The following is a 72,089-nucleotide window of genomic DNA, read 5'->3' on the forward strand; positions in this document are numbered from 1 at the left end:
TTGTAGGTTGTCTGGTGGAAAGCAGACTGAAACAGGTTTTCTTCTAGGATATTTCCTGTGCTTTAGCTCAATTCTATGATATTATTTTATCCTGAAAAACTCCCCAGTCCTTAAAAATTACAAGCATACTGATGCACATGATGCAGCCCCCACTATGATTAAAAATGTTGAGAGAAGTACTCAGTAATGTGTTGTGTTGGATTGCCCCCCTGTGTTCTGTACAAAAAGGGAATCGGTCTTTTCTCAAAATCTTATTATGACCTACAAACTATAATGCTCTATTGAAAGATGAGACTCTCACAAACGTGATGGGTTCTCCATTTAGGACGTCCACAAGCCTCACACGACTCTGAAGGTCCACAGTACCACTAAAAAAAAAGTGAATGGAAGTATATACAGTGCCTTGCGAAAGTATTCAGCCCCCTTGAACTTTGCGACCTTTTGCCACATTTCAGGCTTCAAACATAAAGATATAAAACTGTATTTTTTTGTGAAGAAATCAACAACAAGTGGGACACAATCATGAAGTGGAACGACATTTATTGGATATTTCAAACTTTTTTAACAAATCAAAAACTGAAAAATTGGGCGTGCAAAATTATTCAGCCCCCTTAAGTTAATACTTTGTAGTGCCACCTTTTGCTGCGATTACAGCTGTAAGTCGCTTGGGGTATGTCTCTATCAGTTTTGCACATCGAGAGACTGACATTTTTTCCCATTCCTCCTTGCAAAACAGCTCGAGCTCAGTGAGGTTGGATGGAGAGCATTTGTGAACAGCAGTTTATATATATATTTAGTGGACGTATATAGGGAGATAATTTATTTTAGTTATTTATTATATAAGGGGATAAATACATGAAAAAAAATAATAATAAAATGATTCCTGATCTTTCTAATATCTCTCAGATAGAGGACAGACACTTCAGAACAAACTTCCTTCTGGTATTTTTGGGGACAATCTGTTGTTCCACGTAGTGAATCTGTTATTCAATGTGTTTCTATTGGCTAATAGCAGTAATGACTATCTGTTATTCAATGTGTTTCTATTGGCTAATAGCAGTAATGACTATCTGTTATTCAATGTGTTTCTATTGGCTAATAGCAGTAATGACTACCTGTTATTCAATGTGTTTCTATTGGCTAATAGCAGTAATGACTACCTGTTATTCAATGTGTTTCTATTGGCTAATAGCAGTAAGGACAATCTGTTATTCAATGTGTTTCTATTGGCTAATAGCAGTAATGACTATCTGTTGTTCAATGTGTTTCTATTGGCTAATAGCAGTAATGACTATCTGTTGTTCAATGTGTTTCTATTGGCTAATAGCAGTAATGACTATCTGTTATTCAGTGTGTTTCTATTGGCTGATAACAGTAATGCCAAATTCAATGCATCATGCAATCATTTTTTTTCAATAATATTTTTATACTTAAAATTATAAATCAAATAGCTAAATAATCCTTGGTATCTTAAAACAATTCCATATGTCGGCTCAGACCCTCCCCCACCACCCCCGGCTTAGACCCTCCCCCACCTCCCCCGGCTTAGACCCTCCCACCTCCCCCGGCTTAGACCCTCCCATCTCCCACGGCTCAGACCCTCCCCCACTCCCCCGGCTTAGACCCTCCCATCTCCCACGGCTCAAACCCTCCCCCACCTCCCCCGGCTCAGACCCTCCCCCACCACCCCCGGCTTAGACCCTCCCATCTCCCACGGCTCAAACCCTCCCCCACCTCCCCCGGCTTAGACCCTCCCACCTCCCCCGGCTTAGACCCTCCCATCTCCCACGGCTCAGACCCTCCCCCACTCCCCCTTAGACTCTAGAGGGTTAATCACTATAATTGCACACAAAGTGATTCATTGCAACTTATTATGTGACATGTTAAAACCAGTTGAGTCTATGGGGGCGCTATTTCATTATTGGATAAAAAAACGTGCCCGTTTTAAGCGCAATATTTTGTCACGAAAATATGCTCGATTATGCATATAATTGACAGCTTTGGAAAGAAAACAGTCTGACGTTTCCAAAACTGCAAAGATATTATCTGTGAGTGCCACAGAACTCATGCTACAGGCGAAACCAAGATGAAACTTCAAACAGGAAATGAGCAGAATTTCTGAAGCTCTGTTTTCCATTGTCTCCTTATATGGCTGTGAATGCACCACGAACGAGCCTGCCCTTTCTGTCGTTTCTTCAAGATGTCTGCAGCATTGTGACGTATTTGTAGGCATATCATTGGAAGATTGGCCATAAGAGACTACATTTTCCAGGGGTCCGCCCGGTGTCCTTTGTCTAAATTGGTGCGTAATCTTCAGGTGCGGGCATTTTCTCCTGGGATTCAGGAGAGAAAGCACACTTCCACGAACGACATATCATCGAAGAGATATGTGAAAAACACCTTGAGGATTGGTTCTAAACAACGTTTGCCATGTTTCAGTCGATATTATGGAGTTAATTTGGAAAAAAGTTTGGCGTTTTGATGACTGGATTTTCGTTTTTTTTTTGGTAGCCAAACGTGACGCACCAAACGGAGCGATTTCTCCTAAACAAATAATCTTTCAGGAAAAACTGAACATTTACTATCTATCAGAGTCTCCTCATTGAAAACATCCGAAGTTCTTCAAAGGTCAATTATTTTGTTTGAATGCTTTTCTGGTTTTTGTGAAAATGTTGCCTGCTGAATGCTAACGCTAACGCGAAATGCTACGCTAGCTAGCTACTGTTACACAAATTATTATTTTGCTATGGTTGAGAAGCATATTTTGAAAATCTGAGATGACAGTGTTGTTAACAAAAGGCTAAGCTTGAGAGCTAGCATATTTATTTCATTTCATTTGCGATTTTCATGAATAGTTAACGTTGCGTTATGGTAATGAGCTTGAGACTGTATTCACGATCCCAGATCCGGGATGGCTAAGTGCTAGAGGTTAAGCAAATGATTCATGAGCTTATTTAGGTTGAAGTGGTTGAAGACTTATTGAATAAAGACATTTCAGATTTTCATTTTATATATATTTATATAGCAGAAATGCCAAATGCTAAATATATATATATCTATATACAGTTGAAGTCAGAAGTTTACATACACCATAGCCAAATACATTTAAACTCAGTTTTTCACAATTACTGACATTTAATCCTTGTAAAAATTCCGTGTCTTAGGTCAGTTAGGATCACCACTTTATTTTAAGAATGTGAAATGTCAGAATAATAGTAGAGAGAATGATTTATCTCAGCTTTTATTTCTTTCATCACATTCCCAGTGGATCAGAAGTTTACATACACTCAATTAGTATTTGGTAGCATTGCATTTACATTGTTTAATTTGGGTCAAACGTTTCGGGTAGCCTTCCACAGGTTTCTCATAATAAGTTGGGTGAATTTTGGCCCATTCCTCCTGACAGATCTGGGGTAATTGAGTCAGGTTTGTAGGCCTCCTTGCTCGCACAAGCTTTTTCAGTTCTGCCCACAACTTTTCTATGTTATTGAGGTCAGGGCTTTGTGATGGCCACTCCAATACCTTGACTTTGTTGTCTTTAAGCCATTTTGCCACAACTTTGGAAGTATGCTTGGGGTCATTGTCCATTTGGAAGACCCATTTGTGACCAAGCTTTAACTTCCTGACTGATGTCTTGAGATGTTGCTTCAATACATCCACATAATTTTCTTTCCTCGTGATGCCAGCTTATTTTTATGAGGGTGCACCAGTCCCTCCTGCAGCAAAGCACCCCCACAACATGATGCTGTTCGCAAATGTTGTCGGTGGTGAACAGGCGGGACGTCAGGCTTGGTATTCCTAGAACCGGGGCGATAAGTAAGTGTGAAATTGAATTTACCGTTGAAGAACGCCCATCTGGCTTGCATCCACACAATGAATGGGAGGGATTACAGAGCCCTCCAGCCAGTGACACCAAACCTCAAGAGGCAGCTTAACTGCCAGGAGTTCCAGATTACCGACATCAAAATTCCTCTCTGCCGGTGAGAGCTTACGGGAAAAGAATGCACATTTTTGGAGCTTCTGATCAGAGTGGGACAGAACAGCACCTCCCCCGTTGTCGGAGGCGTCCACCTCCATGATGAACTATAGTTCTGGGTCTGGCTGAGTGAGGAGTGGAGGTGAAGCGATGAGTTCCAGGAACGCTCTCTCTGTCTCAGGGGTCCAATGGAACAGAGTGGAGGGGGAGGTGAGAGTGGTGAGAGGTGCTGCCAGACGACTGTAGTTGAGGGGTCCAGTGGAACAGAGTGGAGGGGGAGGTGAGAGTGGTGAGAGGTGCTGCCAGACGACTGTAGTTGAGGGGTCCAGTGGAACGGAGTGGAGGGGGAGGTGAGAGTGGTGACAGGTGCTGCCAGATGACTGTAGTTGAGGATGAAACGTCTGTAAAAATTGGCAAACTCCAGGAAATGCTATATCTGCTTCGGGTTAGAGGGCGTAGGCCACTCTGTGACTGCCATGTCTTGGTGGGGTCCGTACGTAACTCCCCCTGTGCAATAATACAACACAGGAAAGACACAGAGGAAGCATGGAACTCACATTTCTCAGCTTTGACAAAAAGCCGTTGGAGAACTTGGCGAAAGTGCTGCTGGTGAGACTCAGGGTCCTTAGAAAACAATCGGAACGTCATCCACAAAGACAAAAACGAAGTGTCCAATCACATCCCTCAGCACATCATTGACCAGGTTCTGGAAAACTGCAGGGGCATTAGTAAGACCTAAAGGCATGACCAAATACTCAAAGTGGCCAAGTGGTGTGTTAAACGCATTTTTCCCCTCGTCCCCCTCTCTGATGCGCACAAGGTGGTAGCCATTCCGGAGGTCCAGTCTGGTGAACACAGTGGCACTGATGAGTGTGCAAGGATACTTGTTCTTGATGTTATTCAGTCTAGGCCTCAGTGACCCATCCTTCTTCACAAAGAAAAACTCAGCACCCACCCCTGGGAGGTAGAAGGCCTGATAAGTCCTGCAACCAGGGAGTCCTGGACGTACCTCTCCATAGCCTCCAGCTCGGGGCGAGAGAGGTTATACAAATGGCTACAGGGGAGAGGAGCTCCAGGCTGGAGGACAATGGTGCAGTTGTACGGCTGTTGAGGTGGCAGCGACAGGACGCGGTGCTTGCTGAACATAGGAGCTAGATCGTGATACTCTGGAGGAACTGATGACAGGTCAGGAGGTTCTGGAATGGCGGCACAGACAAGGCAGGGGCAAGGGCAGAATGTAGACCATTCTAGTGAAAAAAAAATAATTCCGAATGGTTACCCTTCCAGCGTTCCAGTCGATCTGAGGGTTGTGCAACTTTAACCATGGATGGCCAAGAACCAGGGGAGAGTGAGGACAGTCGATTATGTGGAAAGTGATCCTTTCCTGGTGCTTTCCAGAGAGATGCAGGATGACAGGGGCGGTCCTCTCCCAGACACGGGCGAGGAGCTGTCCGTTGAGAGCGTTGGCATCGAGGGGTGAATCGAGTGGAACAGAGTCCAGGCCCAACTGGGTAACGACACCACGGTCCAGGAAACTCTCGTCGGCGCCTGAGTCGATGAGAGCAGGCAGGGGAAGAACCTCTGCCACACGAGGGCGCCGTCAAGCAGGGGTCTGGGGGAGAGATGGGCAGGCGATTTGGCTCAACGGTAGGTCCCCCACTACTGCCGAGCCACCACTTTTGCTGGACGCAGGGAATAAGTGGAGACAAAGTGACCAACCTGGCCACAGTATAGGCAGCTTCTAGTGCTGATTCACCACTGCCTCTCCCCTGGAGAGAGACGGGCCGAGCTGCACGGAGGCATCCAGTCAGGAAGGATATCTTGACCCGTTCACTAGCATAAGAGTTGGGCTGTTGCTCGAATACTAGTGAACATTGTACCTAAAAGGCTCTGTGTGTGGATTGATGAAGACAATGTTTATGGATTAGGGAAAAAACAACTGAATCCATTTTAGAATAAGGCTGTAACGTAACAAAATGTAGAGAAAGTCAAGAGGTCTGAAAACGTTCCAAATGCACTGTAGCCATATTATTTAGACTTGTTATTGTTCTTCGTTTATTCACTGTGTATTTATTTATTGTGTCACTATTTTCAATGTTGTATATTTAACTCTGCATTGTTGGAAAAGTCTGTTGTTTACGAAGCAAATGACAAATTAAGTATGATTTTGATTGAAATAGGTGCCGGCAATCATTTTGGGTGCCTGAACTCTGCACTATGTTTAAGCCAATATTCTGGAAGTAGTTCTGGAAGTCAAACAGTAGAATATGTCAGGTTCTGGAACTCAGTTCTGGTGTTCTGTCCCTTGTCAATCTTGTGTATTTCCCTCAGTGATTCAAACAGCAAATGGACACAAAATTAGACACAAATACAGCAAGTTTTTATGGTAATAATTTGTGCTTCAGTGTCTTGTCAGTGGTGGAAGAGATACTCTGGAGCTGCTGCAGGGTGTCTGGGGCTGCTGTGTGTTCTCCTACTGGCTGGGATCATGGGCCTGTTTCTCTACCGTGAGTTTGATATGTTCTCACTCAAACATTCTTCATCATCAGTGGTGTAATGACCAGGGATCAATTACATTTATATTCCAGTCAAATCAGAAAGTAAACCAAATTCCACTGTTACCTTGTTCATTGGTCATATTGTTTCACAGAGAAAAACCAATTGACCAGTTCCAACACCCTGACTGAAGAGAGAGACCAGTTACAGACCTGCGGAAACAACCTTACTGAAGAGAAAGACCAGCTACAGACTAGCAACAACACCCCGAACGAAGAGAGAGACCAGCTACAGACTAGCGACAACACGCTGACCAAAGAGAGAAACCAGTTACAGACCAGATACAACACCCTGACCAAAGAGAGAGACCAGCTACAGACCAGATACAACACCCTGACCAAAGAGAGAGACCAGCTACAGACTAGATACAACACCCTGACCAAAGAGAGAGACCAGCTACAGAAAGAGACAGAACGTCTGAAACAATCTTTAGCTGAGAAAGGTGAGTCAAATTGTCTAATGACTGTTCTGTTTGACAGTCTCTGTATCAGTTCACATGTCACTTACAAACAGGCAATTCAACTTTAAAGGAAATATTTAAATGAAAAATGTGTGAAACAAAGTCCGACTTCCAAACTGTCCATTAGTTAGTACCCGTCTTCCTTGAGTGTTTGATTTATATTTAATTAAATGTTGTAATAAAGTGACTAAAGAAGGAAATGTTCAACTTATAGTTTGTCCGCGAGGATGGAAGAAGCTTGGTAGCAGTTGTTACTACGTCTCTACTGAGAAAAAATCCTGGGAGGAGAGCAGACAGGACTGCAGATATAGAGGAGCAGACCTGGTTGTCATCAAGAACCAAGAACAACAGGTGTGTGTGTGTGGTAGAGAGAGAGAGAGAGACAGGGATGCAGCTTAATACCCTCCCTCTTCATATATATCAAATAATTGGTGAGGGCACTAGAGCAGTCTGCAGCCCCGGTCTTCACCATCCTAGAATCTGAAGTCAAATGTTTGCTGATGATCTGGTGCTTCTGTCACCAACCGAGGAGGGCCTACAGCAGCACCTAGATCTTCTGCACAGATTCTGTCAGACCTGGGCCCTGACAGTAAATCTCAGTAAGACAAAAATAATGGTGTTCCAAAAAAGGTCCAGTCGCCAGGACCACAAATACAAATTCCATCTAGACACTGTTGCCCTAGAGCACACAAAAAAACTATACTTACCTCGGTCTAGACATCAGCGCCACAGGTAACTTCCACAAAGCTGATGAAGGATCTGAGAGTCATGGCAAGAAGGGCCTTTCTATGCCATCAAAAGGAACATAAAATTGACACACCCATTAGAATCTGGCAAAAAATACTTGAATCAGTTATTCAGTTATTGCACTTTATGGCTGTGAGGTCTGGTGAGGTTGCCGCTCACCAACCAAGACTTCACAAAATGGGACAAACATCAAGTTGAGACTCTGCATGCAGAATTCTTCAAACAATATCCTCTGTGTACAACGTAAAACACCAAATAATATATGCAGAACAGAATTAGGCTGATACCCGCTAATTATCAATATCCAGAAAAGAGTCGTTAAATTCTACAACCACCTAAAAGGAAGCGATTCCCAAACCTTCCATTACAAAGCCATCACCTACAGAGAGATGAACCTGGAGAAGAGTCCCCAATGCAAGCTGGTCCCGGGGCTCTGTTCACAAACAGACCACACAGAGCCTCAGGACAGCAACACAATGAAACCTAACCAAATCATGAGAGAACTCAATTATAATTACTTGACACATTGGAAAGAAATAACAAAAAATCCAGAATGCTATTTGGCCCTAAACAGAGAGTACACAGTGGCAGAATATCTGACCACTGTAACTGACCAAACTTAAGGAAAGCTTTGACTATGTACCGACTATGTACAGACTCAGTGAGCATAGCCTTGCTATTGAGAAAGGCCGCCGTAGGCAGACATGGCTCTCAAGAGAAGACAGGCTATGTGCACACTGCCCACAAAATGAGGTGGAAACTGAGCTGCAGAACCTAACCTCCTGCCCAAATGTATGACCATATTAGAGACACATATTTCCCTCAGATTATACAGATCCACAAAGAATTTGAAAAAAACAAAACCAATTTTGATAAACTCTTGGATATATTGAGTGAAATACCAAAGTGTGCCATCACAGCAGCAAGATATGTGACCTGTTGCTACAAGAAAATGGCAACAAGTGAAGAACAAACAAAATATAAAAACAACCCATGTTTATGTTTATTCATTTTCCCTTTTGTACTTATCTACTTGCTCATAATATCTGAAGTATCTTTATTGTCTTGGAACTGTTGAAAGTGTTTACTGTGCATTTCTATTGTTTATTTCACTTTTGTTTATTATCTAGTTCACTTGCTTTGGCAATGTTAACATATGTTTCCCATGCCATTAAAGCTCTTAAATTGAATTGAAATTAATTTAGAGGGAGCGAGCGAGCGAGACAGCGAGTAGAAATGGCTAGGTATTAACAATGTTGAATCTCTTCCACATCTACAGACATTTGTCAATTGGTTATGCGGGGTAAAGAACTATGTCTGGATTGGTCTGACTGACTCTGTTTCTGAGGGGACCTGGAAATGGGTGGACTACACACCACTGACCACAAAGTAAGACATTAATGAATTCTGTGTCACTATGACATCACTGTCTGGAGAAGGAGGTTCAGCCTGATTCTATGTGTTGTTTCTCCTACAGGTATTGAAACAGTGGACAGCCTGATTCTATGTGTTGTTTCTTCTACAGGTATTGGAACAGTGGACAGCCTGATTCTATGTGTTGTTTCTCCTACAGGTATTGAAACAGTGGACAGTCTGATTCTGTGTTGTTTCTTCTACAGGTATTGGAACAGTGGACAGCCTGATTCTATGTGTTGTTTCTCCTACAGGTATTGGAACAGTGGACAGCCTGATTCTGTGTCGTTTCTTCTACAGTTATTGGAACAGTGGACAGCCTGATTCTATGTTGTTTCTCCTACAGGTATTGGAACAGTGGACAGCCTGATTATATGTGTTGTTTCTCCTACAGGTATTGGAACAGTGGACAGCCTGATTCTGTGTGGTGTTTCTCCTACAGGTATTGGAACAGTGGACAGTCTGATTCTGTGTTGTTTCTTCTACAGGTATTGGAACAGTGGACAGTCTGATTCTATGTGTTGTTTCTCCTACAGGTATTGGAACAGTGGACAGTCTGATTCTATGTGTTTTTTCTTCTACAGGTATTGGAACAGTGGACAGTCTGATTCTATGTGTTGTTTCTTCTACAGGTATTGGAACAGTAAAGAGCCTAATGGTGGAAGAGCAGAGAACTGTGTGTACTTCTACTCCTGGTCATCAGACACAGGAGCTTGGTGGGACTATGACTGTTCCTATCAATACAGATGGATCTGTGAGAAATAGGATTCATCCTCGGTACCCTCTGAACTGCTAAATAAGATTATGCTAAGTACTATATATCGTAATATATTTTCTACTTATTCAATTTACCTTGTCAACTACATACAATATATAACAAGACAAATGTATAATACATTATAATAAAACTATATGCAATAACAATACAATGACTTGATAAGAGAAGGACTGTTCGGTCTGTTGTTGAGGAAATTCACCACTAAGGAATTCACAGTCACAGAGGTTCACTGACTCAATACAATCCTAATGTTAATGTTTATTATTAATACTTTTTAGTTTTGTCTACTTGCTAAATATTTGTCTTAACTCTTCCCGAACTGCACTGTTGGTTAAGGGCATGTAAGTCAGCATTTCACGGTAAAGTCTACACTTGTTGTATTTGTGGCATGTGACAAATAAAGTTTGATTTGATTTGAAGTCATATCAGCACGGTTGGTTCCTGCATGAGACTGACTGATACCACACCAGGCTTCTTACCTTGAAACTGAGATACTCCTTTTGGTTCCCAGAGCAATGTTCTAGGTGTACTGGGAAATTGTTTATACAGTGACAGTTTAGATTCCGCCCATGTACTGTACAGTCAATCAGTTACTCGCATGAATCCAACCAAGTTGGACATTAGAAAAACAGCATTATTCTAAACATACGAGTGGATAAACACAGATAAAATGTCACACTATTATATAATAGTTGATCTGACATGGAGTCTAGAAGGACTGTTCTCTCTACTGTATAATAGTTGATCTAACATGGAGTCTAGAAGGACTGTTCTCTACTGTATAATAGTTGATCTACCATGGAGTCTAGAAGGACTGTTCTCTACTGTATAGTAGTTGATCTAACATGGAGTCTAGAAGGACTGTTCTCTACTGTATAATAGTTGATCTAATATGGAGTCTAGAAGGACTGTTCTCTCTACTGTATAGTAGTTGATCTAAGATGGAGTCTAGAAGGACTGTTCTCTCTACTGTATAATAGTTGATCTAACAGGGACTGCGGTTGAAAATTAGCCGGCTGGCTAAAACCGTCACTTTTACTGAAACGTTGATTAATGTGCACTGTCCCTGTAAAAATTAAATAAACTCAAACTCAAACATGGAGTCTAGAAGGACTGTTCTCTACTGTATAATATTTGATCTAACATGGAGTCTAGAAGGACTGTTCTCTCTGCTGTATCAAATCTCTGACCATCTAAGACTCAAAATGTGAATGTACCATGTATCAGATTTCAGTTAAGACCCATGTGCAGACTGTGTAGAGGTAACAATGTTTATTGTAACAACAGGGGCAGGCAAACGACAGGTCAAGGCAGGCAGGGGCAGGCAGGGGTCGATAATCCAGAGTAGTGGGGCCAAGGTACAGGATGGCATGCAGGCCCAGGGTCAGGTCAAGCAGAGGTCGGTAATCCAGATTGGGGGCAAATGCACAGGACGGCAGGCAGGCTCAGGGTCAGGTCAGGCAGAGGTTGGTAATCCAGAGTGGGGGGAAAGGTACAGGACGGCAGGCAGGCCCAGGGTCAGGTCAGGCAGAGGTTGGTAATCCAGAGTAGTGGGGCCAAGGTACAGGACGGCAGGCAGGGTCAGGCAGAGTGGTCAGGCAGGCGGGCTCGGAGTCAGGACAAGAAGGGGTCAAAACCAGGAGGGCGAGAAAAGAGAGGCAGGAAATAGCAGGCGCTGAGACACTAAACGCTGGTAGGCTTGATTGAACAAGACAAACTGGCACAGACAGAAAACACAGGTATAAATACCCAGGGGATAATTGGGGAAGATGGGCAACACCTGGAGGGGGGTGGAGACAAGCACAAGGACAGGTGAAACAGATCAGGGCATGACACTATATATATCTTACAAACACAAACACACCTGGAAAAGTAGCCACCCCCCCACCTGAGAATCTGTTTTTCAGCCATCTATTTCCTGTGTTTCAGGTTTGCAAAATCCATGTCACTTAAATCTCTCTGGATTAATGGTGATTTTAGCGATTACGATAGATAAATTGCTTGTTTTTCTTTCCTTACACCGTAGGTTCATGTACTTTGACGTGATGTGGTCAGATTAGCCGCTATATTACCATTTTTTGACCTTTAATACCTGAAAATGGGCCTTAACTTCTAATGGATAGGGGGCAGCATTTTCACATTTGGATGAAAAGCGTGCCCATAGTAAACTGCCTCCTACTCAGTCCCAAATGCTAATATATGCATATCATTAGTAGATCTGGATAGAGAACACTCTGACGTTTCTAAAACTGTTTGAATGATGTCTTTGAGTATAACAGAACTCATATGGCAGGCAAAAACCTGAGAAAAATCCTACCAGGAAGTGGGAAATCTGAGGTTTGTAGTTTTTCAACTCAGCCCCTATTGAATATACAGTGGAATAAGGCTTCCACTAGATGTCAACAGTCTTTAGAACCTTGTCTGATGCTTCTACTGTGAAGTGGGGCCGAATGAGCCGGGAATGAGTCAGAGGTCTGCCATCAGTCAGGAGCTGACCATGCACGTTCACATGAGAGGTAGTCCCCATTCCATTTGCTTTTCTGAAGACAAAGGAATTCTACGGTTGGGACATTAATGAACATTTATGATAAAAACATCCTAAAGATTGATTCTATACATCGTTTGATTTGTTTCTACGACCAGTAATATAACTTTTTTGAATTTTCATCTGACATTTCTGCAGTACTTGTCCGCACCTCGTGAGTTTCAATTTGTTTTCTAAACGCCCTAACAAAATGAGTTATTTGGACATAAATGATGGACTTTATGGAACAAATCAAGCATTTATTGTAGAACTGGGATTCCTGGGAGTGCATTCTGACGAAGATGATCAAAGGCAAGTGAATATTTATAATGCTATTTCTGACTTATGTTGACTCCAACATGGCGAATATCTTCTTGGGTTGTGAATGTCTCTGAGCGACAAACTCAGATTATTGCGTGGTTTGCTTTTTCCGTAAAAAAAATACAAATAATCTGACACAGCGGTTAAATTAATTGAGGATAGCGAGACGCTAGCGTCTCAACTGGCCAATTGCCAGGGGAAATGTAGAGCGCCAGATTCAATTAAAATCCTATAAAATTCAAACTTTCATTAAATCATACATGTAAGATACTCAATTAAAGCTACACTCGTTGTGAATCCAGCCAACATGTCAGATTGAAAAAATGCTTTTCGGCGAAAGCATAAGAAGCTATTATCTGATAGCCTGCAGCCATCTGCACCAGTAGTAAACAAAAGAGCTAGCGTAGCAGGCGCTACACAAAACACTGAAATAAAATATAAAACATGCATTACCTTTGACGAGCTTCTTTTGTTGGCACTCCAATATGTCCCATAAACATCACAATTGGTCCTTTTGTACGATTAATTCCGTCCATATATATCGAAAATGTCCATTTATAAAGTCTGTTTGATCCAGAAAAAAACAGCTTACAAAAAACAAAACATTTCAAAAGTTGCCTATAAACTTTGCCAAAATATTTCAAACTACTTTGTAATACAACGTGAGGTATTTTTAAATGTTAATAATCCATCAAATTGGAGACGGGGTATTCATGAACGAAAAGAAAAAAAAAACTCTGCTCTACACGTCTTGTGCAACTCACAAAAGGGTCCCCTGTTCAGTTGGCCTACTTCCTGCTAAGACAAAGAAATAACCTCAGCCATATTCCAAACGCGACATCGTGTGGAGGATGTAGGAACGGAAAGTATATTTCTATTAAATTTTCAATGACAATTTAGGGAAGAGAGATGGGGAAAAAAATATAATAATTCTGAAAAGTTAGTCCTCGGGATTTTGCCTGCTACATAAGTTCTGTTATACTCACAGACATGATTCAAACAGTTTTAGAAACTTTAGAGTGTTTTCTATCCAAATCTAATATGCATATCTTATATTCTTGGCATGAGTAGCAGGAAGTTGAAATTGGGCACGCTATTTATCCAAAAGTGAAAATTCTGCCCCCTAGCTTTAAGAGCTTTTAAGGAGAAGTATATATATTTAAATCTGTGAATAACACTTGTATCTTTTATTAATGTTTATTATGTTTATTATTTTAATGTTTATTATGAGTATTTCTGTGATTTGATGTGGCTCTTGATTCCACTCTTCAAGATTGCTTCGATCACATGGACTGGGATATGTTCTGGATAGCATCGGACAACAACATTGATGTATACATTAATACAGCTGCGCAAACCAAACCAGCTGGCTGGTGTGTTTACGAACATATTCGTTGAACAGACCTGAGCACGGGCGTTTCCTGTTTTAGTTTCTGTCTATAGGCTGGGAGCAACAAAATGGAGCTGTGGTCAGATATGCCAAAAGGAGGGCGAAGGAGGGCTTTGTATGCATCGTGGAAATTTGAGTAGCAATGATACAGGGTTTTGCCAAACCCCCAGTTACAATAAATGCAGCCCCAAGGTATGTGGTTTCCAGTTTACATAATTTGACTCTAAGTTCTTTCAGGGCCATCGAGGTGTCTGCTTGGGGGGGATATACACGACTGTGATTATGATCGAAGAGACTTCTCTTGGTAGATAATGCGGTCGGCATTTGAACGTAAGGAATTCTAGGTCAGGTGAACAAAAGGACTTGAGTTCCTGTATGTTGTTATGATCACACCACGTCTCATTAATCATAAGGCATACCCCCCCGCCCTTCTTCTTACCAGAGAGATGTTTGTTTCTGTCGGCGCGATGCGTGAAGAAACCAAGATGCTGTACCAACTCTGATAATGTATCCCGAGTGAGCCATGTTTCCGTGAAACAGAGAATGTTGCAATCTCTGATGTCTCTCCGGAAAGCAACTCTTGCTCGAATTTCGTCTACCTTGTTGTCAAGAGACTGGACATTGGCGAGTACTGTACTCGGGAGCGGTAAGCGATGTGCCCGTCCATGGAGCCTGACCAGGTGACCGCTCCGCCTGCCCCTTCTGCGGCGCCGTTGTTTTAGGTCTCCTACTGGGATCCGATCCGATGTCCTGGTGGTGTTTTAAACATAGGTGTTTTACACTAAACTAATATAAACTAAATATACAAATGAATCTACACTGTGGTAATTTAAACTAATATAAACTAAATATACAAACCTATCTACACTGTTGTAAACTAAACTAATATAAACTAAATATATAAACGAATCTACACTGTTGTAAACTGTTAAACTAAACTAAAAAACTAAAAATACACACTAATCTACACTGTGGGAAACAAACATGGTTTTCAGAAAATAAGTCTGTGGTCACATGGTGATGGTTGGTGTCGTACTATTGGTTAGAAGGTTTCCCCTTTAATGAGGTTGACTGTTAAAACTGTATCTGACATTAGACTGAGTCACACAGAGACTCCAGCTGTGCAGCGAACAGACACGAACCTACAACTGAGATAACAGCAGACTTTACAACAGTAGAAGATACAACAGTAGAAGATACAACAGTAGAAGATACAACAGCAGAAGTTACAACAGCAGAAGATACACCAGTAGAAGTTACAACAGTAGAAGTTACAACAGTAGAAGTTACAACAGTAGAAGATACAACAGTAGAAGATACAACAGTAGAAGATACAACAGTAGAAGATACAACAGTAGAAGTTACAACAGTAGATGTTTTTTTGGGGACCACAAGCGTATCAAGATGTCAAAGGGAATCTATGAATACACAAATGGATTTGAAGACGAAGAACCTAATGAAATAGAGACCATGGATATTGATGATCATATTTACAACAACAAAAGACCCATCATGCCCTGCAAGAAGGATGGAGCTGGTGATCAACATTCAGGTAACAGTTTATCCTGTTAAAGTGCTAGACACTGACAGACACTTACACCCCGACACACACACACACACACACACACACACACACACACACACACACACACACACACACACACACACACACACACACACACTGTGTTTTCTGTTAAACCTTACTGAAGCTTGTTTGCTCAAAGATCTTTCCTTATTAAGCTGAGTTGCTTAGTTATTATTGTAAAATAAACTAGGTCATATAAGATAGAAATATGTGTACAATGCAGGAACCTAACTTGGGAATTAGGCCGCCACCCTCCATTGTTCGTTCTGGGCGCACAACCAATAGCTGAACATGCTCGACCTATGGTTTCCTGTTAGTCACGCACACACCCACCCACCCACCCACGCACGCACACACACAAACACACACACGCAGGTCTCTACAAATACACACACACACGCAGGACTCTACAAACACACACACACATTCCCAGTATAAGGCGCTAGTAGATCGATCTACTAGCGCCTTATACTGGGAATGCAGGGAAAAATCAGGAAAAGAGACAGAGACAAACATTAGTGCAACAGAGGGTTCTGGATGAGAATGGTGCCTACTCACCTGGGGTGATGCCAGAGTGTCCTTCTCTACTCCCAGAGGAACCGACCAGCAGTGTGCCCTCTGCGACCATAGATGGTGCTCGAGCGGGAACCCCCTCCGGTCTCCCTGCGCACCATCCCTCCCAATTCCATAGGTTCGAGAGAGAGGGTGCAGGAGGATGGAACAACCAGACCCCGATCTAGACGTCCACGTAGCCAGCATGTTGTCCAGCCTGATGGACATGTCCGCCAGCTGGTCAAAGGTGAGGGTGGTGTCTCTACAGGCCAGCTCCCGACGGACGTCCTCACTTAGACTACGACGGTAATGGTCGATCAGGAACCTGTCACACCATCCAGCGCCGGCTGCTAAACTCCAGAGCAAACTCCTGTCCTCGTCTCCTGCCTCAGATGATAGAGGCGCTCACCCGCCGCTCTGCCTTCGGGATGGTCGAATACTGTCCTGAAATGGCGGGTGAACTCCTCAAAATGTTCCAACACCGCATTCTCCTCTCTACACACAGCGCTGGCCCATTCCAGGGCTTTCCCGGGGAGGCATGAGACGAGGACACAACTCTTCTCACGGTCAGATGGTACTGGGGAGACCGTGGCCAGATACAAGTTCAGTTTAAGGAGAAAACCCTGGCAGCCGACAGTATCTCCGTTGTATCCCGTGGGTAGGGATAAATGGATCTTGTTAGGTTCAGGAGGAGAAAAAGCATTCAAGGGAGATCCCGGTTGTGGTGGTGGAGGCGCTGGTGAAACTCTCTCCCAGTGGTCCATATTCTGGACAATGCGATCCATGGCGGCGCTCAGACTGTCCTTCGCTTGTTCCATGACGCATTCCTCCACCTCCATGAGCGAAGTGTCTTCTCCTGCTGACTTCATATTTTTGTTCGGAGATTCTGTCAGAGTTGTGTGTTTAGGTGGCAGGGAAGAGTCAACCGGAGTGTAAATGGAGTCTTTTAATAAATGCCCACTTAACATGTTCCAAACACTAATATGTACATACATAAATAAACATGGGTACGAGGACCCATCATGCACCTTTTAATTTAATTTAACCTTTATTTAACTAGGCAAGTCAGTTAAGAACAAATTCTTATTTTCAATGACGGCCTAGGAACAGGGGGTTAACTGACTGTTCAGGGGCAGAACGACAGCTCGGGCATTCGAACTTGGAACCTTTCGGTTACTAGTCCAACGCTCTAACCACTAGGCTACCCTGCCGCCTATAGAACCATAAAACAACACTTGACATAAAACAATCTCTGACAAAGACATGAGGGGAAACAGAGGTTTAAATACACAACAGGTAATGAATGGGATTCAATCCAGGTGTGTGGGAAGACAAGACAAAACCAATGGAAAATGAAAAATGGATCAATGATGGCTAGAAGACCGGTGACGTCGACCGCCGAACACCGCCCCGAACAAGGAGAGGCAACGACTTTGGTAGAAGTTGTGACACTGATTGAGAAGCAACGACTTTGGTAGAAGTCGTGACACTCTGATTGAGAACCAATCTTGGCAACCATAGACATATAAACACCTAGACTAGAACACCCCATAAACATACAAAAACCCCAAGACAATTCAAAAACTACACAAACCACCCTTGTCACACCCTGACCAAACCAAATAATAAAGAAAACAAAGATAACTAAGGTCAGGGTGTGACAGATACTTTCCAAATGCACTGTAGCCATGTTAGTTTGCCTTGTTATTCTTCTTCGTTATTCACTGTGTATTTATTCCATTTGTCACTATTTTAAATGTTGTATATTTAACGCTGCATTGTTGGAAAAGGATCTGTCAGTCAGCATTTCACTATTAGCATACACCTGTTGTTTATGAAGCAATTGACAAATGAAATTTGATTTGGATTGAAATAGGTGTTGGCAGTCATTTTGGGTGCCTGAACTCTGCAATATGTTTAAGCCAATATTCTGTTAGAGGTTCTGGAAGTCAAGCAGTATAAAATGTGAGGTGGAACTCAGTAAGTTCTGGTGTTCTGTCTAGCTTGTGTATTTCCCTCAGTGATTCAAAGAGCAACTGGACACAAATAAAAAGCTGAAAATTAGAAAGTTGTAATAATTTGTGCTTCAGTGTCGTGTCAGTGGTGGAAGAGATACTCTGGAGCTACTGCAGGGTGTCTGGGGCTGCTGTGTGTTCTCCTACTGGCTGGGATCATAGGCCTGTTACTCTACCGCGAGTTTGATATGTTCTCACTCAAACATTCTTCATCATCAGTGGTATAACGACCAGGGTTCAATTGCATTTATATTCCAGTCAATTCCATTCAGAATGTACACCAAAATCAAATTCCAAGAATTGGAAATCAATTGGAATTTCAGTGTACTTCCTGAATTGACTGGAAATTAAATGCAACTGACCCCAACCCTGGTCATGTCTGATCAACATTTCCAGTGTTACCTTGTTCATTGATCATATAATTTCGCAGAGAGAAACCAATTGACCAGCTCCAACACACTGACTAAAGAGTGGGAACAGTTACAGATTAGCGGCAACAACCTGACTGCAGAGAGAGACCAGCTACAGACTAGCAACAACACCCTGACCAAAGAGAGAGACCAGCTACAGACAAGCAACAACACCCTGATCAAAGAGAGAGACCAGCTACAGACCAGCAGCAACAACCTTACTGAAGAGAGAGACCAGCTACAGACCAGCAGCAACAACATGACTGACGAGAGAGACCAGCTACAGACTAGCAACAACACCCTGATCAAAGAGAGAGACCAGCTACAGACCAGCAACATCACCCTCACCAAAGAGAGAGACCAGCTACAGACCAGCAACATCACCCTCACCAAAGAGAGAGACCAGCTACAGACCAGTTACAACACCCTGATCAAAGAGAAAGATCAGCTACAGACCAGTTACAACACCCTGACCAAAGAGAGAGACCAGCTACAGACCAGTTACAACACCCTGATCAAAGAAAGAGACCAGCTACAGAAAGAGACAGAACATCTGAAACAATCTTTAGTTGAGAAAGGTGAGTGAAAATATCTAATGACTGTTCTGTTTGACAGTCTCTGTATCAGTACACATGCCACTTACAAACTGGCAATTCAACTTACATTAAAGGAACAATGTGATAAACAATCTCCAACTTCCGAACCGTCCATTAGTTAGTGTCTTCCTTGACTGTCTGAATGATACTTAATTCATTGTTGTATTAAAGTGACTAAAGCAAGAAATGTTCAACTTCTAGTGTGTCCACAAGGATGGAAGAAGCTTGGTAGCAGTTGTTACTACGTCTCTACTGAGTACAAATCCTGGGAGGAGAGCAGACAGGACTGCAGAAATAGAGGAGCACACCTGGTGGTCATCAACAGCCAAGAGAAACAGGTGTGTGAGAAAGAGAGAGAGAGAGAGAGAGAGAGAGAGAGAGAGAGAGAGAGAGACAGAAAGAGAGTGACAGAAAGAGAGAGAGAGAGAGAGAGAGACAGGGATGCAGCTTAAGCCCCACCATCTTCAACATATACAGTGCCTTGCGAAAGTATTCGGCCCCTTTGAACTTTGCGATCTTTTGCCACATTTCAGGCTTCAAACATAAAGATATAAAACTGTATTTTTTTGTGAAGACTCAACAACAAGTGCGACACAATCATGAAGTGGAACAACATTTATTGGATATTTCAAACTTTTTTAACAAATCAAAAACGGAAAAATTGGGTGTGCAAAATTATTCAGCCCCCTTAAGTTAATACTTTGTAGCGCCACCTTTTGCTGCGATTACAGCTGTAAGTCGCTTGGGGTATATCTCTATCAGTTTTGCACATCGAGAGACTGACATTTTTTCCCATTCCTCCTTTCAAAACAGCTCGAGCTCAGTGAGGTTGGATGGAGAGCATTTGTGAACAGCAGTTTTCAGTTCTTTCCACAGATTCTCGATTGGATTCAGGTCTGGACTTTGACTTGGCCATTCTAACACCTGGATATGTTTATTTTTGAACCATTCCATTGTAGATTTTGCTTTATGTTTTGGATCATTGTCTTGTTGGAAGACAAATCTCCGTCCCAGTCTCAGGTCTTTTGCAGACTCCATCAGGTTTTCTTCCAGAATGGTCCTGTATTTGGCTCCATCCATCTTCCCATCAATTTTAACCATCTTCCCTGTCCCTGCTGAAGAAAAGCAGGCCCAAACCATGATGCTGCCACCACCATGTTTGACAGTGGGGATGGTGTGTTCAGGGTGATGAGCTGTGTTGCTTTTACGCCAAACATAACGTTTTGCATTGTTGCCAAAAAGTTCAATTTTGGTTTCATCTGACCAGAGCACCTTCTTCCACATGTTTGGTGTGTCTCCCAGGTGGCTTGTGGCAAACTTTAAACAACACTTTTTATGGATATCTTTAAGAAATGGCTTTCTTCTTGCCACTCTTCCATAAAGGCCAGATTTGTGCAATATTCGACTGATTGTTGTCCTATGGACAGAGTCTCCCATCTCAGCTGTAGATCTCTGCAGTTCATCCAGAGTGATCATGGGCCTCTTGGCTGCATCTCTGATCAGTCTTCTCCTTGTATGAGCTGAAAGTTTAGAGGGACGGCCAGGTCTTGGTAGATTTGCAGTGATCTGATACTCCTTCCATTTCAATATTATCGCTTGCACAGTGCTCCTTGGGATGTTTAAAGCTTGGGAAATCTTTTTGTATCCAAATCCGGCTTTAAACTTCTTCACAACAGTATCTCGGACCTGCCTGGTGTGTTCCTTGTTCTTCATGATGCTCTTTGCGCTTTTAACGGACCTCTGAGACTATCACAGTGCAGGTGCATTTATACGGAGACTTGATTACACACAGGTGGATTGTATTTATCATCATTAGTCATTTAGGTCAACATTGGATCATTCAGAGATCCTCACTGAACTTCTGGAGAGAGTTTGCTGCACTGAAAGTAAATGGGCTGAATAATTTTGCACGCCCAATTTTTCAGTTTTTGATTTGTTAAAAAAGTTTGAAATATCCAATAAATGTCGTTCCACTTCATGATTGTGTCCCACTTGTTGTTGATTCTTCACAAAAAAATACAGTTTTATATCTTTATGTTTGAAGCCTGAAATGTGGCAAAAGGTCGCAAAGTTCAAGGGGGCCGAATACTTTCGCAAGGCACTGTATATCAACAAATTGGTGAGGAATTAGAGCAGTCTGCAGCCCGGGGCCTCACCCTACTAGAATCTGAAGTCAAATGTCTACTGTTTGCTGATGATCTGGTACTTCTGTCCCCAACCAAGGAGGGCTTACAGCAGCACCTAGATCTTCTGCACAGATTCTGTCAGACCTGGGCCGTAAAAATACATCTCAGGACCGTAAATATAAATTCCACCTTGACACCGTTTCCCTAGAGTACACAAACAACTATACATACCTCGGTCTAAACAACCGCGCCACAGGTAACTTACACAAAGCTGTGAACGATCTGAGATAGAAGGCAAAAGGAACAAAACATTGACATACCAAATAGGATCTGGCAAAAAATACTTGAATCAGTTATAGAACCCATTGCCGCTCACCAACCAAGACTTCACAAAATGGGACAAACATCAAATTGAGACTCTGCATTCATCATTCTTTAAAAATATCCTCTGTGTACAACGTAAAACACCAAATAATGCACACAGAGCAGAATTAGGCAGATACCCACTAATTATCAAAATCCAGAAAAGAGTTGTTAAATTCTACAACAATCTAAAAGGAAGCGATTCCCAACCTTCCATAACAAAGCCATCACCTAGCTGGTCCTGGGGCTCTGTTCACAAACACAAACAGACCCCACAGAGCCCCAGGACAGCAACACAATTACACCTAAACAAATCATGAGAAAACAAAAAGATAATTACATGACACATTGGAAAGTATTACCTAAAAAACAGAGCAAACTAGAATGCTATTTGGACCTAAACAGAGAGTACACCGTGGCAGAATACCTGACCACTGTGACTGACCCAAATTTAAGGAAAGCTTTGAATATGTAAAGACTCAGTGAGCATAGCCTTGCTATTGAGAAAGGCCGCCGTAGGCAGACCTGGCTCTCAAGAGAAGACAGGCTATGTGCTCACTGCCCACAAAATGAGGTGGAAACTGAGCTGCACTTTCTAAACTCCTTTCAAATGTATGACCATATTAGGGACACATATTTCCCTCAGATTACACATATCCACAAATAACTTGAAAACAAACTCAATTTTGATAATCTCCCAGATACCTTTGAAGTCGGAGGTTTACATACACCTTAGCCAAATACATTTAAACTCAGTTTTTCACAATTCCTGACATTTAATCCTAGTAAAAATTCCCTGTTTTAGGTCAGTCACCACTATATTTTAAGAATGTGAAATGTCAGAATAATAGTAGAGTGAAGGATTTATTTCAGCTTTTAGTTCTTTCATCACATTCCCAGTGGGTCAGAAGTTTACATACACTCAATTCGTTTTTGGTAGCATTGCCTTTAAATGGTTTAACTTGTGTCAAAAGTTTTGGGTAGCCTTCCACAAGCTTCCCACAATAAATTGATTGAATTTTGGCCCATTCCTCTTGACAGAGCTGGGGTAATTGAATCAGGCCTCCTTGCTCGCACACACTTTTTCAGTTCTGCCCACAAATTTTCTATGGGATTGAGGTCAGGGCTTTGTGCTACTCCAAAACCTTGACTTTCCTTAAGCCAATTTGCCACAACTTTGGAAGTATACCCATATTTATCTTTATTTCTTTTCCCTTTTGTACTTTAACTACTTGCAAATAATATGACATTTGAAATATCTTTATTGTTTGGAGCTTTTGTAAGGGAAATGTTTACTGTTAATTTTTATAGTTTATTTCACTTTTGTTTATTATCTAGTTCAATTGCTTCCAGAAAAAGAGAGAGAGAGAGAGACAGAGCGCAGGAATGACTATGTGTTAACAATGTTGTCTCTCTCCCACAACTACAGACATTAGTCAACTGGTTATGTGGACGAAATAACTATGTCTGGATTGGTCTGACTGACTCTGTTACTGAGGGGACCTGGAAATGGGTGGACGACACACCACTGACCACAAAGTAAGACATTAATGAATTCTGTGTCACTATGACATCACTGTCTGGAGTAGTATGTTCAGAATGGACAGCCTGATTCTGTGTTGTTTCTCCTACAGGTATTGGAACAGTGGACAGCCTGATTCTATGTGTTGTTTCTCCTACAGGAATTGGAACAGTGGACAGCCTGATTCTGTGTGGTGTTTCTTCTACAGGTATTGGAACAGTGGACAGTCTGATTCTGTGTTGTTTCTTCTACAGTTATTGGAACAGTGGACAGTCTGATTCTGTGTGGTGTTTCTCCTACAGGTATTGGAACAGTGGACAGCCTGATTCTATGTGTTGTTTCTCCTGCAGGTATTGGAACAGTGGAGAGCCTAATGGTGGAGGAGCAGAGAACTGTGTGTATTTCTACTCCTTGTCATCAGACACAGGAGAATGGTGGGACTATGAATGTTCCTATAAATACAGATGGATCTGTGAGAAATAGGATTCATCCTCGGTACTCTCTGTACTGCTAAACAGGATTATTAAGTCCTATATATCCTGAGCTTTTTTCTGCTTATTCAATTTACCTTGTCAAGTACATACAACATAGAACATTACAAATGTACAATACAATATAATAAACATATGAAAACATATGCAACAACAATACAATGACCTGATAACAGAAGGACTGTTTTCTGTGGTTGTGGAGATTCACCACTAAGGACTTGTCCTCCACTCCGGAGTACGACGTCGCGAGATTACTCCGGTCCTGGGAGTTACGCACACCTGGTACTCGTTATTAACCTGTGTTTCAAACCTGGCACTCGTTATTAAGCTGTGTTTCACACCTGGCACTCGTTATTAACCTGTGTTTCACACCTGGTACTAGTTATTAACCTGTGTTTCACACCTGGCACTCGTTATTAACCTGTGTTTCACACCTGGCACTCATTATTAACCTGTGTTTCACACCTGGCACTCGTTATTAACCTGTGTTTCACACCTGGCACTCGTTATTAACCTGTGTTTCACACCTGGTACTCGTTATTAACCTGTGTTTCACACCTGGCAATCATTATTAACCTGTGTTTCACACCTGGCACTCATTATTAACCTGTGTTTCACACCTGGTACTAGTTATTAACCTGTGTTTCACACCTGGCACTCGTTATTAACCTGTGTTCCCACCTGGCACTCGTTATTAACCTGTGTTTCACACCTGGCACTCGTTATTAACCTGTGTTCCCACCTGGCACTCGTTATTAACCTGTGTTTCACACCTGGCACTCGTTATTAACCTGTGTTTCACACCTGGTACTAGTTATTAACCTGTGTTTCACACCTGGCACTCGTTATTAACCTGTGTTTCACACCTGGACACCATTATTAACCTGTGTTCCACACCTGGCACTCGTTATTAACCTGTGTTTCACACCTGGTACTCGTTATTAACCTGTGTTTCACACCTGGTACTCGTTATTAACCTGTGTTTCACACCTGGTACTCGTTATTAACCTGTGTTTCACACCTGGCACTCGTTATTAACCTGTGTTTCACACCTGGCACTCGTTATTAACCTGTGTTTCACACCTGGTACTAGTTATTAACCTGTGTTTCACACCTGGACACCATTACCTGCATCATTTCCTCCCCTTTATATGTCTCCCAGGTTCACTCACCAGTTGGTGTTGATCTTGTGTGTTGATGTTCTGCCTTATGCTATTATTGTTGTGTTCTTGGTTTTGTTGTTTTATTAAAATATTTCACCTGCTTCTGACTCACCGCCCCGTCATTACAGGAAATTAATCTGTCTTTATTATCACAGCTAGTCGAGAAGATGGAGTCTAGAAGGACTGTTCTCTCTACTGTATAATAGTTCATCTAATATGGAGTCTAGAAGGACTGTTCTCTACTCTATAATAGTTGATCTAAAATGGAGTCTAGAAGGACTGTTCTCTACTGTATAATAGTTCATCTAATATGGAGTCTAGAAGGACTGTTCTCTACTGTATAATAGTTGATCTAACATGGAGTCTAGAAGGACTGTTGTCTTCTGTACCACAGGACGCACTGAGCAAGTCTGAAGGACTGTTGTCTTCTGTACCACAGGAAGCAATGAGCAAGTCTGAAGGACTGTTGTCTTCTGTACGACAGGAAGCACTGAGCAAGTCTGAAGGACTGTTGTCTTCTGTACCACAGAAAGCACTGAGCTAGTCTAGAAGGACTGTTCTCTACTGTATAATAGTTGATCTAACATGGAGTCTAGAAGGACTGTTGTCTTCTGTACCACAGGACGCACTGAGCAAGTCTGAATGACTGTTGTCTTCTGTACCACAGGAAGCAATGAGCAAGTCTGAAGGACTGTTGTCTTCTGTACGACAGGAAGCACTGAGCAAGTCTGAAGGACTGTTGTCTTCTGTATCACAGGAAGCACTGAGCTAGTCTGAAACACCTAAATTGTGGAGCTGCTGTTCTCCACAAAGAGACCATGTTTGCATGTGGATTTATGAACTAAATATATATATATATAGCAGTGAATGGGCTATCAACCAGATTACTCTTTCTCCGTATTCCCCAAGGTGTCTACAGCATTGTGACGTAGTTTTACGCATTTATGTTGAAGAATACCCGTAAGCGGCTACATTGTGTAAGTGGTCACCTGATGCTGCCAGAGAGATTCTCGCGTAAAATACAGAGGTAGCCATTATTCCAATCGGTCCTACTGAAAAACTAATTGTCCTGATGGATATATTATCGAATAGATATTTGAAAAACACCTTGAGGATTGATTATAAACAACGTTTGCCATGTTTCTGTCGATATTATGGAGCTAATTTGGAATATTTTTCGGCGTTTTCGTGACTGCAATTTCCGGGCGATTTCTCAGCCAAACGTGAAGAACAAACGGAGCTATTTCGCCTACAAAAATAATATTTTTGGAAAAAAGGAACATTTGCTATCTAACTGGGAGTCTCGTGAGTGAAAACATCCGAAGCTCATCAAAGGTAAACAATTTAATTTGATTGCTTTTCTGATTTCCGTGACCAAGTTACCTGCTGCTAGCTGGACAAAATGCTATGCTAGGCTATCGATAAACTTACACAAATGCTTGTCTAGCTTTGGCTTTAAAGCATATTTTGAAAATCTGAGATGACAGGGTGATTAACAAAAGGCTAAGCTGTGTCTCAATATATTTCATTTGTGATTTTCATGAATAGGATTTTTTTTAGGGATATTTATGTCCGTTGCGTTATGCTAATTTGTGTCAGGCGATGATTACGCTTCCGCATGCGGGATGGGGAGTCACTAGAGTATTCATATATGTAAGGGAACACCTCCCTAAAATGGACAAAAATGAATGGGAAGTCATTGGCACCGGCCAAAACATGAACACGGTGTCCAATACCACTCAATTCGGTGTTGTTTCGTGTAAAGTTGATTGCAAATGCCATATGGCAAATGCCAGTTGTAACACTTTAAAAATCCAACAGGTTTTGGCGCGCTCCACCGTGATTTTTCATATTGCAAATGCAACACAAGTCAACATCTAAAAGCAAAATTTTGAAAAAGTGATTTTTTTTCCAAAAACTTATCACCCCCCCAAAAGTGCTTTCTGGACCATTTTTTGAAATTGTTTCGTTTTTTTTTGTCAATTACACGTGTAAGAACTGTATGAATATACTTTAGTCCAATTTTATTATCATAATTTTTTTATATTTTTAAATGTACTTGCGCATAAGGCATCAAAGGTAATTTGCAATGTGATTTCATTGGAGGTCAAAAGTCAAAAGTCAAAAATAGCAAAATTTTATAAAAAACTTCACACACCCTTAAAAAAGTGCTTTCTGGACCGTTTTTCGAAATTCTTTCGAATTTTGTGTCAATTACACACGTATAAAAACTGTATCAACATAATTTAGTCGTATTTTATTATCGTAATTTTTTAAATTATTTTTTTTAACTTGTGCATAAGGCATATGCTTTGTCCATTTGCAATATGATTTCATAGGAAGTCAAAAGTCACTTTTTTTGGGGCCAAATGCCATAAGCAATTTGACCTGCTAAAAAAATCCTGCAGAAATGCAAAATTGACTGGCCTGATGAACATAGGATGGCCGGGCAGTGATAGTTGCTCCTTTCCATCTCTCGTTGTGTTGACTTCATCATGTCCATTTGGTGATGTTATTTCACTGTTGAATCATATTGCGAATGCACGTGAATTTGCAATATGTTTCAATGGGCATTTACCATCACAAATTTGGCATGCTCGAAAGTCAAACTATACTTTGCTCAAACTATACTTTTGTCAACTTTTATTATATATATATTTTTTTACTTGTGCATACGGCATATGTTTTGTCCATTTGCAATATGATTTCATAGGAAGTCAAAGTCAAAAGTAACTTTTTTGGGGGGCCAAATGCCATAAGAAATTTGACCTGCTAAAAAAATCCTGCAGAAATGCAAAATTGACAGGCCTCATGAACACAGGATGGCCTGGCAGTGATAGTTGTTCCTTTCCATCTCTCGTTGTGTTGACTTCATCATGTCCATTTGGTGATGTTTTCTCACTTTTGCAAATTCAATGTGCATTTGCAATATGGTTCAATGGGCATTTACCATCACGAATTTGTCATGCTCAAAAATCCTGCAGGAATGTGAAATTGACTGGCCCAATGAACTCAGGATGGCTGGGCAGTGATTCTGGTTCCTCTCCATCGCTCGTTGGGGTGGATTTTAGGAGTGTCACTTTGTTGATGGTACCTCACTATTTAAACATATTGCAAATGGACAAGAGTCACCGGCAAGTCACCGTCCATCAGTCAATTAGATATTATTCTGACACCAAACTGATACAAACTGACACCAAACCCACTTTTTCCAACTCGTTTAGTAGCCAACTATCACATACTACAGAGATGGCCCAAAATTCACAACGCCTTCTATTCAAACCATAATAAAAACGTAAAACACGTAGTTACGTTCCAGCTGCGGGTCCAGTTCTGACATTATGTGTAGGCCTAGCTGAGGCAACCCCAAATCCCAAGTTTCGGCTCGATAGGTCATTTGGTGTCCGAGCAAGACCCTAATTGGTGCTGAAAATCCACTTTTTCCATGACTTGCTAAGGGGTCCTTGAATGAGCTATCGGACAGAAACGTTGGGGTCCGTCTATATGGGCCGAGACGGTCGCAATGCACCTAGTCTTGCGACTCTGGGACATTTCTAAATGTCGTCATTTTCGTGATGCAAAAATGAAATAAGTCAATGCAAATGTACGAGGCTGTTTCTCGGTCCGAGAACATTCTAGAGCCACGTAACTCACCACGCACTATCGACCTGAGGTCTAGAACAGGTTTCTAAAGTTTCGGAACTCTAGGTCTGACGGTTCTTTAAAAGTTCCAACAAGGTTAACTAATGCAGGCAGTGTATGTCTCTACGCACCCTCTTAAGGCTAGGCAGAATACTGCCCCCTTTGGAGGAATTGCGTGCCCATAGTAAACTGAAAAGAAATCTGTCAAAAATTGCTAATATATGCATATATTAATTATTATTGGATAGTTAACACTCTAAAGCTTCTAAAACCGTTGGAAATATGTCTGTAAGTATAGCAGACCACACAGGGCAGGCATTCTTCCAAACTAGTTTTGTGGTCATGAAAGTTGGGGCAACTTTGACGAGATCGCCCCCACCCTTCCCAACCAGCTATGGATCTGGGGACACTTTCTATGTCTTCCACTAGATGTCCTCATTCAGTAGAGCGTTCAAATCCCGCGAGAATTGGCCCTATGGGAGTGAATTGAGTGAGTGCCGCGAGAAAATACCTGTGCGTTGGGGCGCGAATTGGTCCCAGCCATTCCTTTGTTCCAGCACTCCGGGGGAGAGCTAACAATGACCGGTTGAATTGAAAATTGTTTTGTATGTTTACAACATCCTAAAGCTTGATTCTGCACTTAGTTTGACCAGTTTAGTCGACATATAATATGTCATTTTGAAATTTTGATGCGCAACTTTTCCGGACCAGAGGACATTTTGGGTGCATTTCAGCTGATATTGTTAGCAGTAGCTAATACAAAGACGCAAGACTTGAAACCAAACTATGTTTTGGGTAAGTATGAACCCTTCCAGTACATTCTGAACGAAGACCATCAAAGATAAGGGAATATTTATGCTGAAATTGTGTGTTTCTGTTGACTCCAACATAGCGGAGAAATATAGCTTATATCTGAGCGCCGTCTCAGAATATTGAATAGTGAGCGATTTCTGTAACGTTAAAAAGAAATGTAACAAAGCGATTGCATTAACTTCTTGACCATACTTGAGACGCAGACGTCTCAAGTATGCACCTGGAAATGCAAATGCGCTACGCTAAATGCTAAATGTACTCGTTACAACTCAAACCTTGATCAAAATTCACAAGCAGGGTATTGAATTAAAGCTACACTCGTTGTGAACCTAGCCAGCAAGTCAGATTTTTAAAATGCTTTTCGGCGAAAGCATGAGAAGCTATTATCTGATAGCATGCACCCCCCAAAATACCAGCACGACACGTAAACAACAGATTTTGCGGTAGCCGGCGCTACCCAAAACGCAGAAATAAAATATAAAACATTCATTACCTTTGACGAGCTTCTTTCTTGGCACTCCTATATGCCCCATAAACATCACTATTGGGTCTTTTTTTCGTTTAAATCGGTCCATATATACCCAAAATAGCTTTGTATGGAAGCTGTGTCATTCAGAAAAAAACATCGTTTTTAAACGCTGCGTAATTTTTTAAAATTAAAAAAGTCGACGATAAACTTTCACAAAACACTTCGAAATCCTTTTGTAATCCAACTTTAGGTATTAGTAAACGTTTATAATCTATCAAAATGATTACAGGGCGATGTATATTCAATAGGTCTTCGCTTGCAAATCAATGGCTGCTAATGTCTTCATCAACAACATCCGGGTGAAGACTGGGAAAATGGATGCCAGATAGATGGATTTTCCAACAATTAATTCAATTGAAAATGACGACAATGGCGACATCGTGTGGAATTTGTATGAATTGCAGGCAGGTCGATATTAAATTCTGTTCTCTTTTAACAACTCGTGGAAGTGACTTATGGAAATTATTTTTAGCTTTCAGAGAGCAGTTTTTCTTGCGTTTTTCAATGAAACACACGATCTGTTATAGTCACAGCCGTGATTTAACCAGTTTTATAAACTTCAGAGTGTTTTCTATCCACACATACTAATCATATGCATATACTATATTCCTGGCATGAGTAGCAGGACGCTGAAAAGTTGCGCGATTTTTAACAGAATGTTCGAAAATGGAGGGGGTAGAAGTAAGAGGTTTTAAGAAGCAGTGTATCTTTCTAACTATATGTAGAACATGTATATTTAGTCAAAGTTTATGATGTCTATTTACGTTATCTTGCGGCGCTACCTATATTTTCTACTGACATTTTTCAGTATTTTCTGAACATGAATTCAATGTAAATGGACATTTATGGATATAAATGGCAAATGGCAAAAAAGTACTGTGTAACATGTCCTATTACTGTCATCTGATGAAGATTTTCAAAAGGTTAGTGAATGATTTATTTTTTAATCCTGCTTTTATAATTTTATATTTTCTGGGACAAAATGGCTGCCTCTTGTCTTGGTTTCGGTGGTGGTCTAATATAAATATGTGGTGTGTTTTCGCCGTAAAACATTTAAAAAATCTGACATGCTGGGTAGATGAACAAGGTGTTTATCTTTCATTTGAGCTATTGTACTTGTTAATGTGTGGAGGTTAAATATTTCTAAGAATATTTTTGCGTTCCATGCGCCACGTTCCAGCTGAACGTGGGAGGGGATGTTCCCAAAAGGGATCCCTAACCCGTCATCAGGTTAAAAGTTCCAACAAGGTTAACTAATGCAGGCAGTGTATGTCTCTACGCACCCCAATGGGTCCCTCCTTCCAAGCTGTGTGTGTGAGTGATTTAGTTTTCGTTTGACATTTTATGGAAAAAATGACTGATTTACAGTTCATGGGGGTTGCCTAATCACACATATGAAGTTTTGGAAAGATCTGACTTTTTTAACCCTTCGAAACAGCCGCTGAGACACCAATTATGGCACTTCCGGTTGGTAAACACATATCCTCATTGGGGTATGCTTTTACAGAATCCTGAGTTTTAAGTCTTTACGTTAAGAACTGACTGATTTACACAGGGTTGAATGCACTATGTCTATAAAACTGCAGGCAGGGTATGGATATACACTTTTAGGGTGATTTTAACCACTTCCGGTTGGTCCAGGAAGCTTAGAATCAACACAGGTTCATACGGCATTCATAACCCACATAGGCTTCAGGTTGAATTTAGGGGTGCAGGCAATGTATTCCTATGGGGAGAGAAGTCATTGGTATTTGTGAGATCAAAAAACCCTGATTTACTGTTAAGGGTTAATGCCACACGGTCAAGGTTAGGCTTGCACGGATCGGGAGGACCTCATGAACGTACCTGAGGTCGAATTGTGCTTCTCACCCTAACGGTTCTCTCACTGTCACCCAAAAGCAAATGACATTTAGGGCCAGGCTTCATTTTGGGCCTACTTTTTTTCACGGTCGCTGCACTCAGAGCGAGCTACGGTCAAGCGGGGAGTCTCGTTGACCTCGGCACAGTCTGGAGACTATGGTGATGCCATTTTTTGTGTTGATTTCAGAATGACATTTTGGTGATGGTCCCTCTCCGTTTAAACATATTGCAAATGTACAAAAGTCAACTAGCAAGTCAGTGTCCATCAGAGCAAGCTACGGTCAAGCGGGGCATCTCGTTGAACTCGGCACGGCCTAGAGAATATGGAAATGCCATTGTAGGCTCTGATTGTCTTTAAGCACCGCACTTTGTCACTCCATCCTTGCTGTGTGTGTGTGTGTCTGTGTGTGTGTGTGAGAGAGAGCTTTTCTTTGACATCTGTTGGGAGAAATGACTGACTTACAGTTCATGAGGGTTGCCTAATCACACATATGAAGTTTTGAAAAGATCTGACCTTTTTAACCCTTGGAAACAGCCACTATTACACCATTTAAGGCACTTCCGGTTGGCACAGGAAGCTATAAATAAACTCATATCCTGATTGGGGTATGCCTTTACATAATCCTGAGTTTTAAGTCTTTATGTTAAGAGTTATTTAGGAGGGTTTAGTGAGTGTGTGTTATTTCAGAAAATCATAGAAAATCACAGAAATCTTGCAGAGCTTCGCAGCACACTTTAAAAAGATTCGTATGAACACCCTGCAACTGGATCTGTAACAGTTTAAAAAAAATTTTTTTTTGAACATCACCAATTTGACATTGTACGATTTCTCTTAATTGACGATCGATAAATGGCTGGTTCTTTTTTTATTGACACCGGAGGCTCCTTGACTCTGACGTGAAGCGGAAAAATTATTGCTCTATTTTAATTTTTGACCTTTAATCCCAGAAAAATGGCCATAACTCACAAACCGTTGAGGCCTAGACGCCATCTTGTTCGGGGCCAACTGCCCATTATGCCAAACCTACGCTTCGAAATATTTTCCGTTTTGGAGATAAGTCCACGTCGTGATTCGTGATATTTTGTACATTTGCAATATGATTGCTTATGCCCTCTTGTGGGATTTACCGGGACAGCGGAAAAATTACCAAAATGTGATTATTTTATAAAACGGAAACCGAATGTCCGAGAGAGTTCGTTTGATGACTTCCCGGTAGATCCGGCCCTGCCGCACGGCCCGACGCCGTCCGCGAATTTTACTAACGTTTTCGGACGTCTAGTAAGGGACCGTACATTTGCACATTTGCAATATGGACTTTCTCACTAACCATACGGTGAATGTCAAAATGTTCCCTTAAGGTATTCATATATGCAAATACACCAGGTGTATTTATGCAAATGAAGCACCTCTTTTATTTATTAAAATAAATACTACATATCTGAAACAATAACAAAATGAATATATGAGTGTTATCATTCTTACAATAATTTTGGGGGAAATTGTCCAATAAATGTAAAACCTCAATTCACACCAAAATCTCAACTCCATTAATTATTTGTTTGTTCCAGTAAAATATTGTATGTGCTATATTTCAGTAAATATCTGATGGATTATAAAAATGATAAACGTTTGGAGTATCTTCAGCCACTGTGAGGAGGCCTGCGTCTTGTGACCGTAGAATTACACACAGGACTCCTCAGACACGCCCCTCGAGAAGTGAAGTGCTCTAAACCGAGCCAGGTCTTATGCAAATGATCAACATGTAATTTACAGTAAGCCTTTTTTCCAGTAAGAAGCATGTGACAAGCTGACTCTCACACAGAGCTGTTGTCACACACTTTCACACTTCTGTACTTAGTGACACCATACTGTCCTCTGATAAACAGAAAGTTGGTAGAAAAGTGTGCAATGCAGTTCGTGTCTCTCCACTTGTTTTGATGTAGATAGAGGATGAGGAAGAGGGACGGAGAAGATGTGAGAGTAATTGTAGACCATAGGCTCTCTCTGAAAAAAGATAGAGACATCTGAGTAACTATTATCTCTGGTGTTCATGTCATACAGGAGACAGTAAATTTAGATCTCAGGCCCTCTCTGAGAAAGACAGAGACATCTCTGAGTAACTATTATCTCTGGTGTCCATGTCACAAAGGAGACAACAGTTATTCTTTGTGAGTTCACCGTCTTGCATTGAGCTACTGTTCATCCTGCTGCTGTTTTAAACATCACATCAGAGTCTCAGTTTAAACCACTGCTTAAAATATAACAGGAAGTGGACCGACTGAGTTTCAAATGGTGTGAATGACGTCACCACTGAAAACCCTCTGAGACAGATGCAGACATACAGTCTAATACATATCTCTGAGTAACTCTTCTCACTGAGACAGATGCAGACATATTGTACATTCTGAGACATATCTCTGAGTAACTCTTCTCACTGAGACAGATGCAGACATATTGTACATTCTAATACATATCTCTGAGTAACTCTTCTCACTGAGACAGCAGAGATGAAAATAACTGTTCATGGCCATCGATGGTGTGCAAGGTGAAATGTGTTAAACTACTAAGAGTATGAGGCACAAAAACTAAACTAATTGAAACTAAATATACAAGCTAATCTGCACTGTGGTAAACTAAACTGATATAAACTAAATATACAAGCTAATCTACACTGTGGTAAACTAAACTAATATAAACTAAATATACAAACTAATCTTCACTGTGATAAACAAACATGGTTCTCAGAAAATAAGTCTGGAGTCACATGGTGATGGTTAGTGTCATACTATTGGTTAGACAGTTTCCCCTTCAATGAGGTTGACAGTTAAAACTGTCTCTGACATTAGACTGAGTCACACAGAGGCTCCAGCTGTGCAGCGAACAGACACAAACCTACAACTTAGATAACAGCAGACTTTACAACAGTAGAAGTTACAACAGTAGAAGTTACAACAGTAGAAGATACAACAGTAGAAGTTACTGCATTTCAACACACGTGTGTAAAGATGTCAGAGGAAATCTATGAAAACTGCGATGGATTTAGTGGCAAAAAAATAAATAAAATAGAGACCATGGATATTAATGATCAAATGTACAACAACGAAAGACCCATCATGCCCTGCAAGAAGGATGGAGTTGGTGATCAACATTCAGGTAACAGTTTAACCTGGTGTTGTGCTAGATGCTGACACACACTTACACCCCAACACACACACGCACACACACACACACACACACACACACACACACACACACACACACACACACACACACACACGCAAGTTTTTTGCACTACATTTTGTGCACTGTCTATATGCACACACGCTGGATTCTACAACAGACTGACACTGACACCAGCTATTGCATCTTGCCATCTTGATGTCATTTATCACTAGCCACTTTAAACAATGCCACTTATACAGTGGGGCAAAAAAGTATTTAGTCAGCCACCAATTGTGCAAGTTCTCCCACTTAAAAAGATGAGAGAGGCCTGTAATTTTCATCATAGGTACACTTCAACTATGACAGACAAAATGAGAAAAAAATATCCAGAAAATCACATTGTAGGATTTTTAATGAATTTATGTGCAAATTATGGTGAAGTGTACCTATGATGAAAATTACAGGCCTCTCTCATCTTTTTAAGTGGGCGAACTTGCACAATTGGTGGCTGACTAAATACTTTTTTCCCCCACTGTCTATATATATATATATATGTATATATATATATATAAACATAATTCCTCTTTGACATTATGGGGTATTGTGTGCAGGTCAGTTACAAAACATATTTTTAAATTCAGTCAGTAACAATAAAATGTGGAAAAATCCACTTTTCAGAAGATAGCTACCTCAATTACCTCGTACTTCTACACATTGGGGCGGCAGGTAGCCTGGTGGTTAGAGTGTTGGACTAGTAATAGCAAGATTGCAAGATTGAATACCTGAGCTGACAAGGTCAAATCTGTCCTTCTGTCCCTGAACAAGGCAGTTAACCCACTGTTCCCCATTGTAAATGAGAATTTGTTCTTAACCTGTCTAGGACACCCCCCCCCCCCAACATTCTGCTGAAAGGCAGCTTGGGAAATTCAATGTTTTGTTTTTTTATTTTTATATTTAACTTTCACACATTAACAGCAGGAAATGAAAGATACACATCTTGTTAATCTACCCATCGTGTCCGATTTTTAAACTGTTTTACAGCGAAAACACAACATGTATTTATGTTAGATCACCACCAAATCCCAAAAAACACACAGCCATTTTTCCCAGCCAAAGATAGAGTCACAAAAGCAGAAATAGAGATAAAATTAACCACTAGCCTTTGATAATCTTCATCAGATGACACTCATAGGACATCATGTTACACTATACATTTATGTTTTGTTCGATAATATACATATTTATATCCACAAATCTCGGTTTACATTGGCGCTATGTTCAGAAATGCTTCCAGAATATCCGGAGTAATTACAGAGAGCCACGTCATATAACAGAAATACTCATCATAAACTTTGATGAAAGATACATGTTTTACATAATTAAAGATACCTTGTTCGGGAAGTAAGCTAGGTTGAATTTGGTTATTCAAACTTTTCCCCTGATACGTGCGTGCCTAAGTAGGATTTTTCATTCCGGGACAGAATCTAAAATAAGTCAATTAAAGAAGCCATGGGAGAATGCGAATGCATATTTATGAAATATCGGGGATTAAATTACGGATTTCCTACACTGAGAAATGTACGAGTAAACACATACATTGACGTTGTTTAAAATGTATGATTAATTAATTAATTAATTAATGATTTTAGTTCTTAATGTGTCAGATTTTCTTTTTAATTATGACAATAATCTGAGACGGCGGTCTCTAATACACAAAATTTCTACGCCATGTTGGAGTCAACAGAAATACGAAATTACATCATAAATATTCCCTTACCTTTGATGGTCTTTCATCAGAATGCAGTGCCAGGAATCCTAGTTCCAAAATAAATCGTTGTTTTGTTCGATAATGTCCATTACTAGTGTTCAATTAGCTACTTTTGCTAGCACGTTTAGTTCACATGTCCAAAAGCTGGCGTCGGTCCAGGCGACCTCAGACGAAAACTTCAAAAAAGTTATATTCCAGGTTGAATAAACTGGTCAAACTATGTAGAGAATCAATCTTCAGGATGTTATTATCATATATATCCATATATCCAACCGGAGCATTCGTTTTTGTCTACAGAGTAATGGAACGCATGGCGATATCATGAGAAATGCACCTGACCAGGAACTGGCATTCTGCCAGTCCACTGACTCAAATAGCTACCATCCGGTCCCACATCACACTAGAGGCTTCATTCCATGTTCTACTGACTGTTGACATCTAGTGGAAGGCGTAGGAAGTGCGAACAGATCCATATCTTACTGGGATGTGAATAGGTGATGAGTTGAAAATCAACCAGCCCCAGAATTTCCACTTTCTTTTTGGAAGTTTGCCTGCCATATGAGTTCTGTTACACTCACAGACATAATTCAAACAGTTTTAGAAACTTCAGAGTGTTTTCTATCCAATAGTAATAATAATATGCATATATTAGCATCTGGGACAGAGTAGGATGCAGTTCACTATGGGCACAAAATTCCTCCAAAGTGAAAATCCCTAAAAAGTGTTAACTGACTTGCCTAGTTAAATAAAGGTACAACAATTAAACATTGGCTTGAAACTGTTACTCACTGTACGTAGCTACCTCTATTACCTCGTACCCCTTCACATCAGCTTGGTACTGGTACTCCCTGTACATAGCTACCTCTATTACCTCATATCCCTTCATATTGGCTTGGTACTGGTACTCCCTGTACATAGCTACCTCTATTACCTCGTACCCCTTCACATCAGCTTGGTACTGGTACTCCCTGTATATATACTGCATTCAGAAAGTATTCACACCCCTTGACTTTTTCCACATTTTGTTACGTTACAGCCTTATTCTAAAATGTATTTAATACACTTTTTTTGCTTATCAATCCACACACAAAACCCCAAAGCAAAAACAGGTTTTTAGACCTTTTTAGTCCACCTGTGGTAAACTCAATTGACTCAACATGATTTAGAAAGGCACAATCCTGTCTACATAAGGTCCCACAGTTGACAGAGCATATCAAAGCAAAAAACAAACTATGAGGTCAAAGGAATTGTCCTTACTGCCCAGAGACAGGACTGTGTTGAGGCACAGATCTGGGGAAGGGTACCATAACATTTCTGCAGCATTGAAGGTCCCGAAGAACACAGTGGCCTCCATCATTCTGAAATGGAAGAAGTTCGGAACCAACAAGACTCTTCCTAGAGCTGGCCACATGGCCAAACTGAGCAATCGGGGTAGAAGGGCCTTGGTCAGAGAGGTGACCGAGAAAAAGATGGTCACCCTGATAGAGCTCTAGAGTTCCTCCATGGAGATGGGAGAACCTTCCAGAAGGACAACCATCTATGCAGCATTCCACCAATCAGGTCTTTATGGTAGAGTGGCCAGACGGAAGCCACTCCTCAGTAAAAGGCACATGTCAGCCCACTTGGAGTTTGCCAAAAGGCACCTAAAGACTCTCAGACCATGAGAAACAAGATTCTCTGGTCTGATGAAACCAAGATTGAACTCAGTGACAAAGTCCAGAGCGATGTGTGACCAGGGGTGACTGGGTATAGGAAGAGGGTGAAGCAGACAGTAAGTGGGTTTAGTGAAGGTTGTGTTCCGGGCACAGACCGAGCAGGCTGAGACAATCTCGCGGGCATCTCTCTCTATGGTGGGCCACCAAAAGCACTGATCCAGAAAGGCAAGGGTCCGGTTCATACCAGGGTGACAGGTGAGGTGGGTAGAATGGACCCACTGAAGAACATCAGAGTGAACAGAATCGGGAACAAATAGAGCCGGGTCAAGCTGGTTCTGCTGAGCCTGGCGGATACATGATTCGATCTCCCAGGGGATGGTGGCAACAATGCAAGTGGATGGCACAATGGAATCTGGTTCGGAACCAGTGTTGTCGGCGGTGAACTGGCGGGAGAGGGCGTCAGGCTTGGTATTCCTAGAACCGGGGCGATAAGTAGGTGTGAATTTGAATCTACCGAAGAACAACGGCCATCTGGCTTGCCGGGAGTTCAGACAATTGGCGGTCTGGATGTAGGACAGGTTTTTGTGGTCTGTCCACATGATTAAGAGGAGTGCAGAGCCCTCTAGCCAGTGACACCAAGCCTCAAGAGGCAGCTTAACTGCCAGGAGTTCATGATTACAGATGTCAAAATTATTCTCTGCAGTTGAGAGCTGGAAAAGAATGCGCACTTTTGGAGCTTCTGATCAGAGGGGGGACGTTGAGACAGAACAGCACCTCCCCTGCGCTGGGTGAGAGAGGTTATATAACCGGCTACAGGGGAGAGGAGCGCTAGAATGGAGGTAGATGTGCAGTCGTACAGCCGATGAGGCGGCAGCAACAGGACGTGGTGCTCGCTGAACACAGGAGCTAGATCGTGACACTCTGGAGGAACTGATGACGTGTCCGGAGGTTCTGGAATGGACTGGGGCACAGACAAGGCAGGGGCAAGGGCAGAATGTAGACAATTCTAGTGACAAAATGAACTCCAAGTGGTTACCCTTCCGGCGGTCCAGTCGATCTGAGGGTTGTGCAACTTTAACCATGGATGGCCAAGAACCAGGGGAGAGTGAGGACAGTCGATTATGTGGAAAGTGATCCTTTCCTGGTGGTTTCCAGAGAGATGCAGGATGACAGGGACGGTCCTGTCCCAGACACGGACGAGGAGCTGTCCGTTGAGAGTGTTTGGCATCGAGGTGTGAATCAAGTGGAACAATGTCCAGGCCCAACTGGGTAACGACACCAGGGTCCAGGAAACTCTCGTCGGCGCCTGAGTCGATAAGAGCAGGCAGCAGAAAAGCCTGGCTCTGCCACACGAGGGCGCCGTCAAGCAGGGGTCTGGGGGGTCTGGGGGAGAGATGGGCAGGCGATTTGGCTCAAAGGTAGGTCCCCCACTACTGCCGAGCCACCACTTTTGCTGGACGCAGGGAACAAGTCACCAAGTGACCAACCTGGCCCCAGTATAGGCAGCTTCTAGTGCTGATTCACCGCTGCCTCTCCTCTGGAGAGAGACGAGCCGAGCTGCACGGAGGCAGCCAGTCAGGAAGGAAATCTTGACCCGTTGTTGTATCTTTAACTCTGCATTGTTGGAAAAGGACCCGTAAGTCAGCATTTCACTATTAGCATACAACTGTTGTTTACGAAGCAAATTACAAATGATGTTTGATTTTGATTGCAATAGGTGCCGGCAGTCATTTTGGGTGCCTGAACTCTGCAATATGTTCAAGCCAATATTCTGTTAGAGGTTCTGGAAGTAAAGCAGTAGAACATGTGAGGTTCTGGAACTCAGTTCTGGTGTTGTGTTCCATGTTCCTTGTGTATTTCCCTCACTGATCCAAGCAGAAAATGGACACAAAAGTAGACACAAAAGTTCTATTACATTTACATTCCAGTCAATTCCATTCAGAAAGTAAACTAAATTTAAATTCCAAAAATTGGAAATCAACAGGAATTCCTGTCTATTTCCTGATTTGACTGGGATTGAAATGCAATAGACCCCAACAATGGGAAAGACTGATTAACTTTTCCCCTGTTACCTTGTTCAATGATCTCATTATTTCAGAGAGAAACCAGTTGACCCGTTATAACACCCTGACCAGAGAGGGAGACCAGTTACAGACAAGCGACAACAACCTGACTGCAGAGAGAGACCAGCTAAAGACCAGCGGAAACAATCTGACTGAAGAGAGAGACCAGCTAAAGACCAGCGGAAACAATCTGACTGAAGAGAGAGACCAGGTACAGACCAGCGGCAACACCTTGAGCAAAGAGAAAGACAAGCTACAGACTAGCAACAACGCCCTGACCAAAGAGAGAGACCAGCTACAGACTAGCAACCACACCCTGACCAAAGAGAGAGACAAGCTAAAGACCATATTCAACACCCTGACCAAAGAGAGAGACCAGCTACAGACTAGCAACAATGCCCTGACCAAAGAGAGAGACCAGCTACAGAAAGAGACAAAACGTCTGAAACAATCTTTAGTTGAGAAAGGTGAGTCAAATTGTCTAATGACTGTTCTGTTTGACAGTCTCTGTATCTGTTCACATGTCACTTATAAACAGGAAATTCAACATTAATTAAATAAAAAATGTGAGAAAAAAGGTATGACTTCCAAACTGTCCATTAGTTAGTTCCTGTCTTCCTTGAGTGTTTGCTTGATACTTAATTTAATGTTGTATTAAAGTGACTAAAGCAGGAAATGTTCAACTTATAGTGTGTCCAGAAGGATGGAAGAAGCTTGGTAGCAGTTGTTACTACGTCTCTACTGAGGAAAAATCCTGGGAGGGTAGCAGACAGGACTGCAGAAATAGAGGAGCAGACCTGGTGGTCATCAAGAGCCAAGAACAACAGGTGTGTGTGTGTGTGTAAGGAAGAGAGAGAGAGATTAAGCCCCACCCTCTTCAAAATATACAGTGGGGAGAACAAGTACAGTGCCTTGCACTGGTAAAAAAAAACACACATGTCTTTCTCAGGGCCGTGGGGTGAGACAGGGATGCAGCTTAAGCCCCACCCTCTTCAATATATATATATACTCATTGGCGAGGGCATGAGAACAGTCTGCAGCACCCGGCCTCACCCTACTAGAACCTGAAGTCAAATGTCTACTGTTTGCTGATGATCTGGAGGTTCTGTCCCCAACAAAGCAGGGCCATCAGCAGCACCTAGATCTTCTGCATAGATTCTGTCAGACCTGGGCCCTTTATTTAAATTGTGTTATCTATTTCGCTTGCTTTGGCAATGTTAGCATATGTTTCCCATGCCAATAAAGCCCTTCAATTGAAATTGAATTGAAATTTGGGGAGAGGGAAAGAGAGAGAGTGATAGAAAGCAGTAATGGGAATGTTTTAACAATGTTGTCTCTCTCCCACAACTAAAGACATTAGTCAATTGGTTATGTGGACGAAAGAACTATGTCTGGATTGGTCTGACTGACTCTGTTTCTGAGGGGACCTGGAAATGGGTGGACGACACACCACTGACCACAAAGTAAGACATTAATGAATTCTGTGTCACTATGACATCACTGTCTGGAGTAGTAGGTTCAGAGTGGACAGTCTGATTCTATGTGTTGTTTCTCCTACAGGTATTGGAACAGTGGACAGCCTGATTCTGTGTTGTTTCTCCTACAGGTATTGAAACAGTGGACAGTCTGATTCTATGTGTTGTTTATTCTACAGGTATTGGAACAGTGGAGAGCCTAATGGTGGTGGAGCAGAGAACTGTGTGTATTTCTACTCCTGGTCATCAGACACAGGAGAATGGTGGGACTATTACTGTTACTATAAATTCAGATGGATCTGTGAGAAATAGGATTCATCCTCGGTACTCTCTGAACTGCTAAATAAGATTATGCTAAGTACTGTCAATCGTAAACAATTTTCTGCTTATTCAATTTACCTTGTCAAGAACATACAATATATAACAAGACAAATGTAGAATACATTATAATAAAACTATATCCAATAACAACACAACGAATTGATAAGAGAAGGACTGTTCTGTCTGTTGTTGAGGAAATTCACCACTAAGGACTCAAATTCAAAGGAAAATAATCAATATTTATTATCACAGTCACAGAGGTTCACTGACTCAATACAATCCTGATGTTCATTTTTTATTATTATTACTTTTTAGTTTAGTCTACTTGCTAAAATTTTTTCTTAACTCTTCCCGAACTGCACTGTTGGTTAAAGGCTTGTAAGTCATCATTTCACAGTAAAGTCTACACTTGTTGTATTCGGAGCATGTGACAAATAAAGTTTGATTTGATTTGATTTGAGACCCTTTATACTGCGACACAAACAAGTCATATCAGCACGGTTGGTTCCTGCATGAGACTGACTGATACCACACCAGGCTTCTTACCTTGAAACTGAGATACTCCTTTTGGTTCTCAGAGCAATGTTCTGGGTGTACTGGGAAAATGCTTATACAGAGTGTTGATTCCTCCCATGTACAGTCAATCAGTTACTCGCATGAATCCAACCAAGTTGGATATTAGAAAAACAGCATTATTCTAAACATACGAGTGGATAAACAGAGAAAATGTCACACTATTATAGAATAGTTGATCTGACATGGAGTCTAGAAGGACTGTTCTCTACTGTAAAATAGATCTAACGAAGTCTAGAATGACTGTAGTCTACTGTATAATAGTTTATTTAAAATGGAGTCTAGAAGGACTGTTCTCTACTGTATAATAGTTGATCTAAAATGGAGTCTAGAAGGACTGTTCTCTACTGTATAATAGTTGATCTAACATGGAGTCTAGAAGGACTGTTCTCTACTGTATAATAGTTGATCTAACATGGAGTCTAGAAGGACTGTTCTCTACTGTATAATAGTTGATCTAAAATGGAGTCTAGAAGGACTGTTCTCTACTGTATAATAGTTGATCTAACATGGAGTCTAGATGGACTGTTCTCTACTGTATCACAGTTGATCTAACATGTAGTCTAGATGGACTGTTCTCTCTGCTGTATAATAGTTGATCTAACATGGATTCTAGAAGGACTGTTCTCTACTGTATAATAGTTGATATAACATGGATTCTAGAAGGACTGTTCTCTACTGTATAATAGTTGATCTAACATGGATTCTAGAAGGACTGTTCTCTACTGTATAATAGTTGATCTGACATGGAGTCTAGAAGGACTGTTCTCTACTGTATAATAGTTGATCTAACATGGAGTCTAGAAGGACTGTTCTCTACTGTATAATAGTTGATCTAACATGGATTCTAGAAGGACTGTTCTCTACTGTATAATAGTTGATCTAACATGGAGTCTAGAAGGACTGTTCTCTCTACTGTATAATAGTTGATCTAACATGGAGTCTAGAAGGACTGTTCTCTCTACTGTATAATAGTTGATCTAACATGGAGTCTAGAAGGACTGTTCTCTACTATATAATAGTTGATCTAAAATGGAGTCTAAAAGGATGGTTCTCTACTGTATAATAGTTGATCTAACATGGAGTCTAGAAGGACTGTTCTCTCTGCTGTATCATATAATCTCTGACACTCTAAGACTGAACATGTGAAAGTACCATGTATCAGGTTTCAGTTAAGACCCATGTGCAGACTGTTTAGAGGTAACAATGTTTATTGTAACAACAGGGGCAGTCAAACGACAGGTCAAGGCGGGCAGGGGTCGATAACCTAGAGTAGGCTGGCCCAGGGTCAGGTCAGGCAGAGGTCGGTATTCCAGAGTGGGGCCAAGTTATAGGACGGCAGGCAGGCCCAGGGTCAGGTAAGGCAGAGGTCGGTAATCCAGAGTGGGGCCAAGGTACAGGACGGCAGGCAGGCCCAGGGTCAGGTCAGGCAGAGGTCGGTAAATCCAGGGGATAATTGGGGAAGATGGGCGACACCTGGAGGGGGGTGGAGACAAGCACAAGTACAAAGTGAAACAGATCAGGGCCTGACACTATATATTTTACAAACACACACACACGCACACGCACACGCACACACAGACACACACACATTGAAAAGCACCAATGCGCATAACCCGCCCACCTGAGAATCTGCATTTCAGCCATCTATTTCCTGTGTTTCAGGTTTGCAAAATCCATGTCACTTCAATCTCTCTGGATTAATGGTGATTTTAGCATGTAAATCTTGGTGGGGAAACTCAACAACTCATAAAATATCAACTGAAAATGTAGTTGCTTGAAAACTATGTGACATCAATTACCGGCAAAATAACATGCAAAACATTTTTATAAATTTTTATTAAAAAAAAAATTTGTTGCTAATCTGGTGAGTCCCTGAATGACAAGTTGTCACTACTCTGGATTCATCCATTTAATTTTACTCCTGAGACTCTTTAATTCGCTTGTGTCGTTTTTTAGTTGACCTGTCAAAGGCTACATTTTAGTCTGGGACTTAACGCACCGTCTCGACACTTTCATCATGAGAAAGAGAAGAAAGATACATTTATTCTGATCGGTGTTCATTTTGAGCAAATGAGGTGAGATAAGGGAGGTAAAGGCAAAAAAAGGCCATGGTGGCAAAGTAAATACAATATAGCAAGTTAAACACTGGAATGGTAGATTTGCAGTGGAAGAATGTGCAAAGTAGAAATAAAAATAATGGGGTGCAAAGGAGCAAAATAAATAAATAAATAAAATAAATACAGTAGGGAAAGAGGTAGTTGTTTGGGCTAAATTATAGATGGGCTATGTACAGGTGCAGTAATCTGTGAGCTGCTCTGACATTTGGTGCTTAAAGCTTGTGAGGGAGATAAGTGTTTCCAGTTTCAGAGATTTTTGTTGTTCGTTCCAGTCATTGGCAGCAGAGAACTGGAAGGAGAGGCGGCCAAAGAAAGAATTGGTTTTGGGGGTGACTAGAGAGATATACCTGCTGGAGCGTGTGCTACAGGTGGGACAAGCTATGGTGACCAGCGAGCTGAGATAAGGGGGGACTTTACCTAGCAGGGTCTTGTAGATGACATGGAGCCAGTGGGTTTGGCGACGAGTATGAAGCGAGGGCCAGCCAACGAGAGCGTACAGGTCGCAATGGTGGGTAGTATATGGGGCTTTGGTGACAAAACGGATTGCACTGTGATAGACTGCATCCAATTTGTTGAGTAGGGTATTTGAAGCTATTTTGTAAATGACATCGCCGAAGTCGAGGATTGGTAGGATGGGCAGTTTTACAAGGGTATGTTTGGCAGCATGAGTGAAGAATGCTTTGTTGCGAAATAGGAAGCCGATTCTAGATTTAACTTTGGATTGGAGATGTTTGATGTGGGTCTGGAAGGAGAGTTTACAGTCTAACCAGACTCCTAGGTATTTGTAGTTGTCCACGCATTCTAAGTCAGAGCCGTCCAGAGTAGTGATGTTGGACAGGCGGGCAGGTGCAGGCAGCGATCGGTTGAAGAGCATGCATTTAGTTTTACTTGTATTTAAGAGCAATTGGAGGCCACGAAAGGTGAGTTGTATGGCATTGAAGCTTGCCTGGAGGGTTGTTAACACAGTGTCCAAAGAAGGGCTAAAAGTATACAGAATGGTGTCGTCTGCGTAGAGGTGGATCAGAGTCTCACCAGCAGCAAGAGCGACATCATTGACGTATACAGAGAAGAGAGTCGGTCCAATAATTGAACCCGGTGGCACCCCCACAGCGACTGCCAGAGGTCCGGACAGCAGACTCTCCGATTTGACACACTGAACTCTATCAGAGAAGTAGTTGGTGAACCAGGCGAGGCAATCATTTGAGAAACCAAGGCTGTCGAGTCTGCCGATGAGGATGTAGTGATTGACAGAGTCGAAAGCCTTGGCCAGATCAATGAATACAGCTGCACAGTAATGTTTCTTATCAATGGCGGTTAAGATATCATTTAGGACCTTGAGCGTGGCTGAGGTGCACCCATGACCAGCTCTGAAACCAGATTGCATAGTAGAGAAGGTATGGTGAGATTCGAAATGGTCGGTAATCTGTTTTTTGACTTGGCTTTCGAAGACCTTAGAAAGGCATGGTAGGATAGATATAGGTCTGTAGCAGTTTGGGTCAAGAGTGTCCCCCCCATTTGAAGAGGAGGATGACCGCAGCTGCTTTCCAATCTTTGGGAATCTCAGACGACACGAAAGAGAGGTTGAACAGGCTAGTAATAGGGGTGGCAACAATTTCGGCAGATAATTTTTAGAAAGAAAGGGTCCAGATTGTCTAGCCCGGCTGATTTGTAGGGGTCCAGATTTTGCAGCTCTTTTCAGAACATCAGCTGAACGGATTTGGGAGAAGGAGAAATGGGGAAGGCTTGGGCGAGTTGCTGTGGGGGGTGTGGAGCTGTTGACCGGGGTAGGAGTAGCCAGGTGGAAGAAGCACATTTCTGCTTTAAAAAGCTAGCCTTGGCTTTTCTAACTGCCTGTGTATAATGGTTTCTACCTTCCCTGAACAGCTGCATATCACGGGGGCTGCTAATGCAGAACGCCATAGGATGTTTTTTGTGATGGTTAAGGGCAGTCAGGTCTGGGGAGAACCAAGGGCTATATCTGTTCCTGGTTCTAAATTTCTTGAATGGGGCATGCTTATTTAAGATGGCATTAAAAAAAATACCCAGGCATCCTCTACTGACGGGACGAGATCAATGTCCTTCCAGGATACCCAGGTCGATTAGAAAGGCCTGCTCGCTGAAGTGTTTCAGGGTGTGTTTATGCAAATGAGGCCTATATAATTTATTTCCTTTAAAAAAATTAAATATACCTAATATTATACCTAATACTATACCAAAATACTATACTATACCAAAATGTATATATATATATTTTTAAATTGTCCAATAAATGTAAAACATGAATTCACACCAACATCTCTGATCTCCATTCATTACTGGTCTGTTCCAGTAAAATATTTTATGCAATTCAGTAAATATCTGATGGTAAACGTTTGGAGTATTTTCAGCCATTGTCTATTAATTAGAATTGTTTATAAAACATTTTAGCAATTTCGATGACCGTTGATATAGAAAGAAGGCCACAAAGAAATGGTTTTACAATCCTCATTCATAGTAAAATGTTAATTATTAAAAGCTTTCCGAGGCTTTACTTTGAATGTGTCAGAGAGAGAGACAGAGAGAGCGAGAGAGAGAGAGAGAGACAGAGAGAGCGAGAGAGAGAGACAGAGAGACAGAGAGACAGAGAGAGACAGAGAGACAGAGAGAGACAGAGAGAGCGAGAGAGAGAGAGAGAGACAGAGAGAGCGAGAGAGAGAGACAGAGAGAGAGAGAGAGAGAGAGAGACAGAGAGAGCGAGAGAGAGAGACAGAGAGAGCGAGAGAGACAGAGAGAGACAGAGAGAGACAGAGAGAGAGAGAGAGACAGAGAGAGCGAGAGAGAGAGAGAGAGACAGAGAGAGCGAGAGAGAGAGACAGACAGAGAGAGCGAGAGAGACAGAGAGAGCGAGAGAGAGAGACAGAGAGATCGAGAGAGAGACAGAGAGAGCGAGAGAGACAGAGAGAGACACAGAGAGAGAGAGACAGAGAGAGACAGAGAGAGCGAGAGAGAGAGACAGAGAGAGTGAGAGAGAGAGACAGAGAGAGCGAGAGAGAGAGAGACCGAGAGATTGAGAGAGAGAGACAGAGAGATCGAGAGAGAGAGACAGTGAGAGCGAGAGAGAGAGACAGAGAGAGAGACAGAGAGAGAGAGACAGAGAGAGAGAGACAGAGAGAGAGAGACATAGAGATCGAGAGAGAGAGACAGAGAGAGCGAGAGAGAGAGAGACAGAGAGAGCGAGAGAGAGAGCGAGAGAGAGAGCGAGAGAGAGCGAGAGAAAGAGTGAGAGAGCGAGAGAGAGAGTGAGAGAGAGAGCGAGAGAGAGCGAGAGAAAGAGTGAGAGAGCGAGAGAGAGAGACAGAGAGAGAGAGAGAGAGAGCGAGAGAGCGAGAGAGACAGAGAGAGCGAGAGAGACAGAGAGAGTGAGAGTGAGAAATGCATTGAAGAAGACAAACGTTTTCCCAAACACAAAGTGGCTAACTCCACCCTGCTACCATGAAAATACTTTCACTCTTCCACCTTAAAACGTGTGAACGCAAGCATTTCGCGAGACTCTGCCTAAAAACCTAATGTCTACCTGGCCCACCACTCCACCATGGCTCACCACTCCACCCTGGACTTGAACAGCCTTTACGACCAGGTCCACCTCTACAAGGCAGGAATCCCAACTTTTTCCAGGACCCTGAAGGACGTCACCCTCAACCGTAGCCCCATCACCTCCCACAGGAGCAACGGACAACCTGCCCAGACCAGCGAGACACCCTCCAAGACCTGCAAGACCCCCTCCCGAAGGACCTGCACCGAGAGAACCCACGTCAAGAGGACCTACACCTAGACCAACGCATCACCATTCACAACCCAACAAGCTAAGACCACCCCAAAGCAAACACTGGCCACACTCTATATAGCCCCTCCCCCCATATTAGACCTGTGCCATTCCTGTCCACCCCAAGCCCACCGCCTCTGCGGCAAGGACCTCAACAGGCCTTTGGCCTAAAGAGCAGGAACGCAGACTTCATCAAATAAATTGGAAATACAAACATTGACATCCTTCAAGAAACATGGTATAAAGGACCCACTGGTTGACCTCTAGGTTACAGAGAGCTGGTAGTCCCATCCACCAAACCACCAGGTGTAAAACCTGGTATAGAGGAGATGGACCCACTGGTTGACCTCTAGGTTACAGAGAGCTGGTAGTCCCATCCACCAAACCACCAGGTGTAAAACCTGGTATAGAGGAGATGGACCCACTGGTTGACCTCTAGGTTACAGAGAGCTGGTAGTCCCATCCACCAAACCACCAGGTGTGAAACAGGGTTGGACTCAGAGGGGGATGCTAATTTGGTATAGAGCAGCCCTAACCCAATTAAGGGGGCTGAGTCACTGGCTTACTGATGCTCTTCTTTGCCGTCCCGAGGAGGGGTGCGTCACTTGAGTCAATGACATGATCTCTCTGTTTGGGTTGGTGCTCCCCTTGTGTTCATGCCATGGGGGAGATCTTTGTGTGCTATACTCAGCCTTCTGGTGAAGGAAGGGAAGAATTACACACAGGACTCCCCAGACACACCCCTTATTACTGATGAAGGAAGGGAAGAATTACACACAGGACTCCTCAGACACACCCCTTATTACTGGTGAAGGGAGGGAGGAATTACACACAGGACTCTTCAGACACACCCCTTATTACTGGTGAAGGAAGAAATTACACACAGGACTCCTTAGACACACCCCTTATTACTGGTGAAGGGAGGAATTACATACAGGACTCCTTAGACACCCCCCTTATTACTGGTGAAGGGAGGAATTACACACAGGACTCCCCAGACACACCCCTTATAACTGGTGAAGGGAGGAATTACACGCAGGACTCCCCAGACACACCCCTTATTACTGCTGAAGGGAGGAATTACACACAGGACTCCTTAGACACACCCCTTATTACTGTTGACGGGAGGAATTACACACAGGTTTTCTGAGACACAACCCTTATTACTGGTGAAGGAAGGGAGGAATTACACACAGGACTCCTCAGACACAACCCCTTATTACTGGTGAAGGTAGGAATTACATACAGGACTCCTAAGACACACCCCTTATTACTGTTGACGGGAGGAATTACACACAGGTTTTCTGAGACACAACCCTTATTACTGGTGAAGGAAGGGAGGAATTACACACAGGACTCCTCAAACACAACCCCTTATTACTGGTGAAGGTAGGAATTACATACAGGACTCCTAAGACACACCCCTTATTACTGGTGAAGGTAGGAATTACATACAGGGCTCCCCAGACACACCCCTTATTACTGGTGAAGGTAGGAATTACATACAGGACTCCTCAGACACACCCCTTATTACTGGTGAAGGTAGGAATTACATACAGGACTCCTAAGACACACCCCTTGAGAAGTGAAGTGCTCTAAACCGAGCCAGGTCTTATGCAAATGATCAACATGTAATTTACAGTAAGTCGTTTGCCTTTTTTACCAGTAAGAAGCCTGTGACACGAAGACTCTCACACAGAGCTGTTGTTACACCCATTCACACTTCTGTACTTATTGACACCATTACAGAGCTGTTGTTACACCCATTCACACTTCTGTACTTATTGACACAATACTGTCCTCTGATAAACAGGGAGTTGGTAGAAAAGTGTGCAATGCAGTTAGTTTCTGTCCACTTATTTTGATGTAGATAGAGGATGAGGAAGAGGGAAGGAGAAGAAGTGAGATTTAATGTGAACCGTAGGCCCTCTCTGAAAAAAGATAGAGACATCTCTGAAAAGCTATTCTCTCTGGTGTCAATGTCACACAGGTGACAGTATATGTAGACCGTAGGCCCTCTGAAAAAAAAGATAGAGACATCTCTGAAAAGCTATTATCTCTGGTGTCAATGTCACACAGGAGACAGTAAATATAGATCTCAGGCCCTCTCTGAGAAAGATAGAGATATCTCTGAATAACTATTATCTCTGGTGTCCATGTCACACGGGAGACAGTAAATGTAGACCATAGGCCCTCTCTGAGAAAGACAGAGACATCTCTGAATAACTATTCTCTCTGGTGTCCACGTCACAAAGGAGACAGCAGTTATTCTTTGTGAGTTCACCGTCTTGCATTGAGCTACTGTTCATCCTGCTACTGGTCTCAGCATCACATCAAAGTCTCAGTTTAAACCACTGCTTAAAGTTTAAAAGCCAACACTTCCTTTGGCCGCCTTTCCTTCCAGTTCTCTGCTGCCAATGACTGGAAATAATTGCAAAAATATTGGAAGCTAGAATCTTACATCACCATCTCTAACTTTAAGCATCAGCTGTCAGAGCACCTTACCGATCACTGTACCTGTACACAGCCCATCTGTAAATAGCCCACCCAACTACCTCATCCCCATATTGTTACTTATCCTCTTGCTCTTTTGCACCCCAGTATCTCTACTTGCACATCATCATCTGCACATCTATCACTCCAGTATAAATGCTAAATTGTAATTATTTCGCCTCTATTTATTGCCTAACCTCCCTACTCTTCTACATTTGCACACACTGTACATTGATTCTTCTATTTTGTGTTGGCTTTTTATTTTCTATTGTGTTACTGAACGTTTATTCTGCCAAAAATGTATTTAGGCATATTAAAACACTTCAGTTTAACCCCGATCGCGAGTATCATCCTGTCAATTTACAGATACAATTACAAATACAAGTATGGCCATGTCACTGTACATAGATCTTTCTATTTTCATGTTCTACTGTGTTATTGACTAATTATTGACCTGGTTAAATAAAGGTGAAATAAAATTAAAAATAAATTAAAAAGAAGTGGACCGCCATAGTTTCAAATGGTGATTTACCTGAAAAACCTTTTGAGACAGATGCAAACATACAGTCTAATACATATCTCTGAGTAACTCTCCTCACTGAGACAGATGCAGACATACAGTCTAACACATATCTCTTAATAACTCTCCTCACTGAGACAGATGCAGACATACAGTCTAACACATATCTCTTAATAACTCTCCTCACTGAGACAGATGCAGACATACAGTCTAACACATATCTCTTAATAACTCTCCTCACTGAGACAGATGCAGACATACAGTCTAACACATATCTCTTAATAACTCTCCTCACTGAGACAGATGCAGACATACAGTCTAACACATATCTCTTAATAACTCTCCTCACTGAAAACAGCATAGATATAAACAAGTCAACATGGCTATTAATGGTGTGGTTTAATATGGGTTAAATGGGTTAATCAGCTAAGAATCTGAAGCGTCTTAAGGCTTAACTTCTCTGCTGTGTGTGAAGACAGACAGAGTGGCAGGAGAGAGAGAGGGACAGAGAGAGACAACATATTTGTGACCTTAGACATTTACACCCTCCCTTCCTCCCCAGAAGAGGAGAGGTGTGAGTAAACATCTCTGAATAACTATTATCTCTGGTTATCTCTGGTGTCAATGTCAACTGTTTATGTCCTTCAGAGTGTTGGGAGAAAGAGAGGGAGATACAGAGAGAGACACAGCGAGGCAGATATGGAAGGAGAGAGATAAAGAGAGAGAGAGAGCATATTTTGGACCTTAGACATTTAGACACACCTCCCTCCCCGGAAAAGAAGAGGTGTGAGTAAACATCTCTGAATAACTATTCTCTCTGGTGTCAATGTCAACCAGGACACAGCATAGTGTATAAAACTCTAAATGGCTGACCACAGAGTGCAAGACGTAATGCAGCATTTCAAAGATTTTATCTACACTGTAGTAAACTATACTAATATAAACTAAATATACAAACTAATCTACACTGTGGTAAACTAAACTAATGTAAACTAAATATACAAACTAATCTACACTGTGGTAAACTAAACTGATATAAACTAAATATACAAACTAATCTACACTGTGGTAAACTAAACTGATATAAACTAAATATACAAAATAATCTACACTGTGGTAAACTAAACTGATATAAACTAAATATACAAAATAATCTACACTGTGGTAAACTAAACTAATATAAACTAAATATACACTGTGGTAAACAAACATGGTTCTCAGAAAAGAGGAGACAGCATAGTATATACAACTCTACACTATTTTATCAAACTAATCTACACTGTTGAAAACTAAACAAATATAAACTTTATATAGAAACTAATCTTCACTGTGATAAACAAACATGGTTCTCAGAAAATAAGTATGTGGTCACATGGTGGTGGTTAGTGTCACACTATTGGTTAGAAGGTTTCCCCTTTAATGAGGTTGACTGTTAAAACTGTCTCTGACATTAGACTGAGTCACACAGAGGCTCCAGCTGTGCAGCGAACAGACACAAACCTACAACTGAGATAACAGCAGACTTTACAACAGTAGAAGTTACAACAGTAGAAGTTACAACAGTAGAAGATCAAACAGTAGAAGATACAACAGTAGAAGATACAACAGTAGAAGATACAACAGTAGAAGATACAACAGTAGAAGATACAACAGCAGAAGATACAACAGCAGAAGTTACAACAGTAGAAGATACAACAGTAGAAGATACAACAGTAGAAGATACAACAGTAGAAGATACAACAGTAGAAGATACAACAGTGGAAGATACAGTAGTCGAAGTTACAGTAGTAGAAGTTACTTAATTTGAGCACAGCTGTGTAAAGATGTCAGAGGCAACCTATAAAAACAGAGATGGATTGAAAGGGAAAAAAACAAATAAGACCATGAATATTGATGATCATATACCCATCAACGAAAGACCCATCGTGCCCCGCAAGAAGGATGTAGCTGGTGATCAACATTCAGGTAACAGTTTATCCATTTATAGTGCTTGACACACACACACACACACACACACACACACACACACACACACACACACACACACACACACACACACACACACACACACACACACACACACACAAACACACAACTCTAATTTACATAAATATTCACACTCCTGAGTCAATACATGTTAGAATCACCGATTACAGCTGTGCGTCTCTGGGTAAGTCTCTAAGAGCACGTGGACTGGACAATATTTGCCAATTCTTCTTTCAAAATTCTTGAATCACTTTCAAATTGATTGTTGATCGTTGCTAGACAACCATTATCAAGTCTTACAATCAGACATAAGACAACTGAACGTAGGCCAATCAGGAACATTCACTGTCTTCTTGGTGAGCAACTCCAGTGTAGATTTGGCCTTGTGTTTTAGGTTATTGTCCTGCTGAAAGGTGAATTAATCTCCCAGTGTCTGGTGGAAAGCAAACTGTAGCAGGTTTTCCTCTAGGATTTTGCCTGTGTTTAGCTCCATTCTGGTAATTTGTCATCCTGAAAAAACACCAGAGTCCTTAACATCACCATTGGCCTCATTGTGAAATCCCTGAGATGTTTCATTCCTTTCTGGCCAATGCGTTAGAAAGGATGTGAGTATCTTTGTAGTGATTGGGTGTTTATGTTTGACCAATAGGTGCCCTTCTTTGCGAAGCGTTGAAAAACCACCACTGGTCTTTGCTTGCTTGAATATGTGATTGAAATTCACTGCTTGACTGAGGGATCTTACAGATAATTGTATGTGTGGGGCACAGAGATGAGGCGGTCATTTACAACATAACCCCAACCCTAACCCTAGTCCTACAATGGTTGCGTGGAACATCCGTCAGTTTTAGAAAGAGACATATGCTTGTTGCACGGGCCACACCTCAATCCACTACATCTGTGGTGGAAGGTGGCAGATCTAGAGGGGTCAGACCATGAGACATGCTGAATATCGGATCTTCTCACAAAATCGTATGTAGCGTCTGAACGGTTTGGCCTACAAACTGTTATAACCATTCAATTGAAAGATGAGACTCTCACAAACGTGATGGTGTTCTCCATTTAGGACGTCCACAAGCCTCACAAGACTCTGAAGGTCCCCAGTACCAGTTTAAAACATTTATGGATGCATATATGGAGATAGTTTAGTGGTTAAAATAAGGGGATAAATGTTTCCCGATCTTTCTAATATTTCTCAGATAGAGGACAGACACTTCAGAACAAACTTCCTTTTTGATATTTTTGGGGACTTTCTGTTGTTCCATGAATGTTATTCAATTCGTTTCGTTTGGCTAATAGCAGTAATGCCAAATTCAGTGTTTCATCAAATATTTACATATATATATATACATTTTTTATACCTTAATAAATAAAACTCTAAATCAAATTGCTAAATAATCCATGGTATCTTCTTTCCACATGTCGGCTTAGACCCTCCCCCCTCCCACGTCTTAGACCCTCCCCCCTCCCACGGCTTAGACCCTCCCCCCTCCCAAAGCTTAGACCCTCCCCCCTCCCACGGCTTAGACCCTCCCCCCTCCCACGTCTTAGACCCTCCCCCCTCCCACGGTTTAGACACTCCCCCCTCCCACGGCTTAGACCCTCCCCCCTCCCACTGCTTAGACCCTCCCCCCTCCCACAGCTTAGACCCTCCCCCATCCCAGGTCTTAGACCCTCCCCCCTCCCACGGCTTAGACACTTCCTCCCTCCCACGGCTTAGACCCTTCCCGCTCCCACGGCTTAGACCCTCCCCCCTCCCACGGCTTAGACCCTCCCCCCTCCCACGGCTTAGACCCTCCCCCCTCCCACTGCTTAGACCCTCCCCCCTCCCACAGCTTAGACCCTCCCCCCTCCACGGCTTAGACCCTCCCCCCTCCCACGGCTTAGACCCTCCCATCTCCCTCATCTTAGATCCTTGTATATATGGAGATAGTTCAGTGCCTAAAATAAGGGGATAAATACATGTATAAATATATGAATAAAATGTTTCCTGATCTCTATACATGAAGGGCACTTTTCAGCATTTGCTGTATGTTGATGAGAAACTCCATATTTCAAATGTACGGTCCCTTACTAGACGTCCGAATACGTTTGTAAAATTTGCGGACAGTGTCGGGCCGTGCGGCAGGGCATTCGGCTTCCGTTTTCTCGGACATTCGGCTTCCGTTTTATAAAACATTAAAATTTTGGTCATTTTTTCCGCTGTCCCGGTCAATCCCACAAAAGGGCGAATGGAATCATATTGCAAATGTACAAAACATCACGAATAATGATGTGGCCTTATCTCCTAAACGGAAAAGACTTCAAAGATGAAACTTGGTGAGCATAGGTTTGGCATAATGGGCAGTTGGCCCTGAACAAGATGGCGTCTAGGCCTCAATGGTTTTTGAGTTATGGCCATTTTTCTGGGATTAAAGGTCCAAAATGAAAATAGAGCAATAATTTTTCCGCTTCACATCAAAGTAAAGGAACCTACGGTGTCAATAAAAAAAGAACCAGACATTTATCTATCGTCATTTAAGAGAAATCGTACAATGTCAAATTGGTGATGTTCCAATTTTTTATTTATTTTTTTAACAGTTACAGATCCAGTTGCAGCGTATTCATACCATTTTTTTTTAAAGCTTCGGAGCTCTGCGAGATTTCTGTGATTTTCTGAAATAACACACACTCACTAAACCCTCCGTAAATAAGTCAGTTCTTAACGTAAAGACTTAAAACTCAAAATTCTATAATTGCCTACCCCAAGGAGGATATGTGTTCACTTTCAGCTACCTGTGTAAACCGGTGTCTAGGGGCTGATCTTTTCAAAACTTCATATGTGTGATTAGGCAACCCTCATATAAATCAGTCATTTCTCCCAACAGATGTCAAAGAAAAGCTCTCTCACACAGCAAGGACTTAGTGACATAGTGTGAGGCTTACAGACACACAGAGCCTGCAATAGTTACCTTTGTTCGAACTATCAAAGAACCGTCAGACCTAGAGCTCTGAATCCTTAGAAACTTGTCCTAGAGCTCAAGTCGATAGTGCACGGTGAGTAATGTGGCTCTAGAAGGTTCTTAGACCGAGAAACAGTCTTGTACATTTGCAATAACTTCAATTAATTTTGACCATCACAAAAATGACAACATTTAGAAAAGTCCCAGAATCGTAAGACTAGGTGATTTGAAACCGCCTCGGCCCATAGAGATGGACATTAACGTTTCTGTCAGATAACTCATTCAAGGACCCCGTAGCAACGCTCGGAAAATGTGGATTTTCAGCACCAATTACGGTCGCCGCTCGGGTTCCAAATGACCTATCGAGCCAAAACTTGGGATTCGGGGTGACCTCAGCCTACACATAATGTCAGAACTAAACCCGCAGTTAGAACGTAAGTACGTGTTTAATGTTTTTATTATGGATTAAACAGAAGGCGCTGTGAATTTTGGGCCTGCTCTGAAATATGTGATAGTCGTCTTCTAAACGAGTTGGACAAAGTGGGCTTGGTGTCAGTTTGTATCAGTTTGGTGTCGGAATGATATCTAATTGACTGATGCATGGTGACTTTCTTGGTGACTTGTCCATTTGCAATATGTTTAAACAGCGATAGACCATCAGCAAATTGACATGATGAAATCAACACCAACAAGCGATGGAGAGGCACCACATCCCGAGTTCATCGGGCCAGTCAATGTTGCATTTCTGCAGTATTTTTGAGCATGTCAAATTCGTGATGGTAAATGCCCATTGAAACATATTGCAAATGGACAGCCGTGCAACTGGTGACTGGAATGGGTTACCAGGAGCACATTTTAAAACGTTTTTTAATACCGTTAATGGGGAGCAAGTGGTCTACGGTTGGGTAGGGAGCACCCCCCACCCGTGCCCCTGGTCATTTTGGACGTTCTTTTTTCAAAAAATCAACAAAAAAAACCAACAGAGTCCCACTTCTCCCTCATCATTCATGACAAATAGACCATTTAGATTGATTCTTGGCTTAACATAGTGCTATATTTCATTTGGGCAGTATAAATGCCATTTGGACATGGTTCATTGACTTTTGGGTTTGGAAACTGACTTCCTATGATCGTACATGGCAAATGGACATAGCATCCTGATTTGGCACTTTCAATACTTTCATATTGCATTTGGACATTTCTTATTGCATTTGGCGATGATTCACTGACTTTTAACTTTGACTTTTGACTTCCTATGAAATCATATTGCAAATGGACAAAACATATGCTTTATGGACACGTGAAAAAAATAAAAAATATGACAATAGAATATGACCAAAGTATGTTCATACAGTTCTTATACATGTATAATTGACAAAAAAATTGAAAACCTTTTTCAAAAACGGTCCAGAAAGCACTTTTTTAGGGGGGTGATAAGTTTTAGATTTGCACCCTTGGTCTTGACTTGATGTGCATTTGCAATATGAAAATTTACTGTGGAGCGCGCTCGCCATCTATGGATTTTTTGCTGTGTGACACTTGGCATTTGCAATATGTTCTGAATGAAACGGCATCCAATTGAGTGGTGTTGTCCATCGTGTACATGTTTTGTACGGTGCCAATAAGATCCCATTAATTTTTGTCCATTTCAGGGGGCTATTCCCTTACATTTCTTAGACACTTCAGATATTTTTGGGGATTTTCTGTTGTTCCATGTAGTGAATCTGTTATTCAATGTGTTTATATTGGCTAATAGCAGTAATGACTATCTGTTATTCAATGTGTTTCTATTGGCTAATAGCAGTAATGACTATCTGTTATTCAATGTGTTTCTATTGGCTAATAGCAGTAAGGACTATCTGTTATTCAATGTGTTTCTATGGGCTAATAGCAGTAATGACTATCTGTTATTTCATGTAGTGAAAATGTTATTCAATGCATTTCTATTGGCTAATAGCAAAAATGCCAAATTCAATGTTTCATCTATAGGGGTGGGGTTTGCACGTCACCACGTTCAATACCCAAACACGAACACGAAGCACAATTAGAATACAAATGGGGAATTTATTAGGGAGATTTGAACACTGTGGGAAAAGGGGGGAATTCCGCAACCAGGTCACAGTCTACAATCCGTTCTCGTTGTCCGTTCCATTCTCCTGGTGTCCTAAAACTCAGGTCCTCAGCCAAACCAGTTTGGTACACAGTGGAGGTAATCAGACAGATAGATAATTCTCTCTTTGCAGACACTCTCCATAACAGTCCTCCCTCCATTTGTGCAGCCCGCTTCCTCTTTTATCCACAAGCACTCCCTGGCTTAACGACCCACAGGCTTGCCTCGTTGGGGCAGGAAGTCCATATTGGGCTCGGGGGTAGAGCCAGCGGGCTGCAAGATATCTCCCTTCAATCACCACTTCCCTCACCCTTCCCTGCTGTCTGCCACACCATGTTACTTAGACTTGTTATTCTTCTTTATTATTCACTGTTTATTTATATTTCTTGTATCACTATTGTAAATGTTGTATCTTTATCTCTGCATTGTTGGAAAGGACCCGTAAATCAGCATTTCACTATTAGCGTATCACGTTCAAGGGAAGACCCAGATGCAAACAATGTACAAAGTAACAAATGTTTATTACTAGAACAGGTGGCAGGCAAAACAACAGGTCAAGGACACGCAGAGGTCAGTAATCCAGATCAGAGTCCAAAAGGTACAGAACGGCAGGCAGGCTCAGGGTCAGGGTCAGGCAGAATGGTCAAAATCTAGAAAAGAGGAACTAGAAACAGACAGGAGCAAGTGCAAAAACGCTGGAAAGCTTGACGAATGAAACGAACTGGCAACAGACAAACAGAGAACGCAGGTAGAAATACACTGGGGATAAAGGGGAAGATAGGCGACACCTGGAGGGGGGTGGAGACAAGCACAAATACAGGTGAAACAGATTCCGGTGTGACAAGCATATTTTTACGAAGCATGTGACAAATAAAATGTGGATTAAAATATATTCCACAACTAATTTGGGGTGCCTGAACTTTGCAATATGTCTAAGCCAATATTCTGGAAGAAGTTCTGGAAGTCAAGCAGTAGAATATGTGAGGTTCTGGAACTCAGTTCTGGTGTTCTGTCCCTTGTCAATCTTGTGTATTTCCCTCAGTGATTCAAGCAGCAGATGGACACAAAATTAGACACAAATACAGCAAGTTCTTGTTGTAATAATTTGTGCTTCAGTGTCTTGTCAGTGGTGGAAGAGATACTCTGGAGCTGCTGCAGGGTGTCTGGGGCTGCTGTGTGTTCTCCTACTGGCTGGGATCATAGGCCTGTTTCTCTACCGTGAGTTTGATATGTTCTCACTCAAACATTCTTCATCATCAGTGGTGTAATGACCAGGGATCAATTACATTTATATTCCAGTCAATTCCATTCAGAAAGTACACCAAATTCCAATTCCACATTTTCCTCATTGAAAAGCATTGAAGAGAATTAATATTCAATTAGAATTCCAGTGTACTTCCTGAATTGAAATGCAACTGACCCCAACCCTGGTCTTGTCTGATTAACATTTAACTGACCCCAACCCTGGTCATGTCTGATTAACATTTAACTGACCCCAACCCTGGTCAGGTCTGATTAACATTTCCACTGTTACCTTGTTCATTGGTCGTATTATTTCAGAGAGAAACCAATTGACCTGTTCCAACACCCTGACCAAAGAGAGGGACCAGTTACAGACCAGCGGAAACAATCTGACTGAAGAGAGAGACCAGCATCAGACTAGCAACAACACGCTGACCAAAGAGAGAGACCAGCTAAAGACCAGCGACAACATCCTGACCAAAGACAGAGACCAGCTACAGACCAGTTACAACACCCTGACCAAAGAGAGAGACCAGCTACAGACCAGTTACAACACCCTGACCAAAGAGAGAGACCAGCTACAGAAAGAGACAGAACGTCTGAAACAATCTTTAGTTGAGAAAGGTGAGTCAAATTGTCTCATGACTGTTCTGTTTGACAGTCTCAGTATCAGTTCACGCCACTTACAAAGAGGAAATTTAACTTTTATTAAATGAAAAATGTGAGAAAAAATGTATGACTTCCGAACCGTCCATTAGTTAGTGTCTTCTTTGACTGTCTGATTGATATTTAATTCATTGTTGTATTAAAGTGACTAAAGAAGGAAATGTTCAACTTATAGTGTGTCAGGAAGGATGCAAGAAGCTTGGTAGCAGTTGTTATTACGTCTCTACTGAGTACAATCCTGGGAGGAGAGCAGACAGGACTGCAGAAATAGAGGAGCACACCTGGTGGTCATCAAGAGCCAAGAACAACAGGTGCGTGAGAAAGAGAGAGAGTGACAGAGAGAGTGAGAGAGTGAGAGAGTGAGTGGGTGGGTGAGTGAGTGAGTGAGTGAGTGAGTGAGTGAGTGAGTGAGCGAGAGAGAGAGAGATAGAGAGAGAGAGAGAGAGATAGAGAGAGAGAGAGACAAAAGGAGAGTGACAGAGAGAGTGACAGAGTGAGACAGGGATGCAGCTTAAGCCCCACCCTCTTCGACATATACATCAACGGATTGGCACAGGCACTCTAGAACAGTCTGCAGTCCCGGTCCTCACCATACTAGAATCTGAAGTCAAATGTCTACAGTTCGCTGATGATCAGGAGCTTCTGTCCCCAACAAAGAAGGGCTTACGGCAGCACCTAGATCTTCTGCACAGATGCTATCAGGCCTGAACCCTGACAGTAAATCTCAGTAAGACAAAAATAATGGTGTTCCATAAAAGGTTCAGTTGCCAGGAACATGAATACAAATTCCATCTGGACACCGTTGCCCTAAAGCACACAAAAAACTATACATCCCTCGGTCTAAACATCAGCGCCACAGGTAACTTCCACAAAGCTGTGAACGATCTGAGAGACAAGGCAAGAAGGGCCTTCTATGGAGGGCCATCAAAAGGAACATAAAATTGACATACCAAATAGGATCTGGCAACAAAAAAAAGTTAATCAGTTTTAGAACCCATTGCCCTTTATGGTTGTGAGGTCTGGTGACACCAACCAAGAATTCACAAAATGTGACAAATATCAAATTGAGACTCTGCATACATCATTCTTAAAAAATATCCTTTGTGTACAACGTAAAACACAAAATAATGCATGCAGAGCAGAATTAGGCCGATACCCGCTAATTATCAATATCCTGGAGAAGAGTCCCCTAAGCAAGCTGGTCCTGGGGCTCTGTTCACAAACACAAACAGACCCCACAGAGCCTCAGGACAGCAACACAATCAGACCCAACCAAATCATGAGAAAACAAAATAATAATTACTTGACATATTAGAAAGAATTAACAAAAAAACAGAGCAAACTAGAATGCTATTTGGACCTAAACAGAGAGTACACAGTGGCAGAATACCTGACCACTGTGACTGACCCAAATTTAAGGAAAGCTTTGACTATGATAGAAAGCAGTAATGGGAATGTTTTAACAATGTTCAATCTCTTCCACAACTATAGACATTAGTCAATTGGTTATGTGGAGTAAAGAACTATGTCTGGATTGGTCTGACTGACTCTGTTACTGAGGGGACCTGGAAATGGGTGGACGGCACACCACTGACCACAAAGTAAGACATTAATGAATTCTGTGTCACTATGACATCACTGTCTGGAGTAGTATGTTCAAAATGGACAGCCTGTTTCTTCTACAGGCATTGGAACAGTGGACAGCCTGATTCTATGTGTTGTTTCTTCTACAGGTATTGGAACAGTGGACTGCCTGATTCTATGTGGTGTTTCTCCTACAGGTATTGGAACAGTGGACAGCCTGATTATATGTGTTGTTTCTTCTACAGGCATTTGAACAGTGGACATCCTGATTCTATGTGTTGTTTATTCTACAGGTATTGGAACAGTGGACAGTCTGATTCTGTGTTTGTCCTTCAGGTATTGGAACAGTGGACAGTCTGATTCTATGTGTTGTTTCTTCTACAGGTATTGGAACAGTGGACAGTCTGATTCTGTGTTTGTCCTTCAGGTATTGGAACAGTGACAGTCTGATTCTGTGTTGTTTCTTCTACAGGTATTGGAACAGTGGACAGCCTGATTCTGTGTTGTTTCTTCTACAGGTATTGGAACAGTGGACAGCCTGATTCTGTGTTGTTTCTTCTACAGGTATTGGAACAGTGGAGAGCCTGATTATCTGTGTTGTTTCTTCTACAGGGATTGGAACAGTGGACAGCCTGATTATATGTGTTGTTTCTTCTACAGGCATTTGAACAGTGGACATCCTGATTCTATTTGTTGTTTATTCTACAGGTATTGGAACAGTGGACAGTCTGATTCTGTGTTTGTCCTTCAGGTATTGGAACAGTGGACAGTCTGATTCTATGTGTTGTTTCTTCTACAGGTATTGGAACAGTGGACAGTCTGATTCTGTGTTTGTCCTTCAGGTATTGGAACAGTGACAGTCTGATTCTGTGTTGTTTCTTCTACAGGTATTGGAACAGTGGACAGCCTGATTCTGTGTTGTTTCTTCTACAGGTATTGGAACAGTGGACAGCCTGATTCTGTGTTGTTTCTTCTACAGGTATTGGAACAGTGACAGCCTGATTCTGTGTTGTTTCTTCTACAGGTATTGGAACAGTGGACAGCCTGATTCTGTGTTGTTTCTTCTACAGGTATTGGAACAGTGGAGAGCCTGATTATCTGTGTTGTTTCTTCTACAGGGATTGGAACAGTGGACAGCCTGATTATCTGTGTTGTTTCTTCTACAGGGATTGGAACAGTGGACAGCCTGATTATATGTGTTGTTTCTTATACAGGTATTGGAACAGTGGACAGCCTGATTCTATGTGTTGTTTCTTCTACAGGTATTGTAACAGTGGACAGTCTGATTCTGTGTTGTTTCTTCTACAGGTATTGGAACAGTGACAGTCTGATTCTGTGTTGTTTCTTCTACAGGTATTGGAACAGTGGACAGCCTGATTCTATGATTCTGTGTTGTTTCTTCTACAGGTATTAGAACAGTGACTGTCTGATTCTGTGTTGTTTCTTCTACAGGTATTGGAACAGTGGACAGCCTAATGGTGGAAGAGCTGAGAACTGTGTGTATTTCTACTCCAGGTCATCAGACACAGGAGAATGGTGGGACTATTACTGTTACTATAAATACAGATGGATCTGTGAGAAATAGGATTCATCATCAGTACTCTCTGAACTGCTAAATAAGATTATGCTAAGTACTATCAAACGTAAACTATTTTCTGCTCATTCAACTTACCTTGTAAAGTACATACAATATATAACAATACAAATGTACAACACATTCTAATAAAAATAACAGAACATATACACAACAATACAATGAATTGATAACAGAAAGACTGTTCTCTCTATTGTTGAGGAAATTCACATATGTACAAAAAATCCAAGGAAATGAATCAATCTTTATTATCACAGTCATAGAATTTATTGATGTTAATTTTTATTATTATTACTTTTTAGTTTAGTCTACTTGCTAAATATTTTTCTTAACTCTTCCCGAACTGCACTGTTGGTTAAGGGCTTGTAAGTCAGCATTTCACAGTAAAGTCTACACTTGTTGTATTCGGAGCATGTGACAAATAAAGTTTGATTTGATTTGAGACCCTTTATACTGCGACACAAACAAGTCATATCAGCACGGTTGGTTCCTGCATGAGACTGACTGATACCACACCAGGCTTCTTACCTTGAAACTGAGATACTCCTTTTGGTTCCCAGAGCAATGTTCTGGGTGTACTGGGAAATTGCTTATTCAGTGATAGTGTGGATTCCTTCCAGTCAATCAGTTACTCGCATGAAACCAACCAAGTTGGTTATTAGAAAAGCAGCATTATTCTAAACATACGAGTGGATAAACAGAGAGAAAATGTCACACTCTATTATATAATAGTTGATCTAACATGGAGTCTAGAAGGACTGTTGTCTACTGTATAATAGTTGATCTAACATGGAGTCTAGAAGGACTGTTCTCTACTGTATAATAGTTGATCTAACATGGAGTCTAAAAGGACTGTTCTCTACTATATAATAGTTGATCTAACATGGAGTCTAAAAGGACTGTTCTCTACTATATAATAGTTGATCTAACATGGAGTCTAGAAGGACTGTTCTCTACTGTATAAAAGTTGATCTAACATGTATTCTATAAGGACTGTTCTCTACTGTATAATAGTTGATCTAACATGGAGTCTAGAAGGACTGTTCTCTACCATATAATAGTTGATCTAACATGGAGTCTATAAGGTCTGTTCTCTACTGTATAATAGATGATCTAACATGGAGTCTAGAAGGACTGTTCTCTACTGTATAATAGTAGATCTAACATGAAGTCTAGAAGGACTGTTCTCTACTATATAATAGTTGATCTAACATGGAGTCTATGAGGATTGTTCTCTCTACTGTATAATAGTAGATCTAACATGGAGTCTATGAGGACTGTTCTCTCTACTGTATAATTTAATATAATCTCTGACACAAGTCTGAAAATGTGAATGTAATATACATCAGATGCGTGTCCATTAACGCTCCAAGTACCAAAGAGATCAGATCAATAGAGACTCCCTGTCTTTTTGACTGCTGCTTTACCATTTCACAGCCACCAGCAACAGATGTGAACTACACAAAACAAACAAAGGTTTAGTGAATCCTCTTCTCATCGTCTTTTAGAAGATGTTCACTTGTCAACGACTGGCTGTTGTTGGATGTGCTCAACTACTGAGCTCTGTCTGGGTGAAGGACCCGGTTTGAAACGAGGCGCCTTTGAACATGCCCGTATAAATACCTTGCCATACAGTTGTATAGAAGGCACACCTGCCACGAGTCCTCGCAAGGCCATAGAAATCGGTAGAGTTCACACTGTGTCCTGGTCTGCATCCTCTCTGGTGTAGCACAGACTCCCCCCCCCCCAACCACTATGGGGAAGGACGGAGCACAGACTCCCCCCCAACCACAATGGAGACGGACGGAGCACAGACTCCCCCCCAACCACTATGGGAACGGACGGAGCACAGACTCCCCCCCCACCACTATGGGGACGGACGGAGCACAGACTCCCCCCTCCCCAACCACTATAGGGGAAAGGAACATCTGTGTTCCTGAAACCCTGCCCCTTGTGCAGTGGCTCATTTCAATTATACACTCTCTAGGGAAGACGGATGGAGCACAGAGCCCCCCCCCCACCCCCCCGTGCAAAAGATGTGCCCTCAGCACTTTTCAGGAGAAACTGAGACAGGAAGAGCTACTTCCAGTCGCAACCAAGCACCATTATCTTACCAGTGTCCGTTTGTCTTAACAAGTCTCTGTCACATCCCGGCACTCGCTCTAACGCCACCAAAGGGTGCTACATCACCAGTGGTGAACGACTGTGGGCGACTCGTGGCAAGAGCAGTGGACTGTCTGGGTTCTTGTCCACGGTCACAAAGGTATACAGACTGCAGTTCGCTACGAAGCCACCCGTTTTCAGTGGAGTTCTGATTTTATTAACGAATGGAGACGAAGGACGTCTGCTCTCTCTCATAGCAACGCCAGCAGCAGAGAGACACTGACGCTTCTAATCCTGGGACTTCCTGGTTCCTAAAGGAGGCGGGGACATGCCAGTCTGGACCTACGGCTCCTCCACAGCTACACCTCATGTTTACCGCTCAATGTGCTGTGTTGCTCTGTTCGTCGAGGTGACCTGCTTCACTTCAGTCGACCTGCAGGACGCTTATTTCCACATAAGTATTCTGCCAGCACACGGGGAGGTTTCTCAGATTTGTCTTTCAAGGTAGAGCCAACAAATACCCCCCTAAAAAATATATATATACACATTTCAAAATAGTTTGCTGTTCCCTTCAGGTTACACCCTCCCTGTATGTTCAACAAGTGAGGGAAGGTGGTTCTAGAACCCCTGAGAGTTTCTTACACAGACAATTGCGTGCTTTGTTCACCCTAACGCTCTACCTCGGTTTCAGGAACTCCCCTAAGGGGGTAGTGTCATTAAGGAAGGTGGTTCTAGAACCCCCTGAGAGTTTCTTACACAGACAATTGCGTGCTTTGTTCACCCTAACGCTCTACCTCGGTTTCAGGAACTCCCCTAAGGGGGTAGTGTCATTAAGGAAGGTGGTTCTAGAACCCCCTGAGAGTTTCTTACACAGACAATTGCGTGCTTTGTTCACCCTAACGCTCTACCTCGGTTTCAGAAACTCCCCTAAGGGGGTAGTGTCATTAAGGAAGGTGGTTCTAGAACCCCTGAGAGTTTCTTACACAGACAATTGCGTGCTTTGTTCACCCTAACGCTCTACCTCGGTTTCAGGAACTCCCCTAAGGGGTAGTGTCGCTAAGGAAGGTGGTGACAACACCACTCACACGGTGGGGGGGGGGCGGAGTTCACGAGGGAAGAGCAGCTCCGCCAAGTTCATGTAAATGACCTCGAACTGCTGACAGTGTTTCATGCGTTGATACACTTCGAAACTGTCACACCGTGTCAGGACAGACAATATGGCTGTGGTGGGTTTGGTGTGTGTGTGTGTGTGTGTGTGTGTGTGGGGGGGGGGGGGGGGGGGCAAGGGAGACATTCACTTTCTGCTTCCACACAGACTAGCTGTAAAGGCACTCCTACTGTCACTACTGGCAGCTCATGTCCCAGTCATACTGAATGTGGGAGTCGGACATGTTGTCCGGAGGCTCGTTCCAGGCCAGTTCAGCCAGTCATGACATCCACCATCTCAGATTGTTCTGAACTTGTTTCTGTAGTTAGAAACAGAAGATAAAACAATCCTGCATTATCATTTTGTTGAAGTATAATTCAATCTCCTGAGTAAGTAATTGACTGCACCAAAAAATTGGCCATTTGAATTAATAGGATTCATAAATGTTGTAATAAATATACCTAACATTTGTACCAAACTGTTTTTTAAAGAATGAGTAAGACATGAGGATTCCACACACATACTAAACCCAACAATGAGTATCTAATATAGTAGCTAGTTTCATATAACAGGAGTATCTAATATAGTAGCTAGTTACATATAACAGGATAATTTAATATAGTAGCTGGCATCTTAAAACAGGAGTATCTACTATAGTAGCTAGTATCATTTAATAGGAGTATCTAATATAGTAGCTAGTATCATTTAATAGGAGTATCTAATATAGTAGCTGGTATCTTATAACAGGAGTATCTAATATAGTAGCTAGTATCATTTAACAGGAGTATCTAATATAGTAGCTAGTATCATTTAACAGGAGTATCTAATATAGTAGCTAGTTTCATATAACAGGAGAATTTAATATAATAGCTGGTATCTTAAAACAGGAGTATCTACTATATGAGCTAGTATCATTTAACAGGAGTATCTAATATAGTAGCTGGTAGCATCAGCTCTCCATGTCTGACATTTATTATGGAGCTGCGGCTTGGAGTATTGTTTCTTCATCCTATGTAAATCTATTTACATCCACTCTACCCTGTATAGGAGCACCACGATTATGAGAGAGAGAGAGAGGATAGGAGTTATTCCCTATGTAGTGCACTACCTTTCACCAGGCCCCATAGGGAATAGGGTGCCGTTTGGGACGCATATATATATATAAATAAATGACAGTGGTAGTGAACATGACCTTTTGTCTGCATCCCAAGAGGCACCCTATTCCCTATGGGCACTGGTCAAAAGTAGTGCACTAAGTAGGGAATATTGTGCCATAGGGCTCTGGTCAAAGTAGTGCACTAAATAGGGAATATTGTGCATAGTGCTCTGGTCAAAGTAGTGCACTATGTAAGGGAAAAGGGTGCCAGCTCTGGTCAAAAGTAGTGCACTATACAGGGAATATGGGGTAAAGGTAAATATACCTAAATATAGGGTAAAGGTAAAGTAGGGATGCACACTGAAAGGAAAATATAATATCTTAATTCCATGTGAGTTAATTCTATTGGGACTGTGGTTAGCTCGCTTAGGGCCCGGAAGAAGGTAACATATTCAATTCTCCCTCAACCCACATGAGAACCCACAACCCCAAGTTCCCTAAAAAATGTAATGTACTGTATGTAATGCTCTGGATAAGAGCATCTGCCAAATGACAAAAAATAAAATAGTGTCTCTCTCTCCCTTTTATTGTGACACTCCCATCTCTCTCTCTCTCTCTTTTCTCTCTCTAACTCGATCTTCTCTCTCTCGCTCTCTCTCTCTCTCTCTCTGTCTCTCTCTCACTCTCTCTCGGTCTCTCTCTCCCTTTTATTGTGACACTCCCATCTCTCTCTCTTTTCTCTCTCTAACTCAATCTTCTCTCTCTCTAACTCTTTCTTCTCTCTCTCTCTCTCTCTTTCTCTCTCCCTCTCTCTCTCTCTCTCTCTCTCTCTCTAACTCTTTCTTCTCTCTGTAACTCTTTCTTCTCTCTCCCCCCCTCTCTATCTCTAACTCTCTCTGTCTCTCTCTCTCTCTCTAACTCTCTCTCTCTCTCTCTCTCTCTCTCTCTCTCACTCTCTCTCTCTCTCTCTCTCTCTCTCTCTCTCTCTCTCTCTAACTCTCTCTGTCTCTCTCTCTTTCTCACTCTTTCTTCTCTCTCTAACTCTTTCTTCTCTCCCCCCTCTCTCTAACTCTCTCTGTCTCTCTCTCTCTAACTATCTCTCTCTCTCTCTAACTATCTCTCTATCTCTCTCTCTCTCTCTCTCGTATTCTCTCTCTACCATATTCTCTCTGCTCTCTGTTTATTGATTTGTTTACTTGTTTGTTTTACCATGAGTCATTCCACTGCTGTGGTTTTTACACATTATGGACATGTAGTGTATAGACAAGTGAGAGTGTGTCTGTATCTCAGTGTGTATGTTTCTCAGTGTGTGTGTGTGTATGGTGTGTGTGTGTTTGCATCATTGTGTGTGTGTGTGTGTATCAGTGTGTGTGTCTCAGTGTGTGTGTCTCAGTGTGTATGTCTCCGTGTGTGTGTCTCAGTGTGTGTGTCACTGTGTGTGTCTCAGTGTGTGTGTCTAAGTGTGTGTCTGTGTGTGTGTGTGTATTAGTGTGTGTGTCTCAGTGTGTGTGTCTCAGTGTGTGTCTGTATGTGTGTATCAGTGTGTATGTTTCAGTGTGTGTGTGTCTCAGTGTGTGTGTCACTGTGTGTGTCTCAGTGTGTGTGTCACTGTGTGTGTCTCAGTGTGTGTGTCTCAGTGTGTATGTATCAGTGTGTGTGTCTCTCAGTATGTGTCTCTCAGTATGTGTGTGTGTGTGTGTGTGTGTGTGTGTGTGTGTGTGTGTGTGTGTGCGTGTGTGTGCGTGTGTGTGTGTCTCAGTGTTAGTCACAGAGCTCCTTATGTTTGTTTGTCAAACAGGCAGACAACAGGAACGACACATCTGTCCGCCTGCTCGGTGTGTTTGACTCGTTATTAACGGTACCGCGTCGAAACGAGAGAAGAAGAACGACACATCTGTCCGCCTGCTCGTGTGTTTGACTCGTTATTCCATCATTAACGGTACCGCGTCGAAACCAGAGAAGAAGAACGACCCATCTGTCCACATGCTCGGTGTGTTTGACTCGTTATTAACGGTACCGCGTCGAAACGAGAGAAGAAGAACGACCCAGCGAAACACATCAGCGTTAGTTCAAACTGTAGAACCCAGTTCCTTCATTTGAATATAACAATAGATTTTATCAAACAAAACTATGCGAACACAAATATCAATGCCTTTATCTCTGTGTCAAGACTCAGGAGAAGACGCACAAATATCAATGCCTTTATCTCTGTGTCAAGACTCAGGAGAAGACGCACAAATATCAATGCCTGTCTTAAAATCAATACACAGAAGTATACATTTTTAAACCTGCATATTTAGCTAACAGAAATCCAGGTTAGCAGGCAATATTAACCAGGTGAAATTGTGTCACTTCTCTTGCGTTCATTGCACGCAGAGTCAAAACTTCTAGGGAGTTTTTCCTAGCCACCGTGCTTCTACACCTGCATTGCTTGCTGTTTGGGGTTTTTAGGCTGGGTTTCTGTACAGCACTTTGAGATATCAGCTGATGTACGAAGGGCTATATATATATATACATTTGATTTGATTTGATTTGATCTCTGTGTCAAGACTCAGGAGAAGATGCAGATGCAGACAGTTTCGAAGTAACAAAAGTGTATTACTAGAACAGGGGGGGGGGGGGGGGGGGGCAAACGACAGGTTAAAGAGCATAGGTCAGTCATCCAGAGCAGAGCCCGAAAGGTACAAAACGGCAGGCAGGGTCAGGGTCAGGGTCAGGGCAGAGGTCAGTCATCCAGAGCAGAGCCAGAAAGGAACTGAATGGCAGGCAGGGTCAGGGTCAGGGCAGAGGTCAGTCATCCAGAGCAGAGCCCGAAAGGTACTGAACGGCAGGCAGGGTCAGGGTCAGGGTCAGGGCAGAGGTCAGTCATCCAGAGCAGAGCCCGAAAGGTACTGAACGGCAGGCAGGGTCAGGGTCAGGGTCAGGGCAGAGGTCAGTCATCCAGAGCAGAGCCAGAAAGGTACTGAACGGCAGGCAGGGTCAGGGTCAGGGCAGAGGTCAGTCATCCAGAGCAGAGCCCGAAAGGTACTGAACGGCAGGCAGGGTCAGGGTCAGGGTCAGGGCAGAGGTCAATAATCCAGGGTGGTCTGACAAGGTACAGAATGGCAGGGAGGTTCAGGGTCAGTAATCCAGGGTCAGTAATCCAGGGTGGTGTGACCAGGTACAGAATGGCTGGGAGGTTCAGGGTCAAGGCAGGCAGAATGGCAGGGAGGTTCAGGGTCAAGGCAGGCACAATGGCAGGGAGGTTCAGGGTCAAGGCAGGCATGATGGCAGGGAGGTTCAGGGTCAAGGCAGGCATAATGACAGGGAGGTTCAGGGTCAAGGCAGGCAGGATGGCAGGGAGGTTCAGGGTCAAGGCAGGCAGAATGGCAGGAAGGTTCAGGGTCAAGGCAGGCAGAATGGTCAAAACCGGGAAAACTATAAACAGGAACTAGAGAAAGACAGGAGCACGAGAAAAATGCTGATAGGCTTGACGAAACAAAACTAACTAACAACAGACAAACAGAGAACCCAGATATAAAAACACTGGGGATAATGAGGAAGATGGGTAACACCTGGGGGGGTGGAGATAATCACAAAGACAGATTAAAAAGATCAGGGTGTGACACTCTGGGACCCTCAGGATGACAAATCAGAGCAGAATTAATGAATTTAAGTACATTATTTACCTTCAAAGGTGAATGTTTGAATCCAGTTCCTGTGATTAAAGTGTTTTGTTGTTGTCAACTCTCCTCAAACAATAGCATGTTATTATTTCACTGTAATAGCTACAGTAAATTGGACACTGCAGTTAGACTAACAATAATTTAAGCTTTCTGCCCAGATAAGACGTGTTTA

At 42.2% G+C, this 72,089-nt stretch overlaps 2 protein-coding genes and 1 long non-coding RNA gene across 3 annotated transcripts; all 3 read left to right on the forward strand.

Moving 5' to 3' along the window:
* The first annotated feature begins 7,229 nt into the window (after positions 1 to 7,229).
* Positions 7,230 to 10,019, forward strand: LOC139394450 (uncharacterized). The gene is made up of 3 exons (XR_011629825.1): positions 7,230 to 7,343; positions 9,019 to 9,128; positions 9,785 to 10,019. It is a non-coding gene; the product is annotated as an uncharacterized lncRNA (long non-coding RNA).
* Positions 10,020 to 17,305: 7,286 nt separating this feature from the next.
* LOC139394447 (CD209 antigen-like protein E) lies at positions 17,306 to 23,817 on the forward strand. Its single transcript, XM_071142516.1, has 5 exons — positions 17,306 to 17,309; positions 18,748 to 19,305; positions 19,537 to 19,661; positions 23,242 to 23,351; positions 23,685 to 23,817. The coding sequence occupies exons 1-5, from the start codon at positions 17,306 to 17,308 to the stop codon at positions 23,815 to 23,817; spliced, it is 930 nt and encodes a 309-aa protein (XP_070998617.1).
* Positions 23,818 to 34,674: 10,857 nt separating this feature from the next.
* LOC139394449 (C-type lectin domain family 4 member M-like) lies at positions 34,675 to 42,732 on the forward strand. The gene is made up of 5 exons (XM_071142519.1): positions 34,675 to 34,986; positions 40,517 to 40,948; positions 41,172 to 41,308; positions 41,835 to 41,944; positions 42,136 to 42,732. Exons 1-5 carry the CDS (start codon positions 34,839 to 34,841, stop codon positions 42,266 to 42,268), a joined length of 960 nt encoding a protein of 319 aa, XP_070998620.1. The 5' UTR covers positions 34,675 to 34,838; the 3' UTR covers positions 42,269 to 42,732.
* Positions 42,733 to 72,089: the final 29,357 nt, after the last annotated feature.

The sequence above is a fragment of the Oncorhynchus clarkii genome, unplaced genomic scaffold (genome assembly GCF_045791955.1).
Source record: "Oncorhynchus clarkii lewisi isolate Uvic-CL-2024 unplaced genomic scaffold, UVic_Ocla_1.0 unplaced_contig_9841_pilon_pilon, whole genome shotgun sequence".
NCBI lineage: Eukaryota > Metazoa > Chordata > Actinopteri > Salmoniformes > Salmonidae > Oncorhynchus > Oncorhynchus clarkii.

What these genes read in the sequence shown, in the direction of transcription:
- LOC139394449 (XM_071142519.1), top strand. Translation starts at nt 34,839, where the DNA reads ATGTCAGAGGAAATCTATGAAAACTGCGATGGATTTAGTGGCAAAAAA. An exon ending in TCAAGAGCCAAGAACAACAG is followed by an intron (nt 41,309 to 41,834) that starts GTGTGTGTGTGT and finishes CCACAACTAAAG; the next exon opens with ACATTAGTCAATTGGTTATG. An exon ending in GACACACCACTGACCACAAA is followed by an intron (nt 41,945 to 42,135) that starts GTAAGACATTAA and finishes TTTATTCTACAG; the next exon opens with GTATTGGAACAGTGGAGAGC.
- LOC139394447 (XM_071142516.1), top strand. An exon ending in ACAATCTTTAGTTGAGAAAG is followed by an intron (nt 19,306 to 19,536) that starts GTGAGTGAAAAT and finishes TGTGTCCACAAG; the next exon opens with GATGGAAGAAGCTTGGTAGC. An exon ending in GACACACCACTGACCACAAA is followed by an intron (nt 23,352 to 23,684) that starts GTAAGACATTAA and finishes TTTCTCCTGCAG; the next exon opens with GTATTGGAACAGTGGAGAGC.